This window comes from Thunnus maccoyii, chromosome 6, assembly GCF_910596095.1.
Source record: "Thunnus maccoyii chromosome 6, fThuMac1.1, whole genome shotgun sequence".
Taxonomy (NCBI): Eukaryota; Metazoa; Chordata; class Actinopteri; order Scombriformes; family Scombridae; genus Thunnus; species Thunnus maccoyii.
In genome coordinates this window covers 33,075,933-33,138,302 of record NC_056538.1, presented here as the reverse complement: position 1 = coordinate 33,138,302, position 62,370 = coordinate 33,075,933, and the positions used below count along the sequence as shown (strand labels likewise).

Below are 62,370 nucleotides of genomic sequence, written 5' to 3'. Positions count from 1 at the left end.
ATGGAGGCCAAAATCCACAGTGTGTCCACACAGTCATTTAAAAGTTAATGTGAAGCTTATATGAGGCTTCAGCAGTCTGAGTTACTTATATTAAGTTTTTAGCATTGATTCCCTCTTTGTGTTTCGGTGTTTCTTTCTTTCCTAGAAAGGCTTTTGATAAAATAAACGATCAGTGGTAGAATGAAACTATGTTTACTCAACTTTATTCTACTGTAGATTTCTAGTCTGCTGGGATGTTTTACTCCACTGCATTTATCTGACAGATATAATAATATACTACACAGATTCAGATTTTACATATAAAACATATATTCATAAAATATGATGAATTATTATAGATTAAAATACACAAAAGTACATAAACTAGTTAATATCAGTTCCACTTCCATTCTACAACATTTAAACCATTTATGTTAATGCATCAGTATTAATACTTCAGTAATATAATATATAATTATACATTAACAAGTACTTATTTTGATACTTTAAGCACATCATACTGATAATAATTATGTACTTTTACCCTGGTAAAATACTGAATGCAGGTCCTGAACTGGTAAAGGAATATTTTTATGTTGTAGTTGTATTTATTTATTTTTGGCCACTAGGGGGCATCATAACAAACTGAGAACACAACACTGAGTATTATCGCCTTATAGAGAGACTGTATGAATGAACCAATCATTTTTTCAATTAACAGATTAATCATCAATCAAAAAAAAAGCCAGGATGTCCAAGATGACAGCTTAAAATGTCCGGTTTTGTTTGATCAACAGTCCAAAACAAAAAGACATTAAGTTAATATGATAAATGACAAAGAAAAGCAGCAAATCCTCTCATTTGAGAGCCTTTAACAGGAGAATATTGGCTTTTTTTTGTTTTAGAGCTGCATTGCATTGTGGGAGAATATTATAGTTAAATAGTTGTATTTATGAATCCTAACCATAGCCATCCCTAGTTGTAGAGACTAACTAACATGTGCAGTTTTCTCATGACATGGCTTGCCATTGTACCCTTTTCTCTCGTGTTTTAAGTGCTTCTTTCATGGTGACTGACTTGTGAGTTAATTGACTTTTCTTGCTTGACATTTAGCATTGACTTGACTTGGTTTACTTGAGTCTAAGTTACAGTGAGAGTCACAGTGATTTAAGACTTGCTTGAGCCTTTAAGGTTAAGACTTGAGACTTGCTTGTGACTTGCACATGTGTAACTTACTCCCACTTCTGATATTTGTGAACATGAACTACTTTCTCCCAAAGCCACAAACCAGAGACGTAAGACTCAAATAAATTTGTGATGCCATAATGTTTATATAAAGTAAACCCTATACATTAATGGGAAAAGCCTGTAAATATATTGGAGAGTTGATTTTAATTACTGTTAAATAATGTTTATATAAAGTTAACCTCATACATTAATGGGGAAATGTATGTAGATATATTGTATAGTTGCTTTTTAAATACTATCAAATAATGTTTATACAAAGTAAACCCCATACATTAATGGGAAAAGCCTGTAAATATATTGGAGAGCTGCTTGTAATTACTGTCAAATAATGTTTATCTAAAGTAATGATTATTAAAATTATGTTTTTGTAAACTATTATCACATGATCTTATTTTTTTGTACAGTATAAAACCAACATTTACCAGGGATCTACTGTAAATAGATTGGATAATCACATAAAATAAAAGCTTAAAGCTCTCAAGATACCATTAATGGGTGTTATAGGAGGGTAATTTAAATGTAATTTTACATAATTTTTCTGTGTTTTACATCCATAAATCTGTACTTTGATGGGGAGTTCTTGTGGATGGATTGGATAATCCTATGAATTTACCAAAGATTACTGTATGAAAACAAGAGTCTTCATTTAAATTAGGTAATTTTAAGGTAGTTCTGCAATCTTTTTCATTTTTTGTGCAGATTTATACATTTATTTAACATTCTAGTGATATTTTACAATGAGATTTTATTTTTATTTTATAATGGTTGGCCTGTAAAAATGCAGACAATGTCCAAAGTAAATATCTGTATTTTTAAAATAAATCTCTGTAGAATAACTAAAGGTTTTTTACTGTTATTTGACAGTATGTGTTTTTTACCATTTTTTTACAATTTTTTTTTTACAGTGTAGATTAGATTCATGTTAAATGGTTTCACAGTGTTATATTTAGATGATGTTGATCACCAGCAGTGAACGCAGCATGGTCGTTGCAGCAGGGATGCGTTCACTGACTGTGCAGATGTCTGTGTTGTTTCAGCGGAGATGAACAGAGATGCTCCACTTCCTCCTCTCGTGTCTGATATCTTCCTCTTCCCCGCTGGATTCCTCTTCCTCCCATTCTCCTCCAGAGCGAAGCAGCGTGGGTGGAAGACACCCACAGCGACATGTGCATCAACATATCCGACCTCTGCTGCATTAAAGGACGAGTTCACAGTTTTTCAAGTGTGTCTTAAAACAACAGTCGGGAGTCTAAATGAACATTAAACCTGTTTTTCTTGCTGTAATCATTCCTCCTGTTCATACTGACCATTAGAAGATCCCTTCATAATGACCTTACAATGGAAGTGATGTAAGTTTATCTGAAGCTAATATGAAGCTTCAGCGTCCAAATGAGTCAAATCAAGTAGATATCTTTCAACGTTACAGTCTTTTTAGTGCCAAAGTTCCTCTTTTTGTTACTATACTTCCACCTGCAGCTCAACAGGGAAACACTGTCCGAGGAAACACAAAGAGGGAATTTGATGCTAAAAAGACTGTAAATGTGTCAGATATCCACTTGATATGACTAACTCAGACTGCTGAAGCTGAATAGAAGCTTCACATCAACTTTTAAATGACTGTGTGGACACACTGTGGATTTTGGCCTCCATCACTTCCATTAAAAGCACATTTGAAGGATCTTTTAATATCCAGTATGAACAGGAGGAATGATTACAGCGAGGAAAACCTCTTTAACTGTTACCATGGATACCTGACTGCTGGTTCAAGACACACTGGAATCATTGTGAACTCGTCCTTTAAGGCTGAAACCTGCTTCTTCAGGCTGGCAGGCTCATTCAGAGACGTTTGCATGATTGTTTCTTTTATACTTGTATGAACAACTTGTATAAAGTTTTGTTGTTGTTGTTTTCCAAGACTTGGATCAATCAGATTGCTTGACTGCGTTGATGATATTTGGTAGGTGTGCACATCCCCTCCGGTTGCCCATAACACCGTGTAGCTTCGCAGAGATGATTACATGACTTCACAGAAGCATAGTTCCAGCTTTAAGCATCTAAAGTACTTGGTTAAGTTGTGCTTACAGTTAATAATAAGATAGACAAGAACTCTGAGACTGTCCTCCCGAGAAAAACAACACAACAGGTCGTCACTTTTAAATGACTGTGTGGACACACTGTGGATTTTGGCCTCCATCACTTCCATTGAAATATGTAAAGACATTCATGCTCCTCAGAGGATGAACCCTTCTGACTTTGTCATCATAGTGGTTGTGGTTGGTTGAGGTGGAGCTGGGTTTAATCTTAAAAGTCTGTCACTTTTAATAGTTTAATTGATTTTTTTTTTCATTAATCATCTAACAGGTGATGCTATTTTGACAATCATATCAGCAATGTTAGTAAAACAGCCTTTTATCACCTGAGAAACATCACAAGAGTCAGACCCTACCTCTCCCTGGAGGATGCAAAAAAACTGACTCATGCCTTTGAACTCTCACGGTTAGATTACTGCAACGCACTGTACACTGGTTTGCCAAAAAAAAAACTATTGATAGACTGCAACTCGTCCAAAACTCTGCAGCAAGAATTCTAACAAAAACTAGTAATAAAGTAAATAAAAAGTAAAGTAATAAAATCTTAAATAAACGACAACAACAACAACAACAACAAAGCCCAAACAAAACATACAATCACACCACATGATTCTCATCAGCAGATTTAAACCCAACATGGACAAAAAGTCTTTAACGAGCTTCATAAACAATAAATCAGCACATCTGTGTTTCCATAACAACTCCAATAAACTCCATCAGCTGATGAATATCATGCAAAATGATCAAAAGCTCTGTTCTGGCAGCCAACATGGATGACAGATCTTAAAGTTGAGTTAATGTTGTTTAAAGAGAATTTGTTCTGTTTAACAAACAGTGTGAAGATTTTATCGTCTGCTTCTCTTTTTAGATTTCCGTCTGCAAAACCCAACAGATACAAAAACTCTTTCATGGCTTCGACCGTCTCTGTGACGACAAACACAAACCTGCTCAAATCCTACAGAAACCTTGAAATGTGACATTAATTACATATTTAATTGTTTTCATTTGTACTCTGCTTCCTCTTGTATGTATTAGATGTTTTTATATTCACATATTGTGTCCATGTGCGTTGTGTTTTTATCCTGTATTAGCTGCACAACAAATTACCCCTTTGACACAAATAAATGAATAAAGTAATTAATTATTGATTATTATTTCAGATTATATTTTACTCACATGATGCATACGTTTGTCTTTAATCAAATGACCACAAATAAACACAAACTCAGTGGAAGATGGCAGAAAGAGGAAGAGAGGCCTAAGAACCTTAAAGTGTTAAGACGCGGAGATAAAAAAAGACGAAGTGAGAACATGTGCAGCATCAGTCTGAAACACATCCTGTTATCTGCTGAGAGACGGAGCGACAGGTGGACTGGAAGACATACAGGTGAGAGAGTTTAACATTAAACTTCCGAGCAGCTGGATTGAATAAGGAAACTGAAATCTGTTGCCGATTATTTATTTGTCGATCGACTAATCTTCTAATCATTTAAAGTGAGGAGTATGCCACGTGCAGTAGCCTACAGTGGGGGTCAATAGGGCCCAACAACAAACTTTGCCAGTAGGAGGTTGATCCGGCCGTGACAGTGGTGTTTCCTTTACTGAGAGTTATGGATCGACATGTATTTGTCTGACTTTCATGTGTAAAACCTGCATTTACACTGTAGTTTCTACAGGTTTTGCAGAATCGTCCGATATCAACGTTCTTGTCTTGTCTGGTGCAGCGTTTGTTAAACATCATAGATATGAAACATCAGCATGTTGCTCAGTGGAGGAAGAAGTACTCAGATACTTTATTGAAGTAAAAGTACCAATACAACCATGTAAAAATACTCCATTACAAGTAAAAGTCCTCCATGAAAAATCCTAGTACAGTAAAAGTACATAAGTATTATGAGCTTGATGTAGTTAAAGTATTGCAGTAAAAGTACATAAGTATTATGAGCTTGATGTAGTTAAAGTATTGCAGTAAAAGTACATAAGTATTATGAGCTTGATGTAGTTAAAGTATTGCAGTAAAAGTACATAAGTATTATGAGCTTGATGTAGTTAAAGTATTGCAGTAAAAGTACATAAGTATTATGAGCTTGATGTAGTTAAAGTATTGCAGTAAAAGTACATAAGTATTGTGAGCTTGATGTAGTTAAAGTATTGCAGTAAAAGTACATAAGTATTATGAGCTTGATGTAGTTAAAGTATTGCAGTAAAAGTAGTGGTTTGGTCCCTCTGACTGATATATTATTATATATGACATCATTAGATTATTAATAGTGAAGCATCAGTGTTAGAGCAGCATGTTACTGTTGTAGCTGCTGGAGGTGGAGCTAGTTTACACTACTTTATATACAGTTAGCTAGTTTAGTCCAGTGGTTCCCAACCTAGGGGTCGGGCCCCTCCAAAGGGTCAGCAGATAAATCTGAGGGGTGGTGAGATGATTAATGGGAGAGGAAAGAAGAAAAAACAAAGTTCTGATACACAAATCTGTTTTCAGTTTTTGGACTTTTTCTCTAATCTTTGATTTTTGCTGAAATATTGGATCATTTGAACATTTATTGAAATGAAAGCATGTGAGAAGTTTAGAGGGAAAAATCACTATTTGGTGGAGCTGTTAACAACTCATAGACATGTGAAATGTGACCCCGACTACACACTGCTTTTTGTAAGACGTCAAAAGACAAAAAGGTTGGAAACCACTGGTTTCATCTTTAACAATGTGTTGTATTTTAAAAGCTTGTTATATTATCCATTGTGTCAAATCTTCATCTGAAAAGTAACTAAAGCTGTCAAATAAATGTAGTGGAGTAGAAAGTACAATATTTCCCTCTGAAATGTAGCAGAGTGGACTTAATTTCCTCCACTGATGTTGTCACTGTGAGCATGTTAACATGCTGCAGTGCCTCATTATAACCTCACAGGGCCGCTGGCTGTAAAACTCTCCTGTTAGAGAGAGAGAAGCTGCATGCAAGACAAGAAAGGGAGGGTCAGTCAGACCGAGAGAGACGTTGAAGAGAAGTGGAAGTGCAACCTCTTCACAAACTGCTCAAACCCTCTAACAAACACTTCATATGACTCTCATGTAATATATTTCATAGTTAATCATATTACAAGTAAAGGTAACATCTGTATGGAAACCTAACTGGACATCAGACTGTTTATATGGTGAGTAGACTCATTTATAGATAAACACATCGATAGATTTTGTAAGTAAATACTGTAATGCAACGTTAAATGAGGGTGATAATTATGTTATTTTATAAGATCGGGTCATATGTTGAATTTCCAGCTGTTGTCCTTCAGCCAGATGTTTAATTATCAATTCATGCATCAATGAATGAACATAACTACAATTTTCAGGTACTTATACTTTACTTGAGTATTTCCTCTTTTTGCTACTTTGTACTTTTTACACCACTACATTTATTTCAGTTAAAGTTTTAGGCTACTTTTTACATCAATATTTTATACATAAAATGATCTGTTTATAAAATATGCATTGTTATAGGCTGGATTAGCTTGACTGTATTGAAATGCTGCTAAAATGTATGCGTCAATAAATCGGTATTAATATCCCAATAAAAAAGTAAATAAATATAAAACTCTAAATGGGGCCATTTTGCAATGTGAGTACTTTTACTTTTGATACTTTAAGCTCATGTAGCTGCCAATACTTCAGTACTTTTACTCAAGTACGATGCAGAATGCAGGACTTTTACTTGGTAATGGAGTACTTTTCTATCGTTTTACTGTTACATTTACTCATTTAAAAGACGTCGGTTCTTCTTCAATCACTGACTTTGTGTAAAATGAAAGCAGGGAAGCAGATTTGCATAAGAAGCAATAATTAATGCAAATAATTAATATAAAACGAAGAATATGTCATGAAAATCATCAGTACAAGCAGTTAAAATATATGTTAATGAACAGATAATAAGTTGAAAAGTATGAAAAAGACGAGACAATCTAATGAAGTTGGAACATTTCTTAAATTTATTTTGTTTGTCACTTTTTTATTTTTGGAAGAGGAACAAATATCAGAGCGTGAGAATCCATCAGAGTCCAGATCAGAGTGACCTTGTTCGCTGCAGTGAAGTTCAACATGACATTACAAGACAAAAGTCATGAAATTATGAGGAAACAGAATATAACTGAAGCACAATCAGACTACTGATACCACTGGCCCAGGAAACAAATAATGCAAACACAAGTTTAATGCAAGAAATAAAAGTGGTAGTTATCAACAGACTGATTAATGATTATCAATTAATGGCCCCTGAGGGTCCCGGGGCCCCGCGGCAGTGACCTGAAGACCAGTTTACATTCAACTACACACAAATTACACTTGTGGGTCTTAAAGGCTGATTCAGATATTTATGTAGAGTCATTATTCTAAAATGACTGTTGACTGTTTAAACCAAAATGAGTATTTTTACCATTTTCCTGCAGTGCAGAGAATTCTGTAACATTCAGACCAGCGGCTCTTATAACTACTATCAATCAAGTAATAATACAATAAAAAATCAATGATTTAGTAGACTCAGATTTATAGATGCAGAACACACACTGATCTCTGGGTTTAGAAGGGATTAGAATATGGAAATATCTCAGGATAAAACAGCAGATAAGTGACTCTTTCAGTTTTCTGTTTTGTTGTATGTATTATATATTGACACATAAATATATATATACATAGTTACTATTTTGACTTGCAAATGACTTTATGCCAAGACTGCAGGGTGATTTTCCTATGACTCGCACACAGATCTGATCCGTGTTTCCTATCATGTCACGCCCTTTTCTTGTAATATTATGACTTAACTCTCAAAATATTACAACTTTTCCTCGTAAAATGACAACTTTATTCTCACAATACAAAACAAGAATTGTGTTTTCCTCATAAGATCATGGCTTTATTCTTTTAATATTATGAGTTTTTCTCATTAAATTGCAACTTCAGTCTCTTGATGACGTCATATTTCCTCAAACAATTATGACTTTTATAAGAATCTTTTATTTTATTTGTCCCCAACAATGGTCCCAGTGCTCTCTATGGCCGCTAGATGGCATCTGTCACTCAAACGTGACTTTAGGTTGTTTTTGGACGACTGACGTGACGACCTGTTGTGTTGTTTTTCTCGGGAGGACAGTCTCAGAGTTCTTGTCTATCTTATTATTAACTGTAAGCACAACTTAACCAAGTACTTTAGATGCTTAAAGCTGGAACTATGCTTCTGTGAAGTCATGTAATCATCTCTGCGAACCTACACGGTGTTATGGGCAACCGGAGGGGATGTGCACACCTACCAAATATCAGCAACGCAGTCAAGCAACCTGATTGATCCAAGTCTTGGAAAACAACAACAACAAAACTTTATACAAGTTGTTCATACAAGTATAAAAGAAACAATCATGCAAACGTCTCTGAATGAGCCTGCCAGCCTGAAGAAGCAGGTTTCAGCCTTAAAGGACGAGTTCACGATGATTCCAGTGTGTCTTAAACCAGCAGTCAGGTGTCCATGGTAACAGTGAAAGAGGTTTTCCTCGCTGTAATCATTCCTCCTGTTCATACTGGATATTAAAAGATCCTTCAAATGTGCTTTCAATGTAAGTGATGGAGCCCAAAATCCACAGTGTGTCCACACAGTCATTTAAAAGTCGATGTGAAGCTTCTATTCAGCTTCAGCAGTCTGAGTTAGTCATATCAAGTGGATATCTGACACATTTACAGTCTTTTAAGCATCAGATTCCCTCTTTGTGTTTCCTCGGACAGTGTTTCCCTGTTGAGCTGCAGGTGGAAGTATAGTAACAAAAAGAGGAACTTTGGCACTAAAAAGACTGTAACGTTGAAAGATATCTACTTGATTTGACTCATTTGGACGCTGAAGCTTCATATTAGCTTCATGAAGGGATCTAATGGTCAGTATGAACACGAGGAATGAATGAACTCAACTATACCTTAACCATAGTTAATTAAGTGTTTTTGTAGCCAAATCGTAACCATAATTTACCTTATCTATTAGTTACTATATGCTGATATAACAAGAGATAAGATCCTCTTGTATTGATTTTGACATGTTTAACTAAATTGAATAGAAACCTGTATGTGCTGCTCATGCATGCAGATGTGAGAGGACTGTAGGATTCAGAAAACGTATCCGCATTTTGCAAAGTGGCAATCATGGTGTTTTTGTCACCATGGCTCGGGTTTTGCACCATATCGACGTTCTTTCTGTGATTATGGTTGGAGAGAACTGTATATCTGTGTGTCATCCACATACAAATGACAGGATTTTATGTTTGCCGAGCAGGAACATGAGTAAATGAAAAAGTAATGGTCCTAGGTTTGACCCTTGTGGTACCCCTGATTAAATCTACTCTTTGAAACAATGACGCTCCTGTTTTTCTGATGGTTTGTGTTTGTTTAACCGCAATAATAGATAACTCAGTAGAGCTCTATGTTTCCGTCTTCCAGTGAATTCCACTTCATCAGTTGTGACATAGTGAGACTCTGTGAACTAATAAACTCTTGCAAATATGATGAAAATTAATACCAACTTCTCTGAATTAACAGAGAGGATTGTTGCATCACTTCCTGTGTCAGGTCATCTGGAGAAAGCTGAAAGCAGAAGTTTTTTCTTTTCTGCTGTATATCAGCATCTGTCCAATCCTGACCTGAAACATGACCCAACTTTGAGAAAGTTTGGAAGAGGAAATGTTTCTTTTTTGTATACAAAAGCTCACATAACTAAAAGGTTTGAAACTATTGGTTTCATCTTTAGTCATCATCTTTCATCTTAATCTTAGAAGTAGCCCCAGCTCTCATAGTGTTGTTTTGGGCCGCAGCAGGCAGCTGTTTTCAGAGAAAAAGCTCTAAAAAGCCGCTGTACACTACCTGCTCAGCACCAAACAGCAAACAGACACAGTTAGCTGTAAACTAGCTGGTGAACATAGTGGAGCATTTAGCAGCTAAAGAGCCAGATATTTCCCTCAGGAGTTGGTAGAGAGTTAAAAACAGAGCTAACAGAGAGTGAATATTGGACTCACATTCACCAGGTGGACAGAAACACGACTCTAAATGAACGATAATGTTGCTCTGGATGTGGAAGTAAACAACTGTTTCCTGAAAAGTTCTCAGAGTGATAATATGTCAGATGTGTTACTGGTTGCTGGTTGTTGTTTGTGTCTTGTGGGAACAGATTGTAATCTGATGGTGGTTTTAGATGCTACAGCTGCTTCATTACAGAGTCATGATGTGCGGAAACACTGAGCTGCAGGAGAGGAATAGAGCTAGTTTTTACATTTTTACCGAGCATGTCACAGCTGTTTCATGTAAAACTAGAAGAGTGCAGATCATGGCCAGGTGTGTGCAGTCAAGAGGGTGAGAAGATAATAAAAATGGGGATTACATTAGTGGATCAGATGCTCTACTTCAAGATGAGACCAAACTTTTCTAATGGATGTCAGTTTTTGAGCCATGAAAAAGGCCAAAACGTGGCCTGATGCAGGAGTTTAACTTATTAGCTTTTTGGGGTGATCTGGGAAATAATCACTTTTTGATGAGGAGTAAATTTGACAGGATCAGGACTGGCAACAGCAGAAGTCAGGATCCAGACTGGGTCGGGTCTGTTTGAGGGCTAAAAATAAATTGTTCAGGACAGGAAAACAAACAGCTGCATGGTGTCGTCCCCCTCTATCAGCGCTGACTGTAAATGTCCTGTTTTTACAACAGTGGATGGAGGAGGAGTGTGTGTTGGACAGCGATGAATCAGTGTTAGGAGGGAAGTGTGTGTGAACAGCAGGACAAACAGGGGTTCAAGACGCTTCTTATTTGTGCATGTGTCCCAGTGTAAACAGTCTGCTGTGTCTTCAGTTCATGAACATAAAAGGCTTCTGCAGGGAGTGAACGGGGATTTTTTTTTTAGCAGAGCAGCACAAACGGAAACCGCTTTTGTGAATGTAAAGGAGGTCGTTGTGACAACAAGGGTCTGCAGCCAAGAAAACCAACTGTTGATGGATTAAACAAAGTGTCATCATTTCATATAACATCATTAGAGTTATTACAATTCATCCTCATTCCTCAGAAACACTGACGGAGAACACGGCAGCTGTAAGATAAAAAAAACTGAATCTCTTGATGCCTGCAGGTGGCGCACGTGTTAAATCAGAGCAGCAGTTACTTTCTTTACCTGTAGGAGGCGACGTCAACACGACTACATCTGCAGGTTGACCTGACTTTCCTCAGGATGTCACCTGTACAGCTGCTCTGATAATCATTCACCCTCACGCATTTCTCTAAGAGATAACTCACTTTTTCTCTGTGAAAACTTTCATGCTGCTGCGGATGTCATCCAGGTCTTAAAAACTCAGCTTCAGGGTTGTGCAGCACTTCATGGATACAGGTGGATGCACACTAAGTGCAAAGAGCACGGTCTTCTGTAACTGATGTTACAGGGGTAAATGTGTGACATTGACTTTGTGTGAGCTGTACTGTACCTCATTGTTAAAAACATCATAACATCATGTCTGTTTTCAGTTCTCCTGTCCAGGAGCCATCTTGCCCAACTGATGCCCAGATGACATGTCTCACCCTGTCTCCAACTAATTTTAATTTCTACATCTTCCTCTTTACAAATATAATGCTGAACTTCCTTTAACCTTAGCTGATGAGTCTGCTGATGTTGCAGAGTTGCAGTAAAAAACAGGAACAATTCATCATGATCTAGATAAGACAGTAACACTCAAACACGGAGCAATCATAATTTTCACTCATCTTTATGTACAAACTGTGTGTGTTTTCAGGGATGGATCACCTCAACTCAACCCACAGCCCAACCAACCAATCTTCAACCAACCAATCAGACTTCAGCAGTCTCTTCACCCAGCAGGTCCTCCCATTGCTCTACTTTGTGATCTGCATCGTGGGTGTTTCCCTCAATGGTGTGGCCGCCTGGATCTTCTTCAGAGTGCCCAGTGACTCGGGGCTGGTGGTCTACCTGAAGAACATGGTGGTGGCTGACCTCCTCATGTTGTCCTCCTTCCCCTTCAGGGTGGCGGCTCAGCTGGGTCTGGGCGGCTGGCGCCTGCATGTGATCATCTGTCGCTACACCGCCGTGCTCTTCTACTCCTCCATGTATGTTGGGATCCTCTTCATGGGGCTCATCAGCCTGGAGCGCTACGTGAAGATCGTCCGACACACGTCGTCCTCCTCCTCTTGTACGTCCCGGGTGGGTGGCGTGTCCTCGCTGCACCTCCTGCAAAGCGTCAGCTTCGCCCGGGGGCTGGCGCTCCTCACCTGGAGCCTCCTCCTCCTCTGTGTCCTGCCCAACGCCGTGCTGACCAGCCGGCCAGCCAATGAGGAGAACTCGCGTCACTGCATGCAGCTGAAGACGCCGCTGGGTGTGCAGTGGCACCGGGTGTCCACCCTCTTCAGCGTGGCCCTTTTCTGGGTGACGCTACTGGTTCTCGTCTTCTGCTACGCCTCCATCGCCCGCCAAGTCTACCAGTCATACCGCCGTGTTCGGCGTGACAGCAGCGATGTCTGCCGCAAGTCTAACCGCAGCATCTTCAGCATCCTGGCCGTGTTTTTCATCTGCTTCGTGCCGTACCACGTCTGCCGTGTGCCGTACACTCTCAGCCAGATGCCGGCGTCGGGCTTCAGCCCGGCCAGTCGCTTCCTGCTGTTCCAGCTGAAGGAGGGGACGCTCTTCCTGTCGGCGCTCAACGTCTGCCTCGACCCCATCATCTACTTCCTGATGTGCCGAACCTTCAGAGAGTCACTGCTGAGGAAACTGTCCGGAAGAGGGAGGAGGAGTTCCCTGACCACCGCTCAGAGTCTCAGCAACATTTAGGAGGAGACGAGAGCGCACTGCATTCATCAAAGAAAAAATAAACTGACCTATTGCATCAACATTACTGTATCTAATATCTGAATATCTGTGGTCTATCTGTCTAAATTACAAAATCATAACACAGCATACTTTAAAAACATTAAATTATGAATTATGTGATTAAGAGCTTTTGAGAATTCTTTTGTTATTTTTGTGTCATGATGTGATATTTTCTAGACTGAAATAAGTGTATATGATTGTATAGTAGTAAATAAAGAGTAAATATTAAAGTAGCATTCACATAGTTTCAGATTTATGTTATATTGTTGAAGAACCAAGAGACAGGAAAGAAAGGGGAAGGAAGGGAAAGAACAGAAAAGAAGGAAGAAACAAAAGAAAAGGAAAACAAGAAAGGAAATGGATAGGAAAGAAAATAAATGAAGGCAAAGGAAGAGAAAAAGAAAGGAAAGAAAAGAAAAATGAAATCAGAGGGAAGGAGGGTAAAGAAGGGAAGGAAAGGGAAGAAAGAAAAGGAAAAGAATAGAGATCACGTGCTCTCCGTGAGCTGTTATGGAAGTGAAACTGGACTTTGATGACGGGGCGTCAAACCTGCGAGACGTGATTATGCTGCAGTGTTCAGTTCTCCAACATCATGTTACAGACATCACTGATTCAAGTCAGCGGATTTGGTTTTTGTGGCTCCGAAGTCACACGACACACTTTTCTATCTGCATCACAGAATCTGGAGCTCCGAATAACCTTCATATACCAAATCTGCAGCTTTGCTCCACATCATCTGGGTCTACATAATCTGATTCATCACAGATTCATAATACATTTGCAGCAGTGAAGTCCAATGTAAACTCCGGTCTTGAAGAGGGACTCTGTGTCAAAAAATAGTGCCGTGTCAGTCTCAGTCTACTCTGATCAGAGGTTAGAAAATAGCCGACTAGATGGCACAAAAAGTTTCCCAAATGATCCCCATCTGCCGAAAAGAATTTTTACCCACACAATTAAACAGGAAGTGGCCTAATTTGGCCACACTGAAGCTCTTTAAAACATGACTCCAGTGAAGTTTAATTTAGTTTATTATAAAATACAGTAATCCTTTGTCAGTGTGGACACCCAGAAAAGAAATATTGTTCTATAATCTCTCCAGTCTTCAGTCTCTCCACACTGAAAGTATCATAGATTTTTTGAGTAATATTTGCTTAAATGTGATATAAAAAGTTAATAGCACATTGTTCTGATCTCCACTACAGATGCATGTTTGGTTGTTATTTGTACATGCAGCAGAACTGATGTATTAAATGGAGAATATATGATATTAGAGGCTCACAGGAAGGTTTAAACGACTGATTAGTCACATTAAATGAAGCAGCCTGTAAATAACTGTTTTCAACTTTTTGCTTCTGTGCAGGTCAAGACTCATCAAATAAAATGAAATATTAGCATTTGTGCAGTGAGACAACACAAGCTGGTGTGATTGTATAGATGATAATATCAGCAGAAAATACTGTGTTGTTTGTGTTTTTATTCCACAGATGTGTTTATAAAATATTTTCGTTCTCATATTCAACCGGTGCACTGTGCTTTTATATTTTGAATATACACACTGTATATAATAATAATAATAATAATAATAATAATAATAATAATAATAATAATAATAATAATAATAATTAAAGCTGCAAGCGGCGATTAACGGGCCCTTGCGTCTCCGTGCACGTCGGGTTGCAGTGCAATCGAAGGGCTTCTGTTACGGGCATGTAGATGTCGTCAGACCCGGCTGTTTTCAGACAGTGCAGGAAGGAACATCAACATCACATAAACATAACTTCCTTTTTCCACTATTTTGCCTTTTACAATAAAGTTATAGCAACTTCCTCTGTCATGGCGAAACATCAAATCTCAACGGTGTGAGGATGAGAATTTTCTGCAGGGTGAGACATGTCTGTCTTGCTCACACCTGTGTCATCAAAATGATGCAAGTTTTGGGCCCATTCACTTGAATTTCAATTAGTAAATTGAAAACTCAAACAAATTAATTTCCTAATTTTCATCAAGCTTATTTTTAGAAAAGTAAAGACTTTTAACTCACATGACCTGGTCAAAGCTTGATTGACATGTGTACTGTCAGGTGTGTAGAGACAATAAGTAACTGCCGCTGGAAACAGAAAAATACTCATATATTTGAATGGAGAGTGTGAGTGAACCGCTAGGTGCTCGGGCCCTAATAAAGGAAAAACTGCAGTACAGAACTACAAATTTTAGTTTTGATGGTATTTTTCTGCAGCACTTTATCAATAAACTGTCACCCTCACTCCATTTTTTCCCTTCTCCTCATAGGTCATCCCCACTACTGAATTATACATATAAGACCTATAATTATTGTAAAATGAATGATAATAACACCAAACTTCATACAAAGTTTGTATATAATCTACTGTATCTATATAGACCTTTCTGCTGTATTCTACAAAAATGAGCTGCATTCAACCCTCACACCAGTGGTGGCTGGTGACTCAAAAAATTGGGGAGGACTGGAGGAAAACCAACATGGAATCTAACAACAAACTGCATCAAACTATATCATTGTCCCCCAACTGATGAAATCAGAGGGGTGGGGGAAGCCTCTGTTTGACACAAAGTTCATGCCTCCCATTGGTTTACATTGTAAGGATGATGTGGCACTGCAACTTTCAGGGCTTATAAAATCCAAACCGTTCGAGTTATTACAGTTTTTACCAACTTTTTTTCAGCACAGTGTCATAAGTCATGTATCAAAGTTTGAAGTTGATACCATTAACGCCCTCGGAGAGTTTCTTCAGGGGCCAAAATTGAGGCAAAGTCTTATATTGACAGGCTAATTGCGGACTTCCTGTTGGATTTAGGTCAGGGGTGTCAGTATATGATTTGTAGGTCTCGATGAGACAAATAAGTCGGTTTTGGTATGATCTCTCTACGACATTCCTATGGGCTGTGGCAGCCATTTTAGTTACATAGGTGGCGCTATAGAGCACATTTTGGCACTTTGGGGGTTAATTTTCACATTTCATCAATTTTGTACCAGACCTGATGTGCGTGCCAAATTTGGTGAGTTTTTGAGCATGTTTAGGGGGTCAAATGTAGGTCTGATGTCCCGTAATAATAAAGAAAGAAACAAACAAACACACGGAATACAATAGTAAATACTAATAAATGACTTGTAAAACAAAGACATCACTTTACTATCTACATTAAAAACATTTAACTTCCTAAGGAAGTGCAAACGTTGCTGTCCCTTCTTACAGACTGCATCCACATTGGCATCAAACTTCAGGTTTTTATCAATGACTGTTCCAAGATATTTATAATGTTCTATGACCTCGATGCCAATTCCTTTGATGAGAGTCTGAAATGGTGGATGAGGTGATTTCCCTCCAAGGTCAATGACCGTATCCTTCATCTTTGTGGTATTTAATTGGAGAAAAGCCTCATCACACCATTTGACAAACTCATCCACCACCGGCCCATGCTCAGATTCACCTTTGTGGAGCAGGCTGATGACAACTGTATCATCAGCGAATTTCAGGATGTGTCTGTTCCCACGCTACACTCATTGGTGTAAAGAACGTACAGCAAAGGGGACGAGACACAGCCCTGAGGAAGAGGAGCACCGTTCTGACAGGAAGCCATTTACTGTCACCCTCTGAGACCTACATGTTAAAAAATCTACAATCCAGCCCACAAAATTTACATCAAGATTAAGACAAATAAGCAGTTTCCTAGCTAAAACATGTGGCTGGATAGTATGAAACGCAGATGGGAAATCCAAAAATAAAAGTCTGGCATGGGTGCCAGTACCTTCTAGGTGTTTATACAGAAAGTTGAGTAACGTGATTGAGGCATCCTCCACTCCCCTCCCCGCCCTATATGCAAACTACGTGTGGTCCAGAGTCTCCCCCACCATATCCAGCAGTTCCTGGTTGTCATATTAGAGAATCATTAGAAAACAAGGGGCCTTATTGAAAATGTTGTTGACAAGCCTTGGACAGATGTGTCTTTCAATAGAAGATAAAAATCTGCTCAGTTACATCTCTAGAGGTCGTCTCTATTCCAATCGTATCAGCAATCTACACATGATATTCATTTTAAATTAAAAGCCTTTCATTGGTTTTATGGAATATGCATATATTATAAATTATATGTAAGCATATACCAAATAACACTATTCTAAAAATGCATGAAGCATGCAGAGCATGTGACTAACAAAGATCCTGTTTTCTGAGAATCTGAATGCTGATATGTCCTCGATAAGCAACAGCACGAACTGTTGCTTTACTGTTGCTCTCTCTCTCTCTCTCTCTCTATCTCCCTATCTCTCTCTCTCTTTCTCCGTCTTTCCCTCTCTCTCTCTCCCCCCCCTCTCCCCCTCTCTCTCTCTCTCTCCCTCCCCCCTCTCTCTCTCTCTCTCTCTCTCTCTCCCTGCCCCCCCCCTCTCTCTCTCTCTCCCTCTCTCTCTCCCTCTCTCTCTCTCTCTCTCTCTCCCTCTCTCTCTCTCTTTACATATATACATGTATATCGTGTGGTTGGTCTGTTTTATTTTAACATCTCTGCCTGAGAATTTGCATTATCAGTATACAGATATATGCAGATATTGTCCACTCTGTCTCTATCAGAGAAAGAACAAGTCCATGTTTGTCACAATAAAAGCACTTACTATCATAGGAGAACTTCATCATTATAAAATAATTTGTAATTAGGAAATACACTTTCTTGTTTAATCGAGGAAGGTTTGTCATTATAACGGAAGTTTAGCAGTTCTGCGAAGCAGACACAAACACAACAACTCTTTTTATGGCTGTCTGTGAAGTTACATCACTGTTTTATTGTGTATATGTAGTTTTAATGGTTGATAGTGTTATAAATGTGTATATAGTGTAAATACAGTCAGATGTGTAGCTCTCTATAGAACGTACTACAGTGTATTTACAGGAATGAGTCATAGAAATGCAGCAGGAAAGCTTTCAGTGGGCTTTATTTCTGACAGCACGTCTTGTTTTTTGATTGAATAAAGATGTATTTCAGTTTAGAAGTGAGGATGTAAACATGTCAAATGTTTTGTTGCTTGTTTGTGTTTGAGTGAGAAAAGTATTGAAGACATGTGAAGGCTGTAGTCACTGAATGCTTTCTGTGTGAAAACTATGCAAATGTGTCCCAGTTTGATCCATAACTGTTGACCGTGTGAAGAGTTTTGAACATGATGGCTCAGTGTTTAACTGTGCAGATAACCACCACATAACCAGATAACCAGTCAGAAAAAACCGTAATCATCTAATTCCCCCCCTCTCCACCCACCCCGCCGCTGCCTCTCTGTCTCTTTGCAGTGCTTCCTGGTGTGAGCATTGAGTGGAGGAAAATTGTAACGGTGGTGGTTTTCTCATCAGACGTCCACACTGACTGACATGAAGATAGATGAGGTAAACTGCCATCTGTTCTTTGTACTTGTACTGATATTAGACATTAGACATGTTAAATCTAACGTGATGGGGGCTTTTAATCCTGGTTGTATGAGTGGTTGATTTTATTATCCTTTCAAAACTTCTCAGATTGTTTCATTTGACTAATTTTAGTGGTCAGAAAATGTTAAACTTACTTCTTCTGTGCAAAAATGTAAGTTTATCTGAAGCTAATATGAAGCTTCAGCGTCCAAATGAGTCAAATCAAGTAGATATCTTCCAACGTTACAGTCTTTTTAGTGCCAAAGTTCCTCTTTTTGTTACTATACTTCCACCTGCAGCTCAACAGGGAAACACTGTCCGAGGAAACACAAAGAGGGAATTTGATGCTAAAAAGACTGTAAATGTGGCAGATATCCACTTGATATGACTAACTCAGACTGCTGAAGCTGAATAGAAGATTCACATCAACTTTTAAATGACTGTGTGGACACACTGTGCATTTTGGCCTCCATCACTTCCAAAGCACATTTGAAGGATGTTTTAATATCCAGTATGAACAGGAGGCTGCGTTCATTCTACAATACCTGCCGACTCTCATATTGGTTTTTATTTAAAATGTCCAAAGATTGAATAGAAATGTGACTTTACATGTGTTGAACTGTGTGGTGATCATGTGACTGATGCTGCAGAGTCTGTGAGGAACATATTTGAAGATTTAAAACATACACTTCTAAGAAGTAAGAAGTGTTTAAATCGATTCCTGCTGTTTTATTTTCTGTTAATAACATGAACACATCAATATTTAGTTCATAACAAGCTGTGTTATCTCAAGATGGTGTTATGTATGTTCTCATGATCAATAGATAAAACTGCTCCTCTCTGTGTAAGAGACGAATGAGAGATGATGCGATATGGTCAGCTGACAGTTCAGTATGAGACAACAAAACATGCAAAGTCATTTTAACAATGTTTGAACAAAATTTAGGACAAAACAGAAAGATTATTTATTTATTCCTCCTGTTTAGGTGAAAAAATCAAGTGGAACTATTTCTTTGTCATGATAGTTTTTCAAACTTCGTTAAAATATTTCTAACACCTTTGAGAAAGTTAGTTGTGTAATTACTTACGTAAGTGAAGAAATTTGTATTTTGAGCACATTTCAAGTGATTGTAGAGTTGTAGCCAGATGCCTAGGGGTACCTGGGCCAGTAGCAATGTTGCTACACAGTCCTGGATGGCTGCAGAGCAGTAAGGAACAGACACAAGTTTATTGGTGTGTGACCAACTCAAGCGCCATTTTATTCTGTCCCATCAAAACCACAGTCTTTTTAAGGATGTTCAACTTCAATATCATCCTCATAACCAACAATGTATTTCTGTATCCAAAATAAACATATATGCCCCTTAACTGATACTGCACTTCGTATCTGCAGTTATTACTATCATTCATCAAAGATACAACATATCACAATGTATAAACTCCCAGCTAATGCCTTCTCAATGGCCATTAAAGAAGGATGGCAAAGGATGAACAGACATCAGCTTCACTGGAGCACACATGCCATTTTCAGGTTACTCTGACTAACTTTATATTACACAGGAACTAGAAAGGCTAACTTCCTGTCACACAGGAACTAGGAAGTCAATGCCCAAACACGGCACCGTGGCAGGTGACCAGTAGGAGTCACCAAAAAACACTGAATAACTGGCAGGGCCAGAACACAAGCTTTTATTGAAAATCCCACAAAGTCAAAAAATGTACAACAACTACGGTGCTGCATTTTGTTCACATCTGCAATGATAAAGTCGTTTGAATTAATTATAACTCTGACTGGCATCTTCTCCATAGCAACAGTGACTGTGACTCTTGGGTATTGTAGTATTTTTAGCTGTCCGCCAAAATTGAAGCTTGTGTTTAGAACATAAACCTATAGGATTGTTACATTATCCAGGAGAGTCCCGTGGTTCTGTGTTACGTAATACTGAGGACATCGTTTAGGGAAAAATTTGAAATGGGAATACAGAACAGGGAAAAGAGCTCCCCCTGGTGGAGAATCTGCAGCCTGATGAACATATTTGTAGCTTTGCTTCTCTGAGGTTCTCCACATCTAAAATCATGTGTGACGTTGACTTTGTGTGAGCTGTACTGTACCTCATCTTCATGTATAAACTGTGTGTGTTTTCAGGGATGGATCACCTCAACTCCACCCACTGCCCAACCAACCAATCTTCAACCAACCAATCAGACTTCAGCAGCCTCTTCACCAAGCAGGTCCTCCCATCGCTCTACTTTGTGATCTGCATCGTGGGTGTTTCCCTCAATGGTGTGGCCGCCTGGATCTTCTTCAGAGTGCCCAGTGACTCGGGGCTGGTGGTCTACCTGAAGAACATGGTGGTGGCTGACCTCCTCATGTTGTTCTCCTTCCCCTTCAAGGTGGCGGCTCAGCTGGGTCTGGGCGGCTGGCGCCTGCAAGTTATCATCTGTCGCTACACTGCCGTGCTCTTCTACTCCTCCATGTATGTTGGGATCCTCTTCATGGGGCTCATCAGCCTGGAGCGGTACGTGAAGGTCGTCCGACACACACCATCCTCCTCCTGCTCCTGCATTTCCAGGCTGGGTGGCGTGTCCTTGCAACACCTCCTGCAGAATGCCCGCTTCGCCCGGGGGCTGGCGCTACTCACCTGGAGCCTCTTCCTCCTCTGTTTCCTGCCCAACGCCGTGCTGACCAGCCGCCCAGCCAGTGAGATGAACTGGTTGGACTGCAAGCAGCTGAAGACACCGCTGGGGTTGCAGTGGCACAAGGGTTCCATCATCTTCAGCATGGTCGTTTTCTGGGTGACGCTGCTGGTTCTTGTCTTCTGCTACGCCTCCATCGCCCACCAGATCTACCAGTCATACCGCCGTGTGCAACGCGACAGCAGCAACATCTGTCGCAAGTCTCGCTGCAGCATCTTCAGCATCCTGGTGGTGTTCTTCATCTGCTTTGTGCCGTACCATGTCTGCCGTGTGCCGTTCACTGTCATGAAAGAGTCACACCTCAGCCAGACCAGTCGCTACCTGCTGTTCCAGCTGAAGGAGGGGACGCTCTTCCTGTCAGCGCTCAACGTCTGCCTCGACCCCATCATCTACTTCCTGATGTGCGGAACCTTCAGAGAGTCACTGCTGAGGAAACTGTCCAGAAAACAGAGGAGGAGAAGAATCCAGACCACCGCTGTGACTCTCAGCAAAACTTAGGAGATGAGAGCGCACTGCATTCATCAAAGAAAAAATAAACTGACCTAATTATGACTTTCATATCTCACATTTATGACTTAGTATCTCATACTTATGAGATCAGGTGTTACAGAATATTCAGTGACTCATCAGATTCTGTGACCTTATTAGGAATTTCAGCTATTTTGCTCCTGCAAACAGATTTATTTTACTTAATTTGCTGCTTTATTTATTACACACATGTTGATAGGTGTGTTTGTTCAAAATTTAATGTTGACCAGATGAGGTGTACAAAGTTTCTGCCATTACATCAACATTTTTGTATTTAATATCTGAATGTCTATGGTCACAATTTACACCTACTTGTCAAAATAACAAAATAATACAGCATATTTTACTCATAATTATGATGAGAAAAATAGTAAATTATGACTTATGTGATTAAGAGTCATAATCACAAATAAGGCCTCCATATTTTTCTTTAGTGAATGCGATGCTCTTCCACAGAGAGAGAGAGAGAGGTCAGTCTTCTTCACAGTTGATTCTGCAGCATCGTGTGTGAAGGTCAGGATGTGTTTAGTTTAGAGATAAATGTCTTAAGTGCTTTTGACAATTCTTCCGTTATTTTAGTGTCATGATGTGATATTTTCTAGACTGAAATAAATGTATATAACTTCAGAAATATGTTTGTACAGTAGTAAATAAAGAGTAAATATTAGAGTAGCATTCACATAGTTTCAGTTTTATGTTATATTGTTGAAGAACCAACGGACAGGAAAGAAAGGAAAAAGGAAGGGAAAGGAAAAGAATTTTAACCCACCCAATTAAATAGAAAGTGGCCTAATCTGGCCACACTGAAGCTCTTTAAAACATGACACCAAAAGAAGTTTAATTCAGTTTATTATAAAATACAGTAATCCTTTCTCAGTGTGGACACCCAGAAGAGAAATATTGTTCTATAATCTTTCCAGTCTTCAGTCTCTCCACACTGAAAGTATCACAGATTTTTTGAGTAATATTGGCTTAAATGTGATATAAAAAGTTAATAGCACATTGTTCTAATCTCCACTACAGATGCATGTTTGGTTGTTATTTGTACATGCAGCAGAACTGATGTATTAAATGGAGAATATATGATATTAGAGGCTCAGAGGAGGGTTTAAACGACTGATTAGTCTCATTAAATGAAGCAGCCTGTAAATAACTGTTCAACTTTTTGCCTCTGCGCAGGTCAAGACTCATCAAATAAAATGAAATATTAGCATTTGTGCAGTGAGACAACACAAGCTGGTGTGATTGTATAGATGCTAATATCAACAGAAAATACTGTGTTGTTTGTGTTTTTATTCCACAGATGTGTTTATAAAATATTTTCATTCTCATATTCAACCGGTGCACTGTGCTTTTATATTTTGAATATATATACTGTATGTAATAATAATAATAATAATAATAATAATAATAATGATAATGGTAATAATAATAATATGTGACTACACTACTTATCAGAAGTACTTATAGAAGTACTACTAATGCTGATAGTCATAATGATGGTAGTAATGGTGAGTGTTTCAAATCATTCTTATAATCATGTTTGTGTGCTGCCCTCAGGTGGTCACAGTGTGAAACTAAACCACTGTCATTGTAATGTTTTATTTGGAAAGTGTTGACAAGAAGTGTTAATATCTAACTGTATCTGGCTTTATATTTTATTACTGCTAAATTGTCAGTAATGCATTTATAATCATCAGTGCTCATATAATCAGTGTTGCCCTCCAGTGGTCACAATGTGTTACTACATCAGTCATTGAATGTGTGTTAGACTATATCAGCTGGGGAGAATCCCTCCAGCTAAACTTCCTCCATCAGGTGAAACCAGGAATGTTGTTGCTAAATCTGCTCTGACAGATTTCCCTTCATCACACAGATCAGCCTGCTGTTGTCGACTTTCTGCACTTTTAATATACTTCTATTTTTAGCTTCCAATCTTCAGCAGCAGTTGTTTTTTTTTGTTTTTGTTTTGTTCCTCAAAAAACAAAAAATACTTCCATACTTCATACTTCCCTTTTACCCTCCGGTCCCTCCCCAATTCATGGCAGAGTGGCACTTCAACATTGAACATGTGTCATTCATATAATAATAATAATAATAATAATAATAATAATAATAATAATGAATAAAGTCTGAGACCACTTTCCCAATCTCTGGTCTCAGACTACTAAATTCACATAAAAAAGGCATAAAATGAATATAAAAACATGTACATAAGATGGAAAATAAACCCACATGATAATATTAATAAACATAAGATAAAATAAAGAGAGAGAGCATGATATTATCGGCACATCATCGGTATTGGCCGATAATAGCGCTAAAATGAAATATCAGCATTGGCGAATTCTGCCGATTATGAGAGTCCGATATGTCTGACTGCGCCTGACTGCGCTTCCCTCGACGGACTGTTTCACCCTGACGGTCCCGGTGTTTCCTCCACAGGCTGCACTTCACTCAGCTGCCCGTCAGACCCGCTGCTTCTTCCCACTCTAACCTGAGTGCCGAGCCCCGATTTGTTATTCAGGTTAAATTGGGAAGAAGCAGCAGGTCTGATGGGCGGCTGAGTGAAATGCAGCCTGTGGAGGAAACACCGTCGAGGAGCTGCTATGTTTGGCTGCACAGATTGGAAACACTTCGGCTGCCAGGATGTACCACTCTGTGCAAATAAAAAACAAAAAACTTCTTCTTTTTGGTTTATAACAGCAGTTGGCAACCAGCGTATTAGGTGCATTACCGCCACCTTCTTCTCCGGAGTGTGGACAGAGATTAAATCCTACACATTAATCCTTCTGTCTGCTCCTCTCACTTGGCAGGTTCATTAAAGTTTTAATGCTGAGCTCCTGAACTCCAGTCTTCCTAAGTTCTTCCTTCATATATTGTCTTTCTTGATCATACTTAGTACAATCTAAGCTTGCATATATAATAGTCTCCTCAGCCAGCTGGAAAAAAATATGTGCATATATCGGCATCGGCAATCGGCCACAGTGAGTTTGAAATATCGGCATATCGGATATCAGCAAAAAATCCAATATCGTGCATCCCTACTTAATATTATCAGTGGAATCACAATGTGTTAAAGAAATTTGTTATAATAGAGATTTGTTAGTATCTGACAGAGAGCCCCAGCATCATGGTAGGCATGCCCCTCGTTCTAGGTTTTCCCCTGATACGGCGGCTCCTGCATTAACAATTTTACCACTGGTTCCTCTCTTGAGGGCCACAGATGAACATTTCTAACATAGTAGAGAATTATTAGAAAACAAGGGGCCCTATTAAAAATGTTGTTGACAAGCCTTGGACGGACGAAGAAACAGGACCAAAAAGATGAGAAGTGTCTTTCAATAGAAGATAAAAATCTGCTCAGTTACATCTCTAGAGGTCGTCTCTATTCCAATCGTATCAGCAATCTACACATGATATTCATTTTAAATTAAAAGCATTTCATTGGTTTTATGGAACATGCATATATTATAAATTATATGTAAGCATATACCAAATAACACTATTCTAAAAATGCATGAAGCATGCAGAGCATGTGACTAACAAAGATCCTGTTTTCTGAGAATCTGAATGCTGATATGTCCTCGATAAGCAACAGCTCGAACTGTTGCTTAACTGTTGCTCTCTCTCTCTTTCTCTCCCTCTCTCTCTCCCTTTCTCTCTCTCTCTCTCTCTCTCTCTCTACATATATACATGTATATCGTGTGGTTGGTCTGTTTTATTTTAACATCTCTGCCTGAGAATTTGCATTATCAGTATACAGATATATGCAGATATTGTCCACTCTGTCTCTATCAGAGAAAGAACAAGTCCATGTTTGTCACGATAAAAGCACTTACTATCATAGGAGAACTTCATCATTATAAAATAATTTGTAATTAGGAAATACACTTTCTTGTTTAATTGGGGAAGGTTTGTCATTATAACAGCAGCTATTAGCATTTCTGTGAAGCAGACACAAACACAACAACTCTTTTTATGGCTGTCTGTGAAGTTACATCACGGTTTTATTGTGTATATGTAGTTTTAATGGTTGATAGTGTTATAAATGTGTATATAGTGTAAATACAGTCAGATGTGTAGCTCTCTATAGAACGTACTACAGTGTATCTACAGGAATGAGTCATAGAAATGCAGCAGGAAAGCTTTCAGTGGGCTTTATTTCTGACTAAACGTCTTGTTTTTTGATTGAATAAAGATGTATTTCAGTTTAGAAGTGAGGATGTAAACATGTCAAATGTTTTGTTGCTTGTTTGTGTTTGAGTGAGAAAAGTATTGAGGACATTTGAAGGCTGTAGTCACTGAATGCTTTCTGTGTGAAAACTATGCAAATGTGTCCCAGTTTGATCCATAATTGTTGTTGTTGTGTCGACTGTGTGAAGAGTTTTGAACAGGTGGACTCAGTATTGATCCCTGCAGAGAACCACCACATAACCAGATAACCATTGCAGCTCTACATACAACCACGAAACACACTGTCATCCATTATTTACAGAAAAGCACAGTTCAGACACCATTGGACATAAATTCAATAAGGGGAATGCCAAATTTTAATTTTTTTTATATTCAGTGTCGTAATAAATTCTGTCAGCGGCAGAAAACAGCAGACAGACAAAGTTCCAGTGAAAAACCAAAACCAAAATATATGAACAGCGGTGAAACACAAGATAACCACATAAGTGCTACCTGCCCCTCCCGCCCCTCCCGCACCCCCCAACCCTGCCGCCGCTGCCTCTCTGTCTCTTTGCAGTGCTTCCTGGTGTGAGCATTGAGTGGAGGAAAATTGTAACGTTGGTGGTTTTCTCACCAGACGTCCACACTGACTGACATGAAGATAGATGAGTGCTGCAGGTAAACTGCTATCTGTTCTTTGTACTTGTACTGATATTAGACATTAGACATGTTCAATCTAATGTGATGGGGGCTTTTAATCCTGGGGTTTTAACGCTAGCAGCAGGTGTGGCTACACTTTTTTTACACGTTTGAGTTCAAGATTGTACTTTTAATATAGGTCAGTGGTTTGTGACATTTTATAATGCTGCAGTGTCACAGGTTGTATGAGTGGTTGAGTTTTATTTTCCTCTCAAAACTTCTCCGATTGTTTCATTTGACTAATTTTAGTCGTCAGAAAATGTCAAACTAACTTACCTTTTACTGAAAAAAAGTCTTTAGAGAAAAACACAAATTTGTGCAGCACAACATTTTTTTTTTTCTTCTTTCTTGTCCTACTAATCATCCTGCAACTCTTTAGACTTATGTTGTGACTACCTGGAGGGTTCCTGACCTCTAGAGACTACAACTTATTGTCGGGTTAGTAGATATCTTTCAACGTTACAGTCTTTTTAGTACCAAAGTCCCTCTTTTTGTTACTATACTTCCACCTGCAGCTCAACAGGGAAACACTGTCCGAGGAAACACAAAGAGGGAATTTGATGCTAAAAAGACTGTAAATGTGCCACTTGATATGACTAACTCAGATGCTTCCTGGGTATGTGATCACGGATATTGTGGGTGTTGTTGTTGACATGTCTGGTAAGTGCTTTTAGGTGTCACTCAGAGGGGCTTTTTTTGAACCAACTCTTTCCAAAATATGTTTCCGTTGTTTTGCTCACCCTGGTTGTGCAATGTAGGTCAGCTGGTGTGTGCTGCTGATAATAGTTCAGAGGCATGTCCCATTTCCACAAATTGGTCCATGTTTGGTTGTTGCTTGGTTGTCTCTATGTCCTCTATGGTGCATTATAGAATTAACCCTGAAGCACACATAAAATCTCTTGCCAGTAAATTTAGCAGGCAGAATAATTTAAACAACGTACCTGATGATACATGTCAGAGGGAAATATCGTACTTTTTACTGAGGTTACAGAGGATGTTAGACTAGGTGAGCTCATAAAGTGGTGATTAAAAGTTATTTTATGCAGTCATTTGCATCATTTATACATTGAAAAGATATTTGTAACATCAATACAATTTCAAGATGTTTGTAATGTTTAATGGTTCTCAACAGTTTTTGAAATATGATCAATTTATTGAAGTGTTTTGATCAGTTTTACAGTTGTGTTTACAACACTGATCCAAATAAACCTTCAGCAACAACTAATTTTTAAAAAAACAGATTAAGTTCATCTTTACTTCTTGTGTTAAAATCAGTCAATCAGTTTGAGTGATAGCAGGTTGTAATCCTGTTTTCAGTTCAAAAACTGGGGCTACTTTTTTGTCTCTGAAGTTTTATTATACTGTTAAAACAAACTGGGCTGCACTTGTTGGAAATTACATCACCTTAATTCTGAAAAAAGGATTTCAGTGACGTCTTGTGTGGTTGTCTTTGATTATGAAATGCAATCAGACAGTAATAATTTCATAGTGTAGAGAATGGAGTTAGTCTTCTGCCCAGAGTATAATGAAGACTATGGATGAAAATAATCTTCAAAAACGTCACAGTGAAAGCTTCATATTGTAAGTATGTTGGCATATGCTGAGATTTCAGGGGTCAGACGCACAAAGCTAGAACTATGCAGACGCATTCTTTTCATCAGATTTATAAAACCCCGTGTACACATGGTTCTGCTTTATAACTCTCGGTCATTATGAAACTGGGTTCACGTGCACAAGACTCATTTCCACTTCCACAATGAGCCATAAATGGATGAAGACACGTCCTGGACCAGCTGTTTTCATATCAGTTCGCCGTCGGCAGTGATCTAAGAAATGTAACCGACAAGCATTTTGTAGTGCTCATATCTAAACCGACTTTACACAGTGTGACACAACTAAGGATAAAATAAAAAGAATATTAACAGCAAAATAAAGTGTTGAATCCTGCATAAATTAAAAGAATGATAAAATTAATGACATGAAAGTAATTAACCAGTGGTACGTTTATAAATGCGCCTTTGATTGGCATTTTACAGATCTCTATGTAAACACTAAATAAATAAATAAATGAAAATATCACACAATCATTGTAGCTGGTTATCAACCTAAACAATGTTTTACTAAAAAATTCTCTCACCTTATATTTCATCTCCACCTAATCACATCAGCAGATTTGGCCCCAGATCTTTGTCGACCTACATCGCAGGTTTTTAGATGTGTGACTTTTGAAACATGACTTCCTGCTTCGCAACTTGCTTCACTGCAGAGTCTGTTCTCGCACATCCATGTAAAACAAAGTCAGTGTTGTTGATATGAGCTTCACATTTATAGACAACAGTCTTAGTGGGGAATAGAATAGATCACAGATCCACTGCCATGCCTGAAAATAAAAATTTGGTTTTGGATTTTTTAGGATATAGCTTCCACTATTTGCCCTTCCTTGAGATCTCATGGCCGAGGAATGTAACTGTGGGTAATGCAAACTGCAGTTTAGATAGATTAACCTTGTGACCTTTGTCTGCTAAATATTTCAGTGGTGTTAACGTATCAGTTTTGCATGCTTCCTTGGTATGTGGTCACGGATATTGTGGGTGTTGTTGTTGACATGTTTGGTAAGTGCTTTTAGGTGTCACTCAGAGGGGCTTTTTTTGAACCAACGCTTTCCAAAATATGTTTCCGTTGTTTCGCTCACCCTGGTTGTGCAATGTGGGTCACCTGGTGTGTGCTGCTGGTGATAGTTCTGAGGCAAGGCAGGTGTGGTTTTGGGTGTACATTCACAGAAGTGTTGGCCTCTCCTGCCTCCGCTACGTGTCATGATCCATCAGATTCAGAATGAGAAATACTGACCTTTATTTTATTGATACTGGGGAAACTGGGTTATGTTGAAGTTGCTCACATTCTAGAATAGAAATATATATACATATATAAGCATAGAGAAATTATAAGAAAAATAAAGAAAATAAGAAAAATAAGAAATATCGATGGCCGAAGAGCAAAACCTCCTATCTGAAAAATGCACTTTTTTTTGAGAAAACTAAAAAAAAACTTGTTTTCTTGCAGAATGCTATTTGTTAAGGATACCCAATACATAATACACTGTTTTTTGACTATATTACTATATTATGTGTTAACAATATGGTAATAACCATACAAACAGACCATAAACAATACCATTTTTCAAAGCGCTGTATCACGGTAGTCACTGTTAAAAAATAATTATATTTTGTGGTGTGACAACGCAGTTGTTAACGTCTGGTTAGGTTTAGGCACAAAAACCTCTTGGTTAGGGTTAGGGAAAGATCATGGTTTGGGTTAAATTAAAAAATAAAATAAAAACGGCAAGGTGGTCTTGAACCGTGCTCTGTGCTGACTCAGTGCTGATTTCCAACTTTCTGCCAACAACATTACAAGCCATCCACCGACTCCTCCACGTCCTAATAAGAAAGTAAGTCAGCTTATATAGATGTCATGTGGAGTACGTCACTTCAGAAATGTTGATATGATATATATTGTTGAAATGTTAATATACTCCATATTACAGGTGTAATATGTACATATTCAACGTATCTGTGGTTTGCAGAAACATACAATGCCAACGTTTTATTCTGGCGACCAGGTTGAAATTTGTCACCTTATTTAAACGTCATCGGTCTGGTAGCATCTATTTATGGGAGCTCAGCAGAAGTCTATCGGACTACCCTATACGTTAGAAAATGACACTAAAGGGTACCCAGTGCATTAAAAGTGACGCCACGGGGTCCTGACCAAGCTTCGATATGTGACGAGTTGAGAGTGAGAACGGGCTGACCACACAATCTTGGCTCGGATCTCGTCATGCGTTGCCAATATATCGGCATGGATGAAAGCATGCCACCTTCAACTCAACCTCTCTAAGACTGAGCTCCTTGTCATCCCAGCCAGTCCCTCTATACAATGAAACATCAGCATCCAGCTTGAATCAACCCAACTCATGCCCACAAAGTCTGCCTGGATCTTGGGTGTCATGATCGATGACCAACTAACCTTTAAGGTTCACGTGACTGTCAGTCCTGTTGATTTGTCCTGTACAACATCAGGAAGATAAGATGCTACCTGTCTGAGCATGCAGCACAAATCCTGGTACAGGTTCTTGTAATATCACGCATTGACTACTGCAACGCCTTACTGGTAGGCCTCCCCGCTTGTACATTCAAACCTCTGCAGATGATCCAGAATGCAGCAGCATGTCTGGTCTTCAACCAGCCCAAAACAGTACACATCACTCTTCTGTTCATATCCCCCCACTGCTGCCTGCATCAAGTTCAAAACCCTGACACTCTCAGCTAAAACGGCTCCCGCCTACCTGAGCTCCCTGATTCAGGTCTACACTCCCTCCTGCTCCCTACATTTTGCCAATGAAAGATGCCTGGCACTACCACCACAACAGGGCCCTAAGTCGCTAGCTATACTCTTCTTTTTTGTAGTTCCCTGGAGGTGGAACGAGTTACCAAACTCTATTCCATCCGAAGAGTCCCTCTCAATCTTTAAGAAAAAACATAAGACCCAGCCCTTTCACGAACACCTCTGCACTTGATGAATGAAGGTAGAGAAAAAACAAAACAAAACAAAACAAAACAAAACAAAACAAAATTAAATCTGCAAGCAGCATTGAACGGGCCCTCGCGCCTCCACGCACGTCGGGCTGCAGTGCAATCGAAGGGCTTCTGTTACGGGCATGTAGATGTCTTCAGACCCGGGCTGTTTTCAGACAGTGCAAGAAGGACATAAACATCACTTCTTTTGTCCACTATTTTGCCTGCTGCTGGGGCTGCTTCGCTGAAATTTCATGGGGGGCGCTATTCAGCCAGTTTGCATCACTGATGGAATATTGTCATGTAGACGTGTTCAGGCCGGGAGTCTTATCAAACATGTAAAGTTCCAGCAGACTGGAGCATTTACAATAAAGTTATAGCAACTTCCTCTGTCATGGCGAAACATCAAATCTCAACGGTGTGAGGATGAGAATTTTCTGCAGGGTGAGACATGTCTGTCTTGCTCACACCTGTGTCATCAAAATGATGCAAGTTTTGGGCCCATTCACTTGAATTTTAATTAGTAAATTGAAAACTCTTGATGAGTTTGTATGTAAAACAAATTAATTTCCTAATTTTCATCAAGCTTATTTTTAGAAAAGTAAAGACTTTTAACCCACATGACCTGGTCAAAGTTTGATTGACATGTGTACTGTCAGGTGTGTAGAGACAATAAGTAACTGCAGCTGGACACAGAAAAATACTCATATATTTGAATGGAGAGTGTGAGTGAACCGCTAGGTGCTCGGGTCCTAATAAAGGAAAAACTGCAGTACAGAGCTACAAATTTTAGTTTTGATAGTATTTTTCTACAACACTTTATCACTAAAGTGTCACCCTCACTCCATTTTTTCCCTTCCCCTCATAGGTCATCCTCACTACTGAATTATAAATATAAGACCTATAATTATTGTAAAATAAATGATAATAACACCAAACTTCATACAAAGTTTGTATATAATCTACTGTATGTATATAGGCCTTTCTGCTGTATCCTACAAAAATGAGCTGCATTCAACCCCCACACCAGTGGTGGCTGGTGACTCAAACAATTGGGGAGGACAGGAGGAAAACCAACATGGAATCTAACAATAAACTGCCTCAAACTATATCATTGTCCCACCTGATGAAATCAGAGGGGTGGGGGGCAATTTTATATGCCGATAAAACAATTTGCTTTCAAAAACAAAAAGCCCTGAGTGGTGTAAAGGCTGCTTCTTTAAAGACTTTTAGCATATACATATTGTTTCTAAACAAAGAAGAGCTAATTTTAGCCATGGAGTGGTTCAGATGTGTGATTTTACCAACAAAGTGAAATTCAAATTTATAGTATTGTTCTATTGTGCCAACAGATATATGTTCTCATTAAAAACAGACAAGATGTCACATGATTTACACGTGTTTCCTGTGTATTTACTTAGTATACAGAAATATATAAAGTACCACAAAGCTTATGATGTGATACAGGAACAAATCAGTGCTGCATACAAGAAAGATCGAATACTAAAAACATTCACAGATCTAAAAGTGTAGGTTCACATCAGAAAGTATTAATGCATGTATCAAATACATGACTTACACACTCTTGTCTATGTGCACGACATACAAAATATAGTCTACAAAGCTGACATGTTAACACTATGGGTGAAACTGATCACAAAACTCATGGTCATGAATCGGATCATTTTTAGGATCAGCAAAAAAAAGGGGGGCGACAAATAATCCTTTGTTTTCTATTTATTCTGTAACACACTTACAGCATGAAACAGCAATGAACTTTTGCTCACGGTCTTAAATGAAAACAATATTTCAGATGTCCAATGTTTAAATAAAATAAAATAAAATATATGAAATATTCTATGTTCAATTATTGCAATATGAGGCATGATACCTTCCTCTTTTAAACACGAATGTGAATGAAACAGCCTCTGTCCACATCATCAAAATTTGATGATAACTTAGAAACATGAACACACGTCTTGTCCTGCAGCTTGTTGAACGAGCCACCAAACAAACATTCACCGCTAACGTCAGTTAGCAGCTAGATGCTAGTTAGCTGCTCAGCTGCAGCACATCAAACAGCATGTAAACATACCTGCAGATGTCACTTCGGACCCGTTAGATGCTGGTTTGATCGTTACCCTTCAAAATCCCTGTTAGCGACACGCTGTCTGCCCATGACTTGTACTTACAGCAGTTTGTTTACTATCCAGTCTGATATCATTAGCAACAATGACAAACAAGCTTGCTCCTTGCTTCTCTCTCCAGTCACTCCCTGGCAGTGTCCTGCTGCTGCTGGGCTGCACAGTCCAGATCATTTCTCCCATTAGCTTAACAACAGTCCTTGACAGCCCTTCCATGGATGTATAAAGAGTCCTTCAGGCTGCTACAACACTAACTGTTGAATTGGCTAACGCAAGGAGCTATCTACTGCTGCTACTCTGCCTTACAGTGGAGAGAATTGCAGATGAATTCTGGAAACTATCATTGGACCAACTCAATGTCAGTATTGCATTCTGGTTGTTGATTGGTTAGGGAGGCCGTCCTCTCTTGGAGCATCATTTTATGTGTCTCTTCCAAAGAGGAGAGAAAAAATATGTTGTAAATAATACTGAGATTTGGTAATGGTTTATTTCAACCAAATATTCTTTTTTATATTTTAATCTCCCTCTTGCCTCTCAAAAAATAGAGGAGGATCAACCTCCTCTGCCTCTATGGACCAGCCTCCACTGTGTGTGCCACACACCCCTCCCCCCCTTTCTTCCCTCCTCTCTCTCCCTCTCAGTTGGAGAGGAGAATTTCAGAGCACTCTTCTTGTGAAATCTCCCCATAAATCCCATTACTTTGGCCAAATCTTAAATTAAAAATCATATTTTTTTGTAGGAAATTTCATTGCGAATCCATTGATACAGGTTTGAAAGTGGTCAGACTTATAGTTTAGACGTCAGAAGCTTCTGTTTCACACAAAGGTCATGCCTCTCCATTGCTTTACATTGTAAGGGTGATGTGGCACTGGCTTATAAAATCCAAACTGTTTGAGTTATTACAAAGTTTCAAACTTGTATCAATGGATTCGCAATGAAATTTCCTTCTACTATGATTTTTAATGTAAGATTTGGCCAAAGTCATGGGATTTATGAGATTTCACAAGAAGCGTACTCTAAAATCCTCCTCTCCAACTGCTCCTGGTGATGTCACTCCCTCAGTGCTGTGAAACATTCTGCAATACACACTCATTATAAAATCACAGGAGGAGCAAGAAAAGACTTAAAAACTCACACTCTAATATCTCAAAAACAGTAAAAGATAGAAAAAACATGTTAATTCAAGATTTGTAGGTCAAAGTCTCGTGACTCATTTAAAGTTCAAATGAAGTTTGTATCTAAAACTTTGTGGAAGCAGTAAATGTTCAAAAAGGTGTGGGTTCGCTCACACTCTCCATTCAAATATATGAGTATTTTTCTGTGTCCAGCTGCAGTTACTTATTGTCTCTACACACCTGACAGTACACATGTCATTCAAACTTTCAAAATAAAAGCACACCACACTAGTAAGAAATATCCCTCATTTTTAAAGCAAAATGATCTGATCGCGACAGGCCAGAGTGCGAGGTCCCGACCAACACTGCTTGCAGCTTTAATTGTAATTGTAATAATAGATGTTACAACACATGTATGAAACTAAGTCCAGCTAAATCTTCATAATCAGCTGCCTATCATGTCCAGCAGAGATCATTATCATAAATCTGGTCAAAAGAATGTGCTCATATCAAAGATACAACATATCACAATGTATAAACTCCCAGCTAACACCTATAGGATCGTTACATTATCCAGGAGAGTCCTGTGTTTCTTTGTTATGTAATACTGAAGATATCGTTTGAAATGGGAATACAGAACAGGGGAAAGAGCTCCCCCTGGTGGAGAATCTGCACGTACAGCCGACTGTACCTCATCTTTATGTACAAACTGTGTGTGTTTTCAGGGATGGATCACCTCAACTCCACCCACCGCCTAACCAACCAATCAGACTTCAGCAGTCTCTTCACCAAGCAGGTCCTACCATCACTCTACTTTGTGATCTGCATCGTGGGTGTTTCCCTCAATGGTGTGGCCGCCTGGATCTTCTTCAGAGTGCCCAGTGACTCGGGGCTGGTGGTCTACCTGAAGAACATGGTGGTGGCTGACCTCCTCATGTTGTTCTCCTTCCCCTTCAGGGTGGCGGCTCAACTGGGTCTGGGCGGCTGGCGCCTGCATGTGATCATCTGTCGCTACACTGCTGTGCTCTTCTTCTCCTCCATGTATGTTGGTATCTTCTTCATGGGGCTCATCAGCCTGGAGCGGTACGTGAAGGTTGTCCGACACACATCATCCTCCTCCTGCTCCTGCATGTCCAGGCTGGGTGGTGTGTCCTTGCTGCACGTCCTGCAGAATGCCTGCTTCGCCCAGGGGCTGGCGCTCCTCACCTGGAGCCTCTTCCTCCTCTGTTTCCTGCCCAACGCCGTGCTGACCAGCCGCCCAGCTAATGAGGAGAACTGGCGTCACTGCAAGCAGCTGAAAACGCCGCTGGGGTTGCAGTGGCACAGGGGTTCCATCATCTTCAGCATGGCCCTTTTCTGGGTGACGCTGCTGGTTCTTGTCTTCTGCTACGCCTCCATCGCCCGCCACATCTACCAGTCATACCGCCGTGTGCGCCGTGACAGCAGCAACATCTGTCGCAAGTCTCACTGTAGCATCTTCAGCATCCTGGTGGTGTTCTTCATCTGCTTTGTGCCGTACCACGTCTGCCGTGTGCCGTACACTCTCATGCCAGAGTCAGGCTTCAGCCAGACCAGTCGCTACCTGCTGTTCCAGCTGAAGGAGGGGACGCTCTTCCTGTCAGCACTCAACGTCTGCCTCGACCCCATCATCTACTTCCTGATGTGCGGAACCTTCAGAGAGTCACTGCTGAGGAAACTGTCCAGAAAAAGGAGGATTAGAAGAATCAAGACCACCGCTGTGACTCTCAGCAAAACTTAGGAGATGAGAGCGCACTGCATTCATCAAAGAAAAAATAAACTGACCTAATTATGACTTTCATATCTCACATTTATGACTTAGTATCTCATAATTATGAGCTCAGGTGTTACAGAATATTCAGTGACTCATCAGATTCTGTGACCTTATTAGGAATTTCAGCTATTTTGCTCCTGCAAACAGATTTATTTTATTTAATTTGCTGCTTTATTTATTACACACATGTTGATAGGTGTGTTTGTTCAAAATTTCATGTTGACCAGATGAGGTGTACTATGGTCACAATTTACACCTACTTGTCAAAATAACAAAATAATACAGCATACTTTACTCGTAATTATCATGAGAAAAATAGTAAATTATGACTTATGTGATTAAGAGTTATAATCACAAATAAGGCCTCCATGTCTTTTCTTTAGTGAATGCGATGCTCTTCCACAGAGAGAGAGAGAGGAGGTCAGTCTTCTTCACAGTTGATTCTGCAGCATCATGTGTGAAGGTCAGGATGTGTTTAGTTTAGAGATAAATGTTTTAAGTGCTTTTGACAATTCTTTCGTTATTTTTGTGTCATGATGTGATATTTTCTAGACTGAAATAAATGCATATGTTTGTACAGTAGTAAATAAAGAGTAAATATTAGAGTAGCATTCACATAGTTTCAGTTTTATGTTGTATTGTTGAACAACCAATGGACAGGGGAGAAAGGAAAAAGGAAGGGAAAGAAAAAGAATTTTAACCCACCCAATTAAATAGAAAGTGGCCTAATCTGGCCACACTGAAGCTCTTTAAAACATGGCTCCAGTGAAGTTTAATTCAGTTTATTATAAAATACAGTAATCCTTTCTCAGTGTGGACACCCAGAAAAGAAATATTGCTCTATAATCTCTCCAGTCTTCAGTCTCTCCACACTGAAAGTATCATAGATTTTTTGAGTAATATTTGTTTAAATGTGATATAAAAAGTTAATAGCACATTGTTCTGATCTCCACTACAGATGCATGTTTGGTTGTTATTTGTACATGCAGCAGAACTGATGTATTAAATGGAGAATATATGATATTAGAGGCTCACAGGAAGGTTTAAACGACTGATTAGTCTCATTAAATGAAGCACCCTGTAAATAACTGTTCAACTTTTTGCTTCTGCACAGGTCAAGACTCATCAAATAAATGAAATATTAGCATTTGTGCAGTGAGACAACACAAGCTGGTGTGATTGTATGGATGGTAATATCAGCAGAAAATACTGTGTTGTTTGTGTTTTTATTCCACAGATGTGTTTATAAAATATTTTCATTCTCATATTCAACCAGTGCACTGTGCTTTTATATTTTGAATATACATACTGTATATAATAATAATAGTAATAATATGTGCGACTGCACTAACACATGTTCAAAATAAATGTTATGACTGATGTAGTAATGCACTGTGACCACCTGAGGGCAGCACTGACAGATGATTATAAATGTATTACTGACAATTTAGCAGTAATAAAATATAAAGCCAGACCCACTTAGATATTAACACTTCCTGTCAACACTTTCTAAATAAAACATTACAATGACAGTGGCTTAGATGCACACTGTGACCACCTGAGGGCAGCACACAAACATGATTATAGGAATGATTTGAAACACTTACCATTAGCATTTGTAGTACTTCTATAAGTACCACTGATAACTACTATATCTGCTCTCTTCCTGCTTGCAGCTCAGCTGGGGAGAATCCCTCGAGCTAAACTTCCTCCATCAGGTGAAACCAGGAATGTTGTTGCTAAAACTGCTCTGACAGATTTCCCTTCATCACACAGATCAGCCTGCTGTTGTCGATTTTCTGCACTTTTAATATACTTCTATTTTTAGCCTCCAATCTTTACACAGAACCTGTCTGGTTCAGTCTCAGTGTTTCCAGCAGCAGCTGTTTTTTTTTTGTTTGTTTGTTTTTCAAAAAACCTCCTCTTTACCCTCCAGTCTCTCCCCAAGTCATGGCAGAGTGGCACTAAAGGAAAAGTAAAATTTTTGTTACTTTCTTGTTAAAATGAAACAGTGTTGATCTGATATTATGAATAATGACAGACAGGTAGAAACAGGAAATAATGACTTTGTGCTCATTACGTTTCACTCAGTTATTGAGGAACTGCTCAAATACACAGACTGACACAAGCACAACAAAGTGCTATTTTAACTGCTTTTCACTCTGATTGTTTGGGGGAAATCCATGTAACTCACGCGCTGATGCGCATGCCTGTTACCATGGTTACATACCCTATACACCGTGACTGCTTATGTCTAGAATGTGGATTTACAGTTTTTCTCGGTTGCTAAGACACATTTCTTGAAATTATGCTCCATTTGTCAAAACTCTAAACGGAAATGCATAACTGCACACTCACCTTCATAAACTTCAAACTTCCATGTCAAAACCATGTAACCTTCCATCTAAACCAAACTTTGCCTTCAGACATCACACAAAAGCCATTAAATACACAAACACTACAAAACAGCCATTACACAGTGGTGAGATCCATTCAAAACACTACTGTAAAAACCTGTTATTACAATGAATGATGGTGCTTATGGTTTTCCTCCAAGAACAATCTCTTTACACCATGAACAAAATATAAAGATACATTTTCAGAATTTTTAATTTCTCAGTGTACTGTACTAATCTGAAATTGAGTGAAAAAGTAAATGTACTGTAAAAATATGCAACTGATAAAGAACGTTGAATACAGTAAAATCATTTCCATGTACTTACCAATATAAACCAATGAAAAAAAACAGTTTGCATAAAGAAACAAATCACATTTATTCTGCTTCAGGTCTTTGTGGATCCGTTGTTCCAAAACATGCGAACACATGACCCTGTTATCTCTCTATCCTGAGCTACTGATTGGTGTGTTGTGACTCTCAGTGTTTCCACCTGGGGAACGGTGTGTTAATTGGGTTCCAGCTGTGATGACTTGAGTTAATAACACTGAATATGAGCGCTTTCTAAACGAGCACATGAGTGAAAACAGGAGAATAGTTGTTATAGTTTTGGAAAATGGGTTTGTCTTTTGGTAGATGGCATCATGGGTTGGGATGTTTAGTTAACAGATCCAGTTATAGTGTGTAAGCTGTCGAGAAAATCTGTAATGGCAGTGGTTTGGATTTTCAACATCGTGTGGTTGGTCTGTTAGCATCTGCGCTTGAGAACCACAACCCACACTTCATAGCAGTCTCAGCTAGATGAGGTTGTTACCAGCATGCAAGAAATCTGAAGGATATTTCCCGCTCTGTTTCTGTTAGAGAAAGGGCAAGCCCATGTTTGTCACAATTATTATAGGTCAGTAGTATATGTCATTGTAACAGCAGTTATTAGCCGTTCTGCATTGCTGTAATTAATTACAGTTTTTTAATGATTGGTTTCCTGTATGATTCAACACTGACTCACACAAAAGACACAAACACAACGACTCATGTGTCAATCAGACACACTGAAATAAAAACACTGACAACAGGCAGCACATGAGGATCTTTTTATGGCCGTCTGTGAAGTTACATCACTGTTTTATTGTGTATATGTAGTTTTTAATGGTTGATGGTGTTATAAATGTGTATATAGTGTAAATAAAGTCAGATGTGTAGCTATCTATAGAACGTACTACAGTGTATCTACAGGAAATGAGTCATAGAGATGCAGCAGAAAGCATTCAGTGGGCTTTATTTCTGACAGCACGTCTTGTTTTTTTGGTTGAATAAAGATGTATTTCAGTGTGGTTATGATCCATATGAATACATGTTAGTGTATGAACATAAACTGAAGAGTTTAGAAGTGAGGATGTAAACATGTCAAATGTTTTGTTGCTTGTTTGTGATCCATAATTGTCGTTGTTGTTGTGTCGACTGTGTGAAGAGTTTTGAACATGATGACTCAGCGTTGAACTGTGCAGATAACCACAACATAACCAGATAACCATTGCAGCTCTACATACAACCACCAATGCATTCAAACACACCGTCATCCATTATTTACAGAAAAGCACAGATCAGACACCGTTGGACATAAATTCAATATGTGGATGCCAAATTTTCTTTTTACATTCAGTGTCGTAATAAATTCTGTCAGCGGCAGAAAACAGCAGACAGACAAAGATAGTGACTAAACTTTATTTAACTTTCAATCCTCAGCACATACATCATGAAGTGAGAGAATGTCTCCAGTGGAAAATCTGACCTGTTCATCACTCTCTGAACAGAGATCTGACCAGCTGTGTTTTTGTGTGTGTGTGTGTGTTTGACTTGCAAATGACCAGCGGCGAAACACAGTTATAACCACATCAATGTTGTTCTGCAGCTCTGCTTCCTCCCCCTCCCTCTTGTGTCTCTTTGCTGTGCTTCCTGATGTGACTAGAGGGAAGTCGTAAAGCTGGTAGTTTTACCATCAGAAGTCCACACTGACTGACACGCAGACAGGTGAGTGCTGCAGGTAAACTGCCATCTGTTCTTTGTACTTCTATTGTGCTAACATTAGATTTTTTTACTTGTAAATATTCAGAAATAGTTTTATTAATTTGTCGTGTATTTCCTCAGAGAGGTTTGACTGGTGATTTTTAATACAATATGGGAAAATAAAACATCGGGACAGGGAGAGGACAGAGAAAACATGAGCTGAAAGGAATAATATGAACATTTAGATGAAAGAAACAATCCTGGACTGCGTTCTCTCTACAATACCTGCCGACTCTCATGTAGATTTTTATTTAAAATGTCCTAAAATTGAATGTGACTTTACATGTGTTGAACTGTGTGGTGATCATGTGACTGATGCTTCAAATCTGTGTGGAACATATTTCAAGATTTAAAACATACACTTCTAAGAAGTAAGAAGTGTTTATTGTTGGTGTTTTATTTTACATTCACTAACATGAACACAGCAACATTTAGTTCATGATTTCAACCTAACGAGTTGTGTTATCTCAGGATGGTGTTATATATGTTCTCATGATCATTAGATAAACTGCTCCTCTCTGTGTAAGAGACTAATGAGAGATGATGCGATATGGTCAGGTGACAGTTCAGTATGAGACATAAAACATGCAAAGTCATTTTAACAATGTTTGAACAAAACTTAAGTAAGTAAATTTCAAGTGATTGTAGAGTTGTGGCCAGATGTAAACATGTTAAAAAAGTCATGATGGTAAAATGATCAGGCTGTAGATGACATATAGGTGCAGGAAGGAGGGGCCGCTGCTACAGCAAAAACAACATTTTACCTTTTAAAAAAAACTCTGATAACGATTGATGAATGAATGATTTAAACAATATACCTGAAGGTACTTTTGGCAGCATTATTCTTTTGTAGTTCAAGTATGAAAACAAGGAAAACTGAAAGGAAAACAAGACTTAAGGTGTCATTAGATTGTGCAACAGTAATGATGGTGTGAGTTTATTGCATGTTACACTGTATAGATGAGATAACTGTGAGATGAATCATCAAATTACGACGGAAACAGAAAAAAGTCAGCTCGTCATCCATCTGCAGCTCTGATGTTTAAAAATTCAGCAAAGTCACACAAACTTCTAATCTTTCCTTTTGGTTTGTGTGTACCATGGATGTATGAAGAAGATGGAGTGGTTTCCTCTTAGACTTTAAAAAAAAATGGCACTTATGAGTCATGATTCGTAGCAGCAGTCAGGCTTTCTTTGGTCTCCAAACCTTGAGTTTCTTAGTGAGATCTAGGAAAGTGTTTTGGATCGATGACCAAAGATTTCACCATGTTTCTCTCATGATTGTCAACTTTTGTCTCAGACAGCCTCACACAGAGTGAAGAGGCATTATGTGTTTACGGTCATGCTAGCAGCTCTGTGAAGCTGTACAGTGATGCTTTGACCTTAATGCTAACGTCTATATGTCTTAACATGCTGATGTTTACCATGTTTATCAACTTGAACTCATGGTACCGTTATTAGTTTTGCAGGTATTTAGTCATAAACAAAAGTGTTGGACTGAAAATATGTGAATCATGTTCTGCCTCAGTATCCTGACATGGCTGCATCATGCTGTCACCTCAGCTCAAACCATGGAAGAACAGGACACAGCAGTAGTGGAAAGTAACATTTACTCAAGTACAATTTTGATGTACTACTCCACTACATTTATTTGACAGCTTTATTTACTTTTCAGATGAAGATTTGACACAATGGATAAAATGACAAACTTTAAACCCTCCTACTGTTTTCAAAAAGGGTTTACATGCTTAGTGTTTACAGGTCAAATTTGACCCGTGTTTGAATTCATTAACAAGCACTGAAAAAAACACTAATTATCATCCAGTAAAAGGTTTTATCTGCTAGGTGACTTATTATGCACCCATGACCATAATATATATACACTTACTTTGATATTTCATGTACCTTAGACCACATTTAACTTACAATATACAAATCATTTTTAGTCTAAAATAGTCACAATTTATCTATTTTATTGCTTTTGATGCACAGAACAGGCAAATCTATTGTAATTCATATACCATGAAAGGCTAATCATGAACAAAATAATTCCAAACATGACTTGTTTGAATTTTCATGTTAGTGTTACATCTGTTGTGTTATGGGTCAAAACTGACAGCATATACTTTCCTCTGAAAAAAGTAGAAAAGTCAATTTAATTACCAAAAACAACATTTTATTTGGGTCAATCACACAACAAGTGTCATCTCTTGCATGGGGACAGCTTATCCAATTGGATACAAAAGCTGTGTCCCCAACAGGGAAAAAGCTGATTTTTGGGTCAGTGGTGGAGTTTATGGTTAGGCTTGGGGTAAGTCTCCAGGAAATTCATGTAAGTCTATATAATGTCCCCAAAAGTGACCTAGGGCAACATGTGTATGTGTGTGTGTGTGTGCTGCGTGCCACTCTTCAACTGAATTCAAGTCAATACGTGTTCTTGGCATGAAACATAATTTTAATATTACACAACATAATTATACTGTTATTATATGATTTTATTACTATTATTTTTGTTTAGCTGTCATTTTTGTTATTCATGATGGTTTGGCAACATTCACTTCGTTTTTCTCTGCATGAACAACCCATAATTACTACCGGGTCAAATTTGACCCATAACACAACAGATGTAACTTTTTTTTATAGGCATTAAAAAAAAAAAAAGAAAAATGATCAAAATGTGTTTTATTGTATTCAGTAGCCCATTATAGAGGATGTAATGAAGGCTTGTTTTGATCAGAAAAATTAAAAGTATGTTTCACACAACTTGAAAACGGGTCAAATTTGACCCAAACACAAGAGGAGGGTTAAGATACAACACATTGTTAAAGATGAAACCAGTGGTTTCCAACCTTTTTGGCTTTTGATGTCTTACAAAAAGCAGTGTGTAGTCGGGGTCACATTTCACATGTCTATGAGTTGTTAACAGCTCCACCAAATAGTGATTTTTCCCTCTAAACTTCTCACATGCTTTCATTTCAATAAATGTTCAAATGATCCAATATTTCAGCAAAAATCAAAGATTAGAGAAAAAGTCAAAAAACTGAAAACAGATTAGTCGCAGTAGCTCTCGATGGTATAATGTACTCCGGCTCAAGGTACTAAACTAGCTCTTTCAATCATTCACCCCTACCACACTGATTGGCAGCATATTGGTCTCAATTAGTCGACACACCAGCTGGGTGATGGCCTCGGACTGGCGCGTATCACACTTTCTCCCCCCAGCTAGCAGCGGCTTGATCTTTGGCAGTGACTGCGAGCCATCCTCGGACATGGCAGCCAGCTGCTTGTTTTGAATGTGGTACAGCATAATGCTAGTACTGTATTGACCCGAATATAAGGCGATCCCGGTTATAGGACGACCCCCCTTTTCCAACAACTGTTTTTTGAAAAAACATTGTTAATGTTACTTTTTGAATATAATTTACATCATAGTATTCTCTGGCAGTCAGCATTTATAAGACTGCCTGTTTGTCTTTTGAGCTGATTATCATCTATCACAGTGGTATTTGGCAGCTTGACATATTCCCTTTCTGCAGTAGAAAGTAAGGTGCTTCGGACTCATTTTCACTCGTCATGAATTTATTTCCTCCGTTGCAGAAAAACACGTTACATGAGCCTTCAGAAACTCCTGCAGGTTAAACTGGACTAACAAAACACTTTTAGTACTGACTGACTCTAACACACTCACTATAAACAGACTTTAAGACACTTGCTAGCCTAGCAACATTAATGCGACAAACAACCCATAATACAACACTCTGTATAGAAGTTGGTTTTACACCGGTACTTTATCCATTCAAAAAGAATATCTGATGTTATGAACATGTACTTGTCAAGCTGTTAGTGGAGTGTGTATGCAAATTAACCTATAGACCGACATGTGACCAGTCAAAAATATTCTCAGCGGTTAACCGATTAACAGTTAGCTGTTGACATCCCTAACTCTTACTTAAGTAGGATTTTTCATGCAGGACTTTTACTTGTAATGAAGTATTTTTACACTGATTTATTGGTACTTAAGTAAATAATCTGAATACTTCTTCCACCATTTCACTTCTCATGTGAGCATCGAGCAGCCGTTTGCTCACACACACTTTTTGAGGTCAGATATAGTGTTTGGTGACTGCAAGCTGAGGCCACAGTACTTTGAAAATAAGTCACAGTGATTACAATGACATGTTGAATAAAACACCACAAAGGAAGCGGCCATCAGCCCTCATGTGCAGTTTAAAGTTTAAAGTTTTATTCTTGTTTTTTAAAACTTTTGCACGTGTTTTCTCAGACGTGCAAGTATGCTCAGCAGCCCTCATGTGCATAGCATGTATTTAATGCATGTAAACAACAGGTGCCCTTTTATAAAGACAATAATAATCAGATTACAGTCTGTGTTTCAGCTCCACCGTGAATATATTCACATCTATTTACTTTATGATTCTTAGCAGCAAAATCTCATGTTTTTTGTATAAACACAAGCTTGCAGACATGAGCTGATGGTTGAGAATCAGGTCCATGAGTCTTGACGACTTGTTGGATTTCGACAGCTGTGGCGAAGCACTTTTGGTTAACTGGATTGTATTTAAGTGTCTTTGCTGCTCTGTGGCGATCTGTTACTTCCCTTTGAGCTTTCAACACTTCCTGTACTGTATAGCCTGTTGATGTTTAAACAATTGTCTAATATTTAAAAGATAATTTGAAAGGGTTTATCTCTTGTAGAACATCCACAAACATGAGCGACGTCGGAGGAGTGAGAGAGACCCCGTCCTTCAACCAGTCATCTGTCAACAACCAGACCGACAGGTCGGCTTTGTGCGGTCAGATCGACACATCAACTCACCTCTTCTTCATGCTAGTCTACAGTCTGGTCTTTCTTGTGAGTCCCAGATATTCACTCCATCTTTGTCTGAGAAAACATCTTCACAGTGTGTTGGCACAATTTCTTGATCTGTAAGTGTTAAAGGTGCTGTAAGTGATTTTTTTTTTTTTTTAAATAAGAGTTAAATGTCTCTAGCTCCAACAGCCATCACTGATATAGTATTTGGTCAGTAATATGGATCTCCCAGTCCCTCCACTCTACAGTAAACAGAAAAAAACATTTTCTGGTATCCCGTCCACACCTTCTCCAATCAGGAGAGAGAACTCCACAAAGAGGCTCTGAGCTTTTCATGGGCAGACGGCAGAATTTCAGCGTGGATGGTGGAACAGGTAAAGCTACCAATTCCAGCACTCCCAGGAATGCCTTACACAACCAAATACACCAATCACTGCAGGGCTGCCAAGGAGCTGCTGAACCAGTAGGGGGGTCTAGAGGAGAAGGAGGAGTAACCGGACGTCGACTCACAAAGTGGCTGGCCACCGACGGCTCGTGACGGCTGGTTTTTAAAACGTTAAACCAAAGCTCGAGGAACAAAAGCCTTCAGGATTAGTTGCTCTCCATCACTGCTGTGCCTAATATTGTAAGGTGCTGTGGCGACGACCGCTGTGTGTTCATGTGGTGACGTTGGGAGGAGGGTGGGGAGTGCTAACTGCAAAAATGGACAGGAAGTTAGCCAAAATGCCGATATCACTTACAGACCTTTTAATAAACCCTGTCTTGTCTTCTGCAGATGGGTTTGCTCCTCAACGGCTTCACCCTGAAGGTTTACTTCTGTCGCGCTCAGCAGCAGACATCCAGCAGCGTAACCATCTACCTGAAGAACCTGGCGGCCTCCGACTTCCTGATCAGCCTCTGCCTCCCCATCCGCATCACCAACTACGCCAGCAGCTCCGTCCCCGTCCGCCGGGTTTACTGTAACTTTGGTGCCTCTGCCTTCTATCTCAACATGTACGCCAGCATCCTGTTCATGGGCTACATCGCCGCCAACAGGTAGGCCTGTTTATTATTGTCTTACACAAGATTCCCAGTCATAAGGTGGATGGAAATGCTGGAAATTCGAAAAAAAAGTAGTGAATAAAAACGCACATTATTTCACATTTTCTTTTATAAATTGAATTTTCGGTTAAAAGGTATCATGATCAAGTAAACATTAAACTTAAAATATTGTGACAATAGTCTCAGTGTGAGTCTTGGAGCCGACTGTCAATCGCAGCTGTCAATCAACGCCCACTCGGCAGACATCAAAGCTACTATAAGTCTTCAAATCTTATTAATGGAGCAATAATTTTCAAAATGACCAGCAGCACACTTATTAGAGGGCCTGAATTTAGATCCTGAGACCAGAATGACTCATTGAAAACAATGATTGACTCAGCATTTCTAGAGAAAAGTAGAGGCTCTTTGAGTGGGAGTCAGTTAGATTAGTCATATTAGCCTCTCTAGTTGATCTGAACACCAGATACCGCACAGTTGTTTGTGTTTGTCTTTCCCCTGTATCACAATGACAGTAAAGAAGTGGTTTTCTCAGTTTGCTGTGGAAGAACTTGCACAGCACTCTAACCTCCCCTCCTCAAACACCAGCTGTGAGCCAGAACTGATCACCCAACATCAGTGTTGGACCTCACTAACGTCTCTTGTGTCTGAATGGAAGCAAATCCCTGCTGCCAGCTTCCAACATCTGCTGGAAAGCATATTAATGAACATCACGTTATACCATCACATATGGAGGGAGTGTTCATCTGAAGCCTTGTTTTTTCAACACAATATTTATCCATGTGTCTGTTATGTTGTGTTGTTGTTATCGTGACTTTGATTGTCTTTGTTTTTTTGTCTTGCTGTTTGTATGAGTTGGCATATGGTGTTGCTATTTCCCCTTTGGGGATCGATTAAGAATATCTGTCTGTCATCAGTACGCTGCTGAGAGATATGTGGGGTGAATGATTTTTTTTACAGATATGTTTCTTTACACAGGCGACTCTGTAACGTCTCCCTGAAGGCAGGAGCTGAAAGTGATGATTCAGATTGTTGCATAACAAGCTGAGACAAGGACCAAATGAAATTATATTTCAGTTTCTGTCTTTCTCTTCAACATATTTCATATTCAATCATAAAGTGAATCTTGCGTCATGCTGCCCACCGTGTGTGCGTGTGTGTGTGTGGGGGGGGGGGGGGGGGGGGGGGGGGGGTGTTATCGTTCTGGCGTCAATGTTAGACTTAAATGAGATGTGGCTTCTGGTGGGTGTTTAGCGTAGTCTGAGTCACTTTAGATAAAACAAAGTGGTGTTATAACTTCAAGGAAAATGAGATGTGGTTAGATGTGTCTTTGCATCATCAGACAGGTTTTTATTTAGGTCAGAAAACCGCATAGATTTCTTTTCTGAAGAGATGGCACTTTACCGCACGGACATTCTGGCTTTTCACTCTTTTATCTTTCACTCAGTGCTGCTGCCCAGCGCTCAGCTGACCACTTCCTCCTTTTGTCACTGAGCATTTCACACCTCACAGGTCTGCGAGCCCTGAGGAGTGATTATGCAACGTATTTGTATATCGAGAAAACATCGTATTGCTTAACTTTTTAGTTAATAGTTTGCATGCAAATGAATACACAGATTTCAAATGAAAACAGATTGAGCAGCATAATAGTAAACTGATTGAGACATTTGTTCATCTTTTTCTTTACAGATTTTGTACTCTGCTCCATTCATGCTGCTGATTTTACAAAAAATACTGTAGCAGTGTGTATGAACATGGTTGGTGCAAAAGATATATACTTATATATTTAGCTAATATGCTACAATACAGAATAGACAGAGTGAGATTCAGGCAGGTGCAGCAGGAGTCAGGACGTCTTTGCTCTTTGTTTGCTTGGAATTAATAGATAAACCTCAAGAAAACTCAAACTTTGTGCAGGCAATGGACTTCTTCAATGATATCCCAGAGTGTGATTTTGATTACTGACAAATGGTCTCTACAGTGTCTTTGTTTCAGTACGTACACGTCTTCAGTATGTGAGCACACAGATGCACATGTTGCATGTTATGGGTTAGTGTGATAATTTTACACAGAAAACAGGAGCCGATTTTGGTGAAAATAAAACCCAAAATCTCACTTCCTAGAATTTAAACCCCCTAGTCTCAAGCAGCTTCATACAAACACACCACAGAGAGAGAGAGAGAGAGAGAAAGTGAAAAACACTGTCAGGAAATTAGGTTTTTACTTAATTTAAACACAGTGAAGTAAAAGAACCTCAGACTCTCAGTTCTGTTTGTTGACCTCCATCTCTGAGTGAAACTAGATAAGATCAGAAGACTACGTGAATCTATTATTGTTACATACGTGTCAGACTAAAGGATGTGAGAATCGTATGGTTACGTGTACTTAAAAAGCATAAAGATGTGGTTGTCTATTACACACCAATGTGTGCTACAGTTTTGGGTCAATGCTTTAACTAAGCAGCCTGTAGTTTTAGCCTGAAGACTTTAATTGTTAAGTTTCTCAGAGAAAGAAGATAAACTTCATGCTGCATGTTGGTATATTCATGACATTTTCATTCTCAGTACAAACCGTAATTTGCACTGTGTTTATTCTGTCAGATGCATGTTATTCTATATTATTGTGGTCAATCAAAAAAAAGAAAAAGAAAAAGGGAGGACTGGGTGTGTGCAAGTTCAAAACATATATGTGGTGTGCACGCCCAAATCAGTTTCCTTCCTCAAACAAACATCTGTTGCTCACTGAAGACGGAGTAACAGAAACATCTCTGCATTTTTTTGTTCTCAAGTTTGATGGAGAAAAACAAAATAACAATAATAACTTTTTAAAATAGTAACAACATTTTTTGTGCTCATTCTAATATTAAAATTAACTGTTCAATATTGGTTAAAATATGACAATATGAACATGAAACTCAAAAATAAATTGATAAATTTGCTTCTAAAATGTTTATTACTTGATTTTTTTGGCCACCGGGGGGGGGGCAGAAAAACTCCACAACAAGGTGGCACCATGGATGTACTAAAAGAGATATCGGACTAAAAATGGCGCCCATTCAGTCCTATAGGAACTGCTCACCTAGCGCATACGCCAAAAAATGTTTCTAGCTTCCGGGTTTGCCTCCGTGTTGTGCGGCCCACTGAATATGTGCAGTAGTGTTTCCCCCGCTGGCCCCGCCCACGAGTTCCTGCTCGGCCCATAGACTTTACATTGTGATGACGTCACAGATTTTTAAATCGCTTTTCTCGGCTCGAGGAAAGTTTTGCGAACATAAAACCTCCATGGATCAAAAGTTCATAACAGAAAGAGTCATAATTGACGTTGTTTGCAGTTCGAGGCGTCCTGTCAACAGTTTTACAGGCGCCTCTTTTACAATGATGGTCTATAGGGAGAATCCTTTTTGGGCCCTAAGGGGACTTTTCGCTGCAATATTGCGAGTGGCCACTGGGAAAATTGGCTGCAAGGCTGAGCGACGGCACCCTATCCAGCTCTTATTATACATCCATGGGTGACACACACCTTTGTCGTATTATCACGTAATGAAGTTGTTTTTATTTGTTTTAATTTAAACATCCAGTAGACACAAAGCAACATTATCATCCCGTCTGAGTTGAGTTTGTGTCCACCTGACAAAACCACAATGTCAACCTCATGGTGGCGCTGGAGAGAAAATCACGAATGTTTGTACAAAATTACCAGATAATCCTTCAGTAGTTGTTGAGATATTTGAGTCGGGACCAAAGTGGTGGCTTTCAAACATGTAGAGGGAAAAACATGGTCAAACATATTCAGCACAACATTATGACACACAGCAAAGTGTCGGTACGCTCCAACACAGCCCAACACAGACCTGAAGTAAACCTACCTGTAATTCATTTCTAAAAAACAGACATAATTTAGGACATTCAAATCTGATTTGACTAAACCCAAAGACGATTAGACTCTATAGATGAATCAGGGTTTTAGGTGGAAGTAGACAAGTCGCCATTAAAGAATCTCAGTTTTTAAGTGATCCTGTCCAGCAGATCCTGTAGAAGCACTTATAGTCATCGAATGTCATTAAAATAAAGGTTCTAATCTACAAACTAAATGTTCCAGTTTGAGCTTTTCTGTTCTGTGCTGTTATCAGCTGCTCCAACAGCAAACTGACACCACAAGCCTCTGCTCCATGAAATCTGACTTTCTTAAAACTTCATTAAATCCTCATGTTTCATTCTGAGCGGCGTGCCGACAAAGAAACGACCAGAGATCGCTAAAGGCCTGCGTTAGCTTGGTGCTATATTTCCTGGCTGAAATTCCACTTGTTCAGCATCATGTGTTTAAGATTTGTATGAAATGATGAATTTCTTCTGATTATAGTGACAGAAATCAGGAGTTTGATGATTGAAAGTCATTCCTGCTGGTTTTAATGAGCGATTTCACACAAACAGCAGTCTCACATCCAGACTGTGAAGGTCAGACAGAAGCTACGCTAATGTTATTTTCTCATGCAACCTGCATCGCAACCAATTTCACACACAGTATTGTAAGACTACGAATAACTTCCACAAATTTGTTGGTGTAGGTGACTGCTAACCATTCACTTCCACTTTAATGGCGGTGGCGCTTAAGAGAGCAACACATAAATCAGCCGCCAGATTCGTGTATACTGACCTGACTAGACTGAATATAGTTTGGATCCAGATTGGAAGCTCTCTGCTCCGTCCCAAAGACAGAACATGGCAGCCAGATTGGGGTTTGATTTGAGCTGATATGAGTTGAGAATCAGCTCCAGTTAGCAGCATGATCAGGCGAGCACTGGGTTAGTGTCGACACCCAGAATCAGACCAATTTCATGTGCATCGCCATCGCCACTGTGAGTTGAAACAATTAAATGTCCTGTCATCAACAGTCAACCTCAGAGGACTCAGAATGAAAACAGCTCTAATTCAGGATGTGAAGCTGCAACCTCTGCAGAGATCAGGTGATGCTGACAAAGCTGGGCGCACATGTGTTTGTGGGTCTCAGATCACATCAGTAAGACAGAGACTTTTATTTCAGAACTTTTCTGGTGTCACAAAAGTGGTCTGTGGTCTTCTTGACTTCCCCCTGAAGTTTGAAGTTTGCTGATGAGTTGACTTCATGTTGCATACTCTGCGTACGTGACTTCACAACATGCATTATCACGAGCTTTTTGTCTGCTCTTCTTTGGTTGTATTAAAATGAAGAAAACACAAAACCATTCACTTAACTGCATTTAATTCACAAATTTGTTCTCACAAGTACCACTTGAAGCATATCAAGCCCCAGACTTGCCAAGTCAGAAATTAAATGAAATAAAAGTTAAATTTAGAAAAACAGTATGTGTTAGGAAGAGAAAAATAATGAGTGACCTCACTGTTGCTGGAGGCGGCAGCGGATTGGACAATCCTCTTAACTGTGGCTACAAGAACCCACAGCAGTGAGAGACAGAGACACTTGATTAGAATCTGCTGGTTTGTTATGAAGTTCCTGAAGTATCATACTTACCTACGTCATAATGTTTTATTAATCCACAGTGAACTGCTGAAATAAGACAGTAGCAGCATGTGATAATAACCTTAATATACCTTGATTCTACCATTTACTGTTGCTGTGTGATGGATTTATGAGGTATAGTTTGATATGCGGCTACAGCAGATATACTATACTGGCAAGCCTGTCATTAAACTGGTAGAGCTCATTCATGTAGTGCAGACACCATCTTGTCATAGCTTGTGGATACTTTGCTGCCAGAGGACTTTGGAGACACTCACTGCTGCAGTTTGGTTGATGCAATAGTTAAGTTAAGACGACTTTAGTGCTTGTTAATAATTGTTTTGTTTTATTCTCTGCAGGTCTTATTTCATCATGATACAAATATGAGTCTGTATTTTTCTTTATTTACTGTAAAAATCATAAACATGCAGCATCAACACAATTATCACAGTAAATAAATAAAATCAATTGATTTAATGAATTATCAGCTGTATTTATCATACAACCTAATATTTTAGGAGGATAAAGAGGCATAAATGTATTTACTACCACTTGATACACACTCATCCGGTTAGAGAATGTCCTGTATAGTGGCCTGACAGATGCACAACACCCACTACTGGAAAACTTGAAATACTCTAAATACTCGATACATTTACAGTGACTTGAGTATACTGACACAACTAACGCTGGGACTTCACAGCACCACACAGTATTATGTTGAAGTGTCAGTGCAGGAAGTTGCGCACCATTGTCCAGACTGTAAATGATATACCATAGTTGCCTTGCACAGATATTAAATATCATGAGGAACTGGATGTGAAAACAAAAACTTTGTCAGTGAACTTAATCCAGGGTTTTGCAGAATCATCCATTAAAGTCCAGTAATCTTGTACTGACACCTTCCTCTCCTCCCTCTAGGTATCTGAAGATCGTCCATCCTTTAGGGACTCACATCCTGCAGACGGTGCGGGCGGCTCACATCATCTCCACAGTAACCTGGGTTTTCCTGCTGGCCATGACGAGCACCTACATCACCCTGTCGCTCCTGACGCAGGAACCTCTGCCGTCCGTCCCCAACACAGTAAGCTGTGACGTCCTGCACAGTGACCAGCTCAGTCTGCTCTATAAAATCATCCACTCCTTCTCCGCCGCCATCTTCCTGGTCGTCCTTGTCTCCCTGATCTTCTTCTACTACAGCACCTCCCGCAGGCTATCGCTGGCGCAGCAGAGGCAGCCGGTGTCCTCCGGCTCCAAGAAGCTGGCCAAGTCACGCAGGAACATGCTGGTGCTGGTCAGTGTCTTCTGTGTTTGCTTTGTGCCCTACCACCTGGTTCGCCTCCCCTACGCGTTCCTGAAACGGTGCACATGGGAACAGGCGTTCTTCTACCTGAAGGAGCTGACCATCCTTGTGTCGGTTTTCAATGTTTGCCTGGACCCGCTCATCTACTTCATCTTCTGCAAGGCCTTCCGGGCCCAGCTGAGCCTGAGGAGGGTGTTCAGCATCACGCAGGCCGCAGAAAATACAGAGCGGAGGAGCAGTGACGGGCGGGTGAGCGCCTCCAAAATCAACACCAAGACGTCGGTGACCAAGCAAACCAGCGTGCTGTAGCTTCAAGCTAACAAAACATCCATGATTTGTGTTGTTAAAAGCAACAATCACACCACAAATGCACATATGTGTGAAGGCTGAGATCTGCTGATAAAAAACACCAGCCAATAGGAGGCGGCCATGTCACTACTCTCCTTTTTACCAGAAGACTAGTGCAGTGCCCATTCAAAACATGCCTGTTTGGAACTGGCTGATTGCTTGGCTTCAGCACATAGAAAAATTAATCCAGTTGATGTGAGGTGTGAATGATAATATACACCATCAACATGTAAGAAACTAACAATCTATTATACACAGATGTTATAAATGATATGTACTCTAATAGTAAATAAACATTTTTCTCATTTCAAGTAGCCTAAAATAAGTGCTGCATTTAAAAATAAATAAATGCATCCTAAAATAAAGTGGATAGATCATATTGGGCTCTTAGATCGTTCCTATTTTCTGTGACTTGTTCGTATTTAAATGGGTATGTTTGCTCCAAAGGTGTTTGCTTTGTCTGTAGTGGCGCTTCACAATCGCCACAGTCTCAGAGAGACAAGCTAGTTTTGAACTGCCTATGGAAAGTATTTGCTCTGTTTTACACATGTAACTCAGTCATTATGTACTGGGCTCTGAGCGCCTCCAAAACACGGGTGACCTATACTCAACCATGTACCTGAACGCCTCCTGTGTAGTCACTGGCTGCTGATCTGCTAGACGTGCAGCTAATGCAATGCTTTGTCTAGACACGATGTAAGAGTGTCCATTCTTGATTAAAAGCTCTGTTTTCGCTGTCTACTTTTCTCTATTTAGAGCACTTTTCTCTTATCTCTGCTCTCCCTGACATCCTGGAGTCAGTCGCCAGAGCCCTGAAGCTGATTGTTGGTTTATTAAAAGTTCATTAATATTAAACATATCGCATGTCCAAATTTCACCAAATTCGACACTACACTCCCTTGGTTCCCCAGCCATACACCCACCAAATGTGGAGTCGATCGGATGAACGGTTTAAGAGATATGTGAAAGACATACATACATACATACTGATAGAGATTCCTTGTGCAGAGAGCCCAGTATTTGTATTTGTATCTATATTTGTTGAGAAAGTAAAATATTTGTATTTGTATTTGTATTCGAATAAAAGTGGAAAGAGGCTTAAAAATCCTGTTTTTGTTTATTGCTTTGCACTTTTCATTTATTGCCTATTTTTTAACAACCTAACTTTGTGGAAAGGAGAAGGGGAACGACAGGTTATGGAGGGTCCCTTGAGAGCACTTTGTTTGTGTCAGTAGCTCAGCTTTATCTCTGGGGAACACCCCCAACTCCAGAAGTGATGTCCAAATTAGGAAATGTGCGTCATGTAGCAGGTGGATGTGACTCCCCTAGTTAAGACCTGCTGATAGACATCACAGCGGAGCAGAGGAGAAGCACTGAGATAGCAATGTAACTGACCTGCACACTGGTATTTGACATGTTTTTTTCTTCTTCCTGAAAACAAATAATTTTTAAAATATTTGTAGGAAATAAATATTCATAAAACCCCCACTATTTGTGCTTTGCCGAATAACGTATTTGTATTCAGGCACACCCCTAGTAGATAGATGTTGATTCAGGCTTCTAACAGATTGTGGTTGTATTTTTTTACTCTTGCACTCTTTGGCGGCTCCGTGTGGCAGCAAGCGGTTCTGTTTGAGGTCTTGAGAGTTTGAGGGACCTTCTTACCCAGAAATCCTGCAAAGGGATTTCAAGAAGAAGTGAAGAACTTTGTAAACAACTTTCATTTGGCATTTTCAGAACTAACATTCTGCAGATGAATATATAAAGTATATATATATATATATTTATAATTTTGAATGGCTGACTATATTGAATATGCAGTACATTACAAGACTGTGCCATTAATATACAAATTAATTTTGTATGTATTCAAAGCAAAAACAGTACCATTAATATAAAGTAGTACAAGTACAAGTCTCAAACCTTCTTTTAACTTGTACTTTGGCACAGACAACAGTGGATGAAATGATGACTCTTAAATGTAAGTATCATTAAATTATTTGTGTGTGTGTGTGATGTGATGTGATGTGGATCTTTTGGAAGATCAGAGGATGGGGAGGTGCAGGGATGCAGTCAATAATTTCTAATAATAATAACTTTTTGTGCCTTCAGGTGAAAAGAAAATATATTGGAAATGTTGAAAACATCCTTTTGAAAATAGTCTGTAAACACACTTTGCATCAGTAAACCAAAAAGTACCCACAGCCTCTTTACTCATTTTGTATACATACACAAATTAATGGTTTAAGTTGTGGCAAACAATGCACGAGTACAACATATTGCTTCACCAATCACAGTACAGAGCACTGCCAGCAGCTGACCTTAAAGTAACAGGAACTTTGATGGAGTATATCACCTTCAGAGCAGCGCCTCCATTTAGTTAGAGGAACTTCCAAACTCCCAAAAGTGGGTGGAGAACAGTGGAAACAAAAGCAGAACCCATGATGGATGATGATAGTAATTACAGGTTGATTCTGCAGTGATATGTAAAAAGTCAGACTGGACGTGACCTAATATGACACCGATATCTATGAGAAAGATATGCCTTAAACTATACATCCACGCTGTGTCTACTATGCTGTTTATGTCAAATAAAATAAAATTATTTATAAAGCACATTTAAAAACAGCTGACTAAAGTGCTGTAAAATCATGATAACAAAGGCGCAAAGACTGGTTTAACAGAGAGACATTTCTTGGTATATGACATTGGAATACTGGTTCTTCTTCTTCTTCTTCTTCTTCTTCTTCTTCTTCTAGGACCACTGATGGGAAGTGACATCACAACACTTCCTCTTCTCTACACTTCCATCAGACACAAAAGAGTCACATTGGGCTGAATGTTGCTGCAGCTTCTGACAGGAATAACGAGGACGTTTGAATCAGGTGCGCCAGTCAGCACCAACAATATTACTGACTGTTGTCCAGACTGGTTCATGTCATCATCCTGTAAGGCTGCCTTCATATAAATGTGCATAAATAGATCTCAAAGGGGGCTTGAGCACCTGCTGTTTGGCTTCCTAGAGAGAAAATGCCCTTGTCTGGGGTTGTTTTTTTTTTAAATAAATAGTGCACAGCCTACCCTGCAGAACAGATATATTGATTTGATTGAAGCATAATATCAGGTTTGCCCTCTACCCTCCCTCCCTCCCTCCCTCCCATCTGGTTTCCTGCCACAGCAGTGAGCACCGTGACGGCGCTGAGCATTTCTATGAAAGAAAGCACACATGTGAAACTGCACGCCCACCCATGCACAGTAAGATTGAGTCACTCAGAATAATGAGTTACATTGAGATAGACATCATGTACGTGGCTGTTTTATATTGATATTGATGCACTTTAGGAATTGTTCGACATACGATACTTGACAAGTAGGGTCTATGTATGCTTGAACTATTTAGCAGCTCCAAATGTGACAACTAGCTATTGTTAGCATTGATACTGTTTGCAGGTAATGTGGGAATCAGTGGAATATGGTTGAGATCTTGTGTCCACTGAACTTAAAAGAATGATACCATTGCAGCAGTTCTAATGTCTCTCTCTCTCTCTCTCTCTCTCTCTCTCTCTCTCTCTCTCTCTCTCTCTCTCAGAAAATAAATGTTCTATAAAATCATAATTGATCATTAAGATCACACATGTTGACCGGGGTCTTCTGGTACAGGACTTCAACAGTAACGGCATAATTTTTTGATTGTAAGCCTCTAACTTAATAATCATTCATTGTGCTGGATTGTTGTAGATTACACTCATAGATCTTCATCAATGACAGCCTGTTTACATACTGACAGTCAGGTGCAGTGGAGAGACTTTAGCAGCAGATTTGACTCCACCTTGTGACCGTAAAACAACATTACATCAACACTCACTGGACAAAGCGGACAGATCACAGTTATCTCCAGCTCTATATTTATATTCTGAGGCTCTACTGGAATATCTTTGCATAATTTCCGGTTAAAAACTCCTTATTTATCTTCTACTGGTCCTTTATGCAGCCCCTCAGTTCAGCCTCTGTCTGAAACAGGCTGTGAAACCAAGCAGTGATGGTACCATTTTGTCTGCATGATGTCTTCAATGCATCAGTATTATGATACAATATGTGAATTATATTGAACTAATTTGTTGCAAGTGAGCATATAACATTAACATTAAAATGTGAGGAGAATTTACTGAAATACACTTCATTTCTTTGCGTGTATCATTAATTAGCTGTCATATAGCAGTGTTTCAACCTCAGTCATGGGTTTGTTTTAAATACATACATTTGAATATCCCTTTAACAGTGTGGTTACTCTAGGCATTTATTTATTTAAGTATTTGCAAAAATTGCCTTTTATGAATTTAGGCCTTTGCCCCTCTAACATCCTCTGCACGTCCCTGTGTGTCGTTACAGATACATATATAAAGCATATTCTATATTCTTTACATTTAGACTTGTATTTACATGTGATCTGTGCCTGTATGTCTTGTCTGTGAAAAGAAAAACATCCTGTTAAAGAGGGCGTTAATGCAGCAGACGTATGACATATGAAAATTATATTAAAATATATACCTGCTGGCGCAAATCCAGCAGTAAAACAAACACAGTATTTTTGTTCCCTGTTTTTGTTTCCTCAGGATTTGGTTGTATATATATTTTTTTTTTTATGCCGGCGCCTGTTTGGTAATTTCTGGGATGTGAGAAGAGTTTATGCTGACAATGCAGTGCTCATTCTGACATGAAATCATGTTTGTCTCTCTACCTAAACAGAACACATCTTATCTTTTACTGGTGGAAATGGGCGTCCATACATATGCAACAAACCCACAGAGAATTATCACTGTATCTCTGTAGCATCTTTCAGCTTATTTTATTTTTACACTTCTGTTTTGACTCAGTCTCACTGCCCTCTTCAGTGTCATTTTCAGTAAAAAAGCTTTGATAAACCAATTGTACACTACATGCAAAACACCCACTGACACTCAGAGAAACATAGAGACAGGCCTACGTGCATTTCAATATTGTGTTTACAGTTTGCTGCGCTGCCCAGGTGTGGCCAAAAGAGCCGTGGTACGAATCCTCAAGTAGCTGACTAAGATTGATTTAATGACTTTTTTTCTGTTGGATAAAAAAAAGGACTAATATTTTACATGTAGACTTTTATGGACATTTATGTTTATTGGACTTTAAAGATGTAAATTAGTCTTTTCATATATGAAGAGGAGGAGCGGAACTGTTGTTGAACAGTTGTTCCTGTTTATTCTCACACATATTTCTTATCTCCATATGTCATCCATGGGTTTTACCACATATTTTCACACCTACACACCTATTTGGCTTTTTGATGTTTCTCTCTGTCACCACTCCTTTATCACTCTCAGAAATCTAATGTTGTGCAGAAACATCTCTCTGAGCTGCAACCTGCTGCCAAACACTTAGATTAAGATAGTCGTCAGAAATTACATTATGTCATTGGTCAATTTATACAACGTGAAGCAAAATTACTTTATATCACTTTATATTTCTATTAAAAAAATAAGATTTTTTTATGTTTCTTGTCAAGCACAATACAAGCACGATGATGTATCCTCTCCGGCTATCTGGGCAGGAAACCTGGATGAGTCATAATGTGGAAAGATGCGTTAATATGATTTATTTTTTGTAGCATCCGGACAATAAGAAGAGTCTTTAAAGGTTCTGGAAATACATTCACAACAGCAGTTAGTGTTGTTTACTGACCTCCTGGGTTTTTAGCCACACATTGGATGAATTTGTCCAGAGATTCATGTTGCCCTCTGGATGAATTGTAATAACTTTGGTGATTCCTCTAGTGCCACCATGTTGACATTTGTGTTTTTTAATTTAAATCTTATCTTGACAACTATTGGATGGATTGCCATGAAATTTGCAGATATCTCATATATGATCCTCTAACTTTTCCTCTAGGTCAAAGTTTTCACTTGTCCTGTGAAATATCTCAACATCTACATGATGAATTGGTGTCAAATTTTGTTCAGACATTAATGTTCCTCAGAGGATAAATCTTACTGACTTTGGTGACTTTTTTTCTGACTTTACCTCTAGCGCCACCATGAGGTTGACTTTTTAGTTTTTTATTGTAATATCTTGGATGGATTGCTGTGAATTTTTTGACATTGACATTGATGTTCCCCTCAGGATGAATTGTAAAACTTTGGTGACCCTGTAACCTTTCGTCTGACGCCATCATGAAATCAAATCTTTAATTTGGTCCAGTTCTTGTCCAAATACCAGCAAAACTAATAACAGTCCCATCAACCTCAGCTCAACCTCTTATGTTCAAAGATTGTCAGGTATTTATTTTACACTAAAAGCAGATGCTTAGTTCTGTGACTCAAACGTAAGATAATATATGAGAGGTACAAACTTGGGCTGTACTTCCCCCAACCCTATGAATGTGGTCTCTGTTGTTGTTATAAATGTGTGAGGGTTACTTAGAAATCTATGTGACATACCACAGTTGGGCTGATTTAATCTTTCCCTGTGTTATAGTTATTTCTTTAAACTCACATGACTTGCATTCACTTTTATCCACATTCTATCTTCTCCCTCACACCCCCCCCCCCCCCCCCCCCACAGGTATCTGGTATTAAAGTGTAATAAAAATGTGTAAATATAAGATAAACCAAAAGTCTCTTATTTAGTTTACTAAGTGGCTCACTTTCTCCTCTGTCTGCCTGTCACTTTGAAAAAGGTGACTTATAATTATTTTGAAACTGACATTTTTCACAGCTCAATTGCTGAAGTAAAGAACGTTGCGCTCAACCAAAAACAAAAAAAGGGGGGTTGCTGGCATCTTCACCATAGTAACGGTCGCTGAGGATCATGGGTAGGCTAATGTAGCCGCTTCCGCTATCGTACAAAACTGACAAAAATACTTGATTTCTAAAGCAAAATTGCACGGCCTTTTGAATTTGGTTTTCTGGATTTTCGTTGGGAAACAAAACAGGAATAGATCACGTGATTTCGTTTTTCATTTTTGGTTTAAAATGAAAAAAGGAAAAAACCATGTGACTTCCGTTTTTGGTTTCAAATGCAAAAACGAATGACCTGTTCGATATTCAATCCAAAAAGGAATAACGATCGGCAAAAACCAAAAACGGGCCGGGTTTGATTGGTTTTTCGTTATTTGATTCTGACACCAATAACGTTTTTAGGGCCCGAGCACCAAGCGGTGCAAAGGCCCTAGAAAATTAAGAAAATTGAGCCCCTCGACATGGATTGTCGTAGAAGAATGAAATTCATAATGCGTATGTATCATGACCAGACGCACCAAAAAGTCTCTTGGAGACATAGCCTAAGTCAAACAGGAAGTCGGCCATCTTGAAAAAACTGGTCAATTTTCACATTCTTTTGGCCATTTCCTTGTATTTAAACAAACTCCTCCTACAGAATTCACCATAACGCCTTCAAAATCAGTGTGTGTCATCTACACTAGCTTATGATCAAAATTTATTAAAAGATTTAGCTATTGTTGAAGCGTGTGGCCGTGGCGTGGCGTTGAGTTTTGATGTTTCGCCATGACAGATGAAATTGCTATAACTTTAGTGTAAATGCTCGAGGCTACACCAAACTTTACATGTTTGATAAGACTCCCAGCCTGAACACGTCTACATACCAATATTCAGTCAGTGATGCAAACGGGCTCCATAGCGCCCCCTACAACATTTCAATGCAGCAGCCCCAGCAGCAGGCAGAATAGTGGATTGAGGAAGTGACGTTAATCTCCTCTTGCACTGTCTGAAAACAGCCCAGGTATGGAGACATCTACATGCCCGTGACAGAAGCCCTTCACCAGCGCCGCGCCCCGACGTACGCAAGGATGCGAGGGCCTGATCATTGCTGCTTGCAGCTTTATTTATTTGTTTTTTTTTAAACAAATAACAGATTTACCGTTTTTTGGTTTTTGAATTACAAATGAATTACGAATTATCCGATGATACCTGGACCAACGGGGACCAGGCTGCGTGCAACCAAAGTTCAAAGCACAAAAAAGGATTCACACCCTCAAATCTGTTAGATTGTTCCTTTTATTTAGTTTTCTCTGTCAAAGTTGAGCACAAAGGGAAAAAAAATGAACAAACCTTCTTCAGAGTGCAACAGTCCTTTAAACCAGGGATTCCTCAACCTTCTGTAACTTAAGGCCCACTTCTGATTGTTAAAAACATTTCCGAGGACCACCATCCCAAATAAATGAATAAAAAACTGTGTTATAAATATGTGTTGTAATGACCAAAATAAATATTCTGCTTCCCCTCAATGAGACACTTGAGGGCTTCTGGGAAATCATGAGTACAAGTCGTGGTGGGATGTGTGAGAGGCGGACATGCAGAGTAGCATTCAAAGTTGTTTTCAATTTGTTCCTTGCTTTTGATTTTGTGACAGTCACAATGGAAACCCCTGACTCACATAAACAGATGGTGGTGAAAGGCAACAGATGGACTGTTTTAACAGAGAGAGTTACTGACTGGCACAGGATCCACAGAGAAAGCTAGCTAGCTAACAGCGGCAAAACACGTTTGTCTCTACCTGATGTG

General features: G+C 39.1%; 4 protein-coding genes and 1 long non-coding RNA gene across 6 annotated transcripts; 4 read left to right on the top strand and 1 right to left on the bottom strand.

The window, feature by feature from the left end:
• Positions 1–6,376: 6,376 nt before the first annotated feature.
• Positions 6,377–13,502, top strand: LOC121899189 (P2Y purinoceptor 14-like). Its single transcript, XM_042414837.1, has 2 exons — positions 6,377–6,476; positions 12,114–13,502. Exon 2 carries the CDS (start codon positions 12,116–12,118, stop codon positions 13,160–13,162), a length of 1,047 nt encoding a protein of 348 aa, XP_042270771.1. The 5' UTR covers positions 6,377–6,476; positions 12,114–12,115; the 3' UTR covers positions 13,163–13,502.
• Positions 13,503–18,522: 5,020 nt separating this feature from the next.
• On the top strand, positions 18,523–22,511 carry LOC121898310 (P2Y purinoceptor 14-like). The gene is made up of 2 exons (XM_042413306.1): positions 18,523–18,603; positions 20,771–22,511. The coding sequence occupies exon 2, from the start codon at positions 20,773–20,775 to the stop codon at positions 21,817–21,819; it is 1,047 nt and encodes a 348-aa protein (XP_042269240.1). The 5' UTR covers positions 18,523–18,603; positions 20,771–20,772; the 3' UTR covers positions 21,820–22,511.
• A 4,119-nt stretch (positions 22,512–26,630) lies between these two features.
• LOC121898311 (P2Y purinoceptor 14-like) lies at positions 26,631–37,477 on the top strand. Its single transcript, XM_042413307.1, has 2 exons — positions 26,631–26,703; positions 35,280–37,477. Exons 1-2 carry the CDS (start codon positions 26,691–26,693, stop codon positions 36,311–36,313), a joined length of 1,047 nt encoding a protein of 348 aa, XP_042269241.1. The 5' UTR covers positions 26,631–26,690; the 3' UTR covers positions 36,314–37,477.
• On the bottom strand, positions 28,091–28,927 carry LOC121898312. The gene is made up of 2 exons (XR_006096426.1): positions 28,862–28,927; positions 28,091–28,550 (listed from the first exon to the last, which is right to left on the bottom strand). It is a non-coding gene; the product is annotated as an uncharacterized LOC121898312 (long non-coding RNA).
• Positions 37,478–40,694: 3,217 nt separating the features above from the next.
• Positions 40,695–54,133, top strand: LOC121899145 (P2Y purinoceptor 14-like). Of its 2 annotated transcripts, XM_042414776.1 has the most exons (4): positions 40,695–40,769; positions 45,519–45,675; positions 46,409–46,668; positions 53,089–54,133. In XM_042414776.1, the coding sequence occupies exons 2-4, from the start codon at positions 45,532–45,534 to the stop codon at positions 53,777–53,779; spliced, it is 1,095 nt and encodes a 364-aa protein (XP_042270710.1). In that variant the 5' UTR covers positions 40,695–40,769; positions 45,519–45,531; the 3' UTR covers positions 53,780–54,133. The 2 variants fall into 2 exon arrangements, with proteins under 2 accessions (XP_042270710.1, XP_042270711.1); XM_042414777.1 differs by lacking the exon at positions 40,695–40,769 and having other exon boundaries at positions 45,188–45,675.
• Positions 54,134–62,370: the final 8,237 nt, after the last annotated feature.

What these genes read in the sequence shown, in the direction of transcription:
- LOC121899189 (XM_042414837.1), top strand. Translation starts at nt 12,116, where the DNA reads ATGGATCACCTCAACTCAACCCACAGCCCAACCAACCAATCTTCAACC.
- LOC121898310 (XM_042413306.1), top strand. Translation starts at nt 20,773, where the DNA reads ATGGATCACCTCAACTCCACCCACTGCCCAACCAACCAATCTTCAACC.
- LOC121899145 (XM_042414776.1), top strand. Translation starts at nt 45,532, where the DNA reads ATGAGCGACGTCGGAGGAGTGAGAGAGACCCCGTCCTTCAACCAGTCA. An exon ending in TCTACAGTCTGGTCTTTCTT is followed by an intron (nt 45,676 to 46,408) that starts GTGAGTCCCAGA and finishes TGTCTTCTGCAG; the next exon opens with ATGGGTTTGCTCCTCAACGG. An exon ending in GGCTACATCGCCGCCAACAG is followed by an intron (nt 46,669 to 53,088) that starts GTAGGCCTGTTT and finishes TCCTCCCTCTAG; the next exon opens with GTATCTGAAGATCGTCCATC.